The 60948-nt window shown below is 47.3% G+C and overlaps 2 protein-coding genes and 2 long non-coding RNA genes across 18 annotated transcripts; 2 read left to right on the top strand and 2 right to left on the bottom strand.

Moving 5' to 3' along the window:
• Positions 1-6460: 6460 nt before the first annotated feature.
• Positions 6461-15024, top strand: LOC119151484. Of its 12 annotated transcripts, none has more exons than XR_005105432.1 (7): positions 6461-8464; positions 9157-9225; positions 10680-10720; positions 10800-11077; positions 11917-12166; positions 12304-12553; positions 13344-15024. XR_005105432.1 is itself a non-coding variant. In XM_037395443.1 (7 exons), the coding sequence occupies exons 2-7, from the start codon at positions 8285-8287 to the stop codon at positions 12329-12331; spliced, it is 846 nt and encodes a 281-aa protein (XP_037251340.1). In that variant the 5' UTR covers positions 6461-6862; positions 7045-8284; the 3' UTR covers positions 12332-13714. The 12 variants fall into 12 exon arrangements, 9 of the variants coding, with proteins under 9 accessions (XP_037251340.1, XP_037251339.1, XP_037251342.1 ...); XR_005105431.1 differs by having other exon boundaries at positions 13264-15024; XM_037395443.1 differs by having other exon boundaries at positions 6461-6862; positions 7045-8464; positions 12304-13714.
• Positions 15025-15246: 222 nt separating this feature from the next.
• Positions 15247-22045, bottom strand: LOC119150656. Its single transcript, XR_005105174.1, has 3 exons — positions 21981-22045; positions 16092-16213; positions 15247-15394 (listed from the first exon to the last, which is right to left on the bottom strand). It is a non-coding gene; the product is annotated as an uncharacterized LOC119150656 (long non-coding RNA).
• A 111-nt stretch (positions 22046-22156) lies between these two features.
• On the top strand, positions 22157-23260 carry LOC119150655. Its single transcript, XR_005105173.1, has 2 exons — positions 22157-22243; positions 22800-23260. It is a non-coding gene; the product is annotated as an uncharacterized LOC119150655 (long non-coding RNA).
• A 1582-nt stretch (positions 23261-24842) lies between these two features.
• On the bottom strand, positions 24843-56415 carry MAPK6 (mitogen-activated protein kinase 6). Of its 4 annotated transcripts, none has more exons than XM_037394454.1 (6): positions 56168-56415; positions 32762-33976; positions 31916-32060; positions 28679-28843; positions 27848-28049; positions 24843-27234 (listed from the first exon to the last, which is right to left on the bottom strand). In XM_037394454.1, exons 2-6 carry the CDS (start codon positions 33314-33316, stop codon positions 26136-26138), a joined length of 2166 nt encoding a protein of 721 aa, XP_037250351.1. In that variant the 5' UTR covers positions 33317-33976; positions 56168-56415; the 3' UTR covers positions 24843-26135. The 4 variants fall into 4 exon arrangements, with proteins under 4 accessions (XP_037250351.1, XP_037250349.1, XP_037250348.1 ...); XM_037394452.1 differs by lacking the exon at positions 56168-56415 and adding an exon at positions 55454-55666; XM_037394451.1 differs by lacking the exon at positions 56168-56415 and adding an exon at positions 39552-39681.
• Between the last annotated feature and the right edge of the window lie 4533 nt (positions 56416-60948).

The raw sequence follows: 60948 nt of genomic DNA, 5'->3' as shown, positions 1-60948 counted from the left end.
TGCTGGCTCTGGGTGTCACTGGTGACAGTCCCAGCGGGGTGTCCGTCCCTGCCCAGGAGCGGCCGAGGGCTGTTGTCTCCCTTTGGGGACACTCTGGGGACACAGGGTGTTGGCCCCGGTGCCATCCTGCTGCCCTGGCACAGCAGAAGAGGGCGGGAAGCATCCCAGGGAGGCACATGGAGCAACACACTGTGCTCCCAAATTAGCTACCAGGCCAGGTTGGTTTTCCTGTTTACTCCCTAAGTGGAAATTAGGAAGAGAGTGCAAAACCTCATCCCCTTGGCTATAAAAAGATCTTGTGGTGTGGGCGCAGGAATTTTACCTTCTTTTTCACTTGCAGCCAGGGTGGCGCCAGGTGCATGGCGTGGGCTGGGGCGGCAGCAAGGCAAATAAAGGGGGATGCCGGGAACGGCGGCTGTTCTGCGGGAGATGTCTCCTCTCAGGAGAGAGCTGGGCCCGTTCCCCAGGCTGCCGTCGAGCAGCTGCGCTGGGGTTTCACCAAGCACAAGGGTCACAGAGGAGGCACGAGGAGTTTGCACCGTCTGTGCTGGGGACAGAAGGGCCCCACGGGGTACAGCTGGCACCGGCTGGGGTGCGAGGCAGCCGATGGCTGCTCACAGCTCCAAAGGGCAGCACAAGAGGTGAAGAAACCACACCATCCCTCTCATGTTTCATGGGCAGGTTGCAATAAAAAGGTTGGCTGGTGGGTTTGGCTGACAGGAGTGAGGGGTTCGGGATGATAGGAGACCGCCACAGCAGAAAGCAGGCTGGGCTGCGTTTCGGGTTTACAGCATCAGGGTGAGTGAGTGGGACCCTAAACCCTACAAGCTTGCTAAACCTTGTTTGCCTCAGATTGTTTGTCCAAAAAGATACTGAGAGATGAACTCTTTCCTCCCTTCGTCATTGGACATAATCTTATCTGAAACCTCCAAAGTGCCCTAGAGACTCCTTAAGGAGATAACCACCAAACAAAAATAAGTCCAAGAGTATTTATATCTGAAGCTTAGACTAGGCAACAGCACAAGTTTCTCAGCCATCGTTGGTCACCCTTATTTGTCACAAAGAGAAGGAAAGGATGCCCAGAGCTGCCAGTGCCTTGCTTAGGCAGCGACTGAGTTTTCTCGCCTCCTTTCTCCTCTGGGATAACTGAAGCTGTTTTGAGGACTCAAGTCTCAAAGTTGATTTAACAAATAACCAGCAAAAATAACGCACGAGAGCAGCAGGCTCCAGCAGCCCATGCCTCCGGTGTCCAGCTGCCTGGGCCAGCATGGCTCAGCTGTGTCCCACCAAAGGGCATTTCTGGTGTGTTTGTTGTGGGCCCGTGGACACCCTGCAGGCAAGAGACTTTCTTGTGGACGCAGCAGTGGTTTCAAGGTAGCTTTTGCTCTGCTTTTGTTCATGTTTATGGCTTCTCACTTGTGAGAGGAACCTCTAATAACCTCACAATGGACTTTGGAAAGTTTGAGCAATCATAAAAAAGATCCCTCAAGCACAGCGTTTCCTTTAACATTCAGTTTGTGCCTGACTGGTCTTGCCATAAAAGATTTTACAAACTCTGTGGCTCTTTTTTGGGGTGTCTTTCTGCCTGTGCCACCTGGAGTTGTCCATCCGAAGTAGCTGCGTGTTATCTGCCGCATTGCCCCCAGAGCACAAGGATTCCCCCGTGCGGCCGCGCGGGCTCGCTGGCAGGTGGGGATGTAGCACGAGGGCTGGTGACACAGAGCAGACCTGCTGGCTCAGGGGTCTTGCCTGCACTGCACATCTCACCCCCAGCAGTGGAGAAGCTCCTGTGCCCCACACCCATTCCACTTGCTGAAGCTCTCTGCTGGGGAGGGGTTGTGGACACCAGAATGGGGTGTGCCACCCCAGCAGCACTCATACTGGGCCTTACTGGGGTTGCTCCCACTAGGGGCCTTTTCTGTAAATTGGATGGATGAGCCCTGTCAGTTCCATGAGGGTCCGTTGTGCCCCCCCTGTGCTGGTCCAACCATCCCATCCCTTCCCTGAGTCTGTCTGTCAGCTTTAGCTGTGATTTTTATATTTGTCAGCAGCAAAACATTTGCTGTGTGCCCAATGTGCCCAGCTCTGGAGCTGGGACCTGGATTCTGTGTTAATTATGGTGGGTTTGTCCAGGTCATTGATTAAAAATGTGAAATTTTGAAGAGGCAGGAAAAAAATTCTTTGCTGACAAAATGTCTACTTGATGCTGGTTCATGACTTAGACCTGGTTTTCAGGCCTGTGAGCTAGCCAGGTTTAGCCACAGTTATGATGTGCTCGATTACCTTTTGCATTATTCTGGTTCTCAGTCAAAAGGCAATAGCGAGTAAGAGGTGTGATGAATTTGTAAGCGTCCTGTATCAGCACCACAGCGAGCCACTGTGACCACGTTTGCTCTCTGCGAACCTTCCTTGATTAGCAGACATAAACTGTTTAAGGGAGGGGAACTGGATTAATCAGCATGTGCCTGGGCTCTGGGTCGTGGTGACTTGCCTCTAGCATCATCCTGTTTACGCTTTCAAAATACCAGCATCTTGGTTTTCTTTCGGATGGGTCCTTGAGCAGCTGGAGTGAGGGCAGGACACATGGTCGCTCCCCGTGCCAGTGCAGATGTCCTTGATTTGTCTGGCTACAACGTGCATTCTAGGAGCAAAGCAAGTGGATGTGAAGGATACTTCAGTGTCGGGTTCTTCTGAGCAAAGCAAACCAATGGGACGAATGAGCCGTAATGCCCCGCTGTAATGATTTTATTATTACAAACCAGTTCACAGTAAGGACGCTCTGGCAAAGCAAATTGATTTTTGTCTACTGTCCCACTCACCCGCTGCAAGCCTTTGGGCAGCCGTTAGTGCGGCTCTTCCCAGGCTGGTGAGGGTGCCCTTGGCTTTGCTGTGCTCAGCACCCTGCTCCCCCAGGGCTTGCTGCCCTGCTGGCTTGGCTGTGGGGTTTCACCCGCAGCTGTGCCCCCACGGGACCACCTCCGGGCCAGCTCCGAGGCAGCAGAGCCAGAAGCCGGGCACAGGCTCCATAGGAAGCGGGGCAGGGGCAGGGGGTGGCAGTGGTGGTCTCATGCTGCAGGGGCGCAGGGTCACGCTGCAGGGGCGCAGGGTGCAGGCACGGCGGGGTTAAAGCCCTTAGCCTGACTCTGCTAAAAGACCTGGCTGCGCGGCTTGTGTGCGCAGCCTGCCCCAGTTTGCCTGGGGTTTACCACACATTCTCATCGTGCTTGCAAAATGCTGTTATCGCAAATTGCAAAAACCAACCTCGTCCTCTTCTGATCAGAGCGAGAGCGGCACAGCTCCGCACCATGGCTCCAGCGTGCCCAGTGTGCTGAGCGCTCCCATGGGCGCTGCTCAGAGATACTCCAGTTTGCTGTGCTGGGATTTTGGGCTGTTGTCACAGACTCCTTGGCCTGTGGGAGCAGTTGGTAACCGTTGCAGCCAGGGTACCCGCTGCCTTAGCTACTGGCCGTGACGGTGACATGGCTTTTTGCCGAGAGCTGCTGTGGCCTTCCCGTATGCCGATGGGCTGCAGTCAAGCTGAAGGTGCCAGGGAGCCTGTGCTGGGCTGCTCCTGAGCAGAGGGTCCGTGCTGCCACTGAAGTCCTCCTGAGCCAAGGCACGGACGGAGCTGAGGGTGAAGCCCATCCCAGCCTCCCCACTCCACCCCATCGAGCGAGCAGCACTCCCACAGGGTCACCCTGTCCTGCTGGGGTGAGGCGAGCTGGGCACCCCCTATCTCCCCACTGCCAGCACCCGTGTGTCACCCTGATAGCTCCTTCCATCCCGATAGCTCCTTCCACCCCAATAGCTCCTTCCACCCCAATAGCTCCTTGTGTCCCGATAGCTCCTTGTGTCCCAGCCTTCATCTCTGCAACAGGACAGCGGTGCAGCTGAATGAGCAGGTCCGGCAGGCAGTCAATCTAGGAGGCTCTGGATATTTCCCAGGAGCAAAGCTGCTGGTTAAAGCAATGCGTTTAATAATTATTACAAGTCCTGGAGGCTATTTGACCTGTGTGGAGGACATGAACCAGCAGCACTGCACACCGTACCAGCACCAGTCCCTGCAGCAGCCCAGTTTGTGTGCTGCTGGGCTGCGGTGTGGTGGGTGGCACGTGCAAAATACTGGGGAGCGCTGCAGGTTTCTGTCACTAGAGCTTATGGCATGATTGCTTTTGGCCTGTAAGCGAGCCAAGCTGGAGCTCAGCCCCTGCCAGCACCAGAGCCCTCCCAGGTGAGCCACTGGCGGGGGCTCTGCGAGGGTCTCCCCTCCTTCAAGTGCTGTGCCATATACTGGGATCGTGTAGCAATCAAGTGACCCTGCAGTAATCGGGTAACCCTGACAGTCAGGACATGAAAGTGCTTTGGTACTGCCAAAAGCAAAAGGTAAGGGAAAAATTTCCCCTCCCTTTACTCCATAAAAGTTCAATATTGTGCAGATGACCTGAAATTTTTTGAAGTGCTAAAGCCTGATGGTGGGATGTGTTTCACATGGGGTACAGGGACCTTCTGCTTCTGAAAGAGGTGAGACCCTTCACAGGGGAGTCTTTAGACTTTCCAGACAGGAGATAACGACGGAAAGCTGGTATTGTTGGAGGCTGGCCGTAGGAAGTGCAATTGCTGATGGCTAGTCATGATGTTCTGCTGCACTTTGTACTGCACATGTTTTATTATGACAGGTGAAGGGAAGCTGAACTTTAAAGGCTTACCTTGCTGTAGCAGGAGACCTCCAGGTGGGTGTCCTGCCTGACTCCAGCCCAGGTCATGGTGCTGGGCAGAGGCTCGGATAGTCCCACTCCCTCCCAAATTCTTAGTTTTGCACCTTTTCCTTTTTGCAGATTCAAAAAGCTTCTTATCCACTGGCGGGGAGTTAATTTTCTGAAGGCTTTTAGTGCTTCACCTGGGTGCCTTTGGCACTACCTGTGCAGGTGGGCCAGGCTGGCATTTTCGCTTTGCCCGGCAGGACGGAGCCCGCCTGGGTTTGCAAGCTGCAGCAGGGTGCTTTTGGGGGGGCAGCGGGGGGCTTCCGGGGGGCTGGTCTTGGCAAAGCCAAGCTTCACCCTCCTGCCCCAGCTGGGGGTCTTTGAGCCTTTCGTCTAGGTGCGTGGGGACACACACGGCACAGGGCAGGAACAAACCAGCGCCGCCCTGGCACAATTAGTGTTTCTCAGCGAACGAACACCGGGCTAATCGTCGAGACTGGTACTTCCATCCCCACCACTCACCTCTGGCAGCTGCCTTCTTGGCGACACCAGGGACCAGCTGACGAGGAGAGCGTTGTGTTGGGTGTCACACAGCCAGCCAGGCGGCGGGGGAGATGGCACTGCAGGGCTCCCCACCCCGCGGCTCCGGGGGCGCTGCCCGCGCTGGGCTGGGAACCGGCCCCTCGGGGTCGGGCTCCCCGGCAGGGCGGCTTCCTGCAGGCTGCGGCCGCTGCCCCTGCCTCCCTCCCTGCCCCTGCCTCCATCCCTGCCTCCTTCTTGCCCCTGCCTCCTCCCTGCCCCGTCTCCTCCCTGCCCCTACCTCCATCCCTGCCTCCCTCCCTGCCCGTCCCTCCCTCCCTGTCTTTCTCTCCGCCCCCGCCCCTCTCCGTTTCGCGGTGTCGCGGCGCAGCGCCCCCCCGCGGCGTGTGTGGCCATTGTAGGACAGCGCCCCCCCGCGGCGGTGACGGCGCGGTGCAGCTGAGCCGCTCCCACCGGCTACCATGCGGGCAGGGGGCGGTGGCGGCGTGGGCGGCGCGTGGGGGCAGTTTATATGCACCTGCGCACAGAATTTATATACGTGTGTGTATAGACATATGTATACATATACGTATATACGCACAAACACGTGTCTATATACATATATAGGTGTATATATACGTATATGTATATACGTATATATGCACAAACACCTGTATATATACTTATATACATCTACGTGTATATGCACATACATATATATATGCACAAAAAAAGGTGTGTGTATGTACATATACCCATACACACATATATACAAACATATATATACGCACAAACATGTGTGTATATACATATATACGTATGCATATATACGTATATACATAAACACGTGTATATATGTATATAAATTATATACATATGCATGTATATACACTCATATACATATATAAATACACACACATATATGTATATGATGCATATAATGCATAAATGTGTTCAATTTACTTGTGCATGTATGTGCATGTAATTTTACATAGATAGATGTATATATAAATTGCCGTCTTTAAGCCTTAAAGGCGGGTGTGCGCCACGGGGGCTGCGCAGGCTGCAGGGCTGTCCGCGCCCCCGCCTGCTGGCTGTGCGGTGCAGTCCCGCTGCCGCCCGCTTGGGGGCACTGTGCGCCGGCAGAAGCGGGGTGAGGGGGCGGTGGGCGGGGCCAAGGCGTGCCCCGCCCCGCCCGCCCAGGCGCGGGGTTGGAGCGGCGCGGGGGCCGGGGGGCGCTGCACAGTCGCCGGGGTCCCCGCGCCCGGCCGGCCGTGGCCGAGTTTGGGGGGAGCAGCAGAGCCCCGCGGGGCTGGGCGGGCGGGGGGATGCCCCACGCTGCGGGACAGCCCGCGGGGCGCGGGCGGGCGGTGCGGGGTTCGGTACAGCAGCTCAGCTTAGGCGGGTGCTTCCCGCACCCGGAGCGCCCCGCACCGCTCGGGCAGTTGCTCCGCTTGTGAGAGCGGCGTTAGGCTGGAGCACCCGCCGGGGTGGCCACGGGCACGGGCGGGTGGCTCGGAGCAGGGCTGGTAGAGCTGCCCCTCGCTTGCCACCTCCCAGCCTGGAGTCCCAGGCCGGCCGAGGCAGGGCACCCTCCGCCTGTGTCCCGGTGGGTCACAAGGCGGTGGCTGAGATTGGTTTGGGTGGTGGCTGAGGTTGGTTTGGGTGAGTAGCTGCCGGGTGAGGAGAGCCATACTTTGCAGAATAGTTGTAATAAATAATTGCGTTTGAACTCATCTGCACAGAAACAAACTAAAAAAAGACCCTGGACCTCACAGAGCATAACACAGCAGCCATGGATTTATGTCTCCTGCTGATTTTACAGCACTGTACGAGCATGGAGAGACCAAAGAGGAAAAAGCTGCTTGAGCTCCTTGAAGCAGGGGGGCTGCTGGGGATATGTGGGGCCGTGGCATCACCCCCGCATTAGCAAAACCTCTGTCAAATGCAACCCCTTCCCATCGCTTCAGCTAACGCTCTGCTCCTGAGAAAGGGCTAACCTTTCCGTGCCTCGGCCTTTCCCAACACATCCTGGTTCACAAGTTCAGCAGCATCAAAGTTGCATCTGATCGTTAACCCTGACAGTTCGGAGATTACCAAGGAGTTTAAATTGCCTGGCTGAGGTGGCTGAGAGGTGCCAAGTTCAGGCACAAATCTGCACCCACATCCCGGGGCAGCCTTCCCAGAGTTCAAGAGGCAGATGGAGGGTTTTGGTTCAGCTGGGTGATGCCTGAGCATCTTGTAGGTTTGTGTCTTTATTTCTTTTAAAGCTGCTTTCATGCAGCTGCTATTTCAAAAGTAGCCATGAATTTTGGGTGCTTCTCGCTCTGTGGTCTGTGGTGTGCATGGCTGGGCTTACAGCTCCTGTGGACTTCAGCCAGAGAGATGAGACAGCCCAAGCAAAAGCCCTACAAGTCACAGTTTTTCATCCATGCCAAAGACTTTACTAGAAAATTACTCTTTGCTTATGCATTTTCCCTGTTGCTTTTGTTCCTGCTAAGCTAGGTACAGAGGGAAGCGCTCTTTGTGACCATGTTCTTCACCAAAAAACAGCAGAAGACAGAAGCTCCATCTACCCTGGGTAGTTTTCAGTTTGCTGTTATTTCCACGAGATGGCTTTCGATATCAGAACCACAGGGAAACTGAGGTCGGGAGATGCCTCCTGCTGCCATCTGGCCCTTCCTCTTGCTCAGCGTGAGTCCAGCTCCATCGGGTACAGTGGCCATGAGCCTCCTGAGCCTGAGCAGCGTGAGCCACGGCACTGCGACAGCAATGGCGGGAGGGGCTGAACGAGCACTGAGGAGCAAAGACGTTGGTATTCTCCTTGATGGGAATTAATCTTAATGCAGCTCATTAGCCTTCAGGGTGGAAGTCCTGAACCCGATGGTGCCAAAGGATTAATTTAAATCTGAATTCCTTAGGTATAGCCTCAAAGAAGAGGAGGTGAAGGAGGCCCATGAATACAGCCCCGTCTGGAACGCCGGCTCCTGCTGTGGGTACAGGTCCAGCGCCAGGTGCCCCCATGGCTGGCAAAGGGCCAAGCCCTTGGAGCCCTGCTGGTGCTGATGCTCCTGGCAGGCAGTACAGGGTCTGCTCCAGACAGCGTGGAGCACCCGTCTCATCAGTCAGGAGAAACCACCAAAGCAGCCAGTCACTGTTTTGTGCGGGAAAACAAGCTGAGGTTGTTGCTGTTTTCATTTTTCACCTGTTTATATTGCTGCTACCCAGCCAACTTGGATCAGCAGGTAAGGCTGGGGTCCCGCAGCACAGGCACTGTGCTGGGAGCTGCTGGTGGCAACATGGGCTGAGCTGGGCGAGGGTAAGCGGTGCTGTCTGGTCAGCAAGGGACCATCCTGCCTGCAAAGCGAGGCCCCATCACCTGCATGCATCGCTCCTGAGCTGGGGGTGCTGGGATTTCGGGTGAACCTGGGTGGCAGCGGCTGCCAGCCAGCCTGCCAAGTGTGACAGCGTGGTGGCCAGCTCCACGCCACACCAGGTACAAAGCACGAGGTGTGCCTCTGTTTCATCGTTTGTCTTTCAGCTCCTAAAATTGTCCCACGTTGCCAGAGCAGGCTGGTGTGTTTTCAGCACTGAAAATCAGATGCTGCTAAATTTCCAATGGTTGTTCTCGGTGCTTTATGCTCTTACTTTAACAGAAGCGTGCATGCTACGCCTCTTGCAAAACAAATGGGCTTTACTCCCCTAGCCAGGGTCACCTCTGTTTTCAGCTGCCTTACTCTCCACCGAGATGTCTAGCTAGCTGGCTCAGAAATGGTGCTGTCAGCTTTCCATGAGCATGAATTTAACAGCACCCTCCACAGCAACATGACTACAGTCCTCTTGCTACCTGGTCACCGAGCAGCTGCTCAGCTTGTGCTTGCAAAAAGGCTCTCCTGAATGTGTTTGCTGGTAAAATGACTTCTTTTTTCATCTGCAGTTTTGGACATTAAAACCAGAATTTAGCCACTGGCTTTGTGCTTCCTACCTGGATGCAAGTACTGCAAAGGTGAGATATACATATATAAATATATCATTTTATAGATGTACACATGTGTGTGTGTATGCTATGTATACATATACATTTTATACACACACACACATATGTGTATATGAACATGTATTTATGTATATACACATACATCTATACATATGTAATGTGTCTATATACTTATATGTATGGGTGTGGGTGGGGAGACCAGCACTGACGAGTTAACTCTGTGGGAAAGTAACAGAAATGTGGGAAATGTGCAGGGCATTTGGTGATTTCATGCCACGCATGTTAGAGATTGCAAGAGACCTTCCCTAGAAAGGGAGATGCGGTACCTGGGGACATGGGATTTCCCATTTACAGTTTCATTTAGGAGTTTCAAGGAGGAAGGAGGTCCCTGCCTGCGTGCACCTGCAGGTTGTGATGCTCCCCCAGCTCCGGGCTCACAGCTGAGTTGTGGAGGTGGCTGTGGAAGCAGCAGCTCGAGGTGGACACGGGCATGGGCAGCACAGGTGGCTGCAGTCACAGGGCTGGTGGGCTCAAACCCAGGTGCAGGCAGGGCACCGCACACCTCCCTCTCCACCCCCTGGGGGGCTTCTGGGGTCCCTGCCGTGCGGGGGCGGGGAAGGTGGTCACTTTCCTGTGCCGTTTGGACAATCCCCTCTGCCATCAGCAGGGAGGAAGGCAGGGAGTGTGACGACACCAGTTGTGCCCAGGGGAGGATGGCATCTTTCCGACTGCAGCTCAGCGGAGTTTTTGCCCTGCCTGGCTTGGTTTCATGCATGCTTAATGCAGGCTGTTAACAGAAGCCCTTAAACCAGGCCTACAGTTGCTGCTGCACGCTGCGCTCCCTCCAGCACCCTGCTTTTCTGCGGCAAATAGGTACCTTTTTGGTTTTTTAAGTTCAGGGGTATGGAATAGAAAGGTGCTGGGAAGGAGCACGGTATTAAAAAGGGAAGCTAATGCAGCACAGGAAGAAAAGCGTGGTAAGTAAGCAGAGCTGTCACCCAGCAGCACCCACAGGGTGGCCAGCTGAGGTGCCCCAAGACACGGTGCCAAGCCACACGGAGCGGGGCTTACCTAGGGCTGCTGCTTAAGTTGGCTGAAGTTTTAATGAGCATGGCTCATAGTCTTATGTACACCTTCATGTCGAGTGCCCTATCACCCAGCTCCAAAGCAGGAGAAACAGGCAAAATTCTTCTAGCAGTTTCCTTAGTATTATTTGTTCTCATACTTACTGGAAAAGTGGCACATCAATAACCATCTTCTCGGAACTGCAGCAAAATAGTATCAGGGGAAGGGGTGGAAGGTGAAGGTTTTTAGTGACAGTTTAGTTTTTGTGGGCCAATCACTGTAACCAATATTTTGTTTCCTTAATGAATTTTAAGTACAAATCCCAGTAGGGGAAAAGCTTGCCAAGTGTTTGCAAGCGCAACTCTTCATGCTGCCTTTTTACCTTATTCTTTCAAAAGCCCTGGAGGAAAGTGACTGCTGCCTCTGGAAGAGAAACCAGGTGTGTACCGCTGTGTGCCGGGTCACTGAGCGGCCAGGGCTGCGAGGTGGGGAAATACACCGTTCCCTTGGTTCTGCAGGACCAACGCAGCCACCATCCCCGTGGGGCTCTGCGGCACATCGCCCGAGCGCGGTACTGAACACACCGCGGGTCCTGCCTGCCTTCACACTGCCGGGGAGGGAAGCGTCCTTGGGGAAAACACGGGTTTGTGCGGGGTCCAGGTGCCGGGAACGGCTGTCCGTGCGAGGGCCCGGGGTGACACATCGCCACTGAGCTCCCGAAAGAGCCCTGGCAGCGCAAGAGCCTCCTGCCGCCGCCTGGGTCGCCTGCTCGCAGACAGCGAGTGCGCTGCGCAAGGTGGGCTTCCCTTCGGGGGGGCTGTGTCTGTGTGTGCCTGTGTGCGTATATGTCTGTGTACACACACACATAGATAGACACCTCATGCGTGTGTATATGTTTTAGGTACACATGCATCTATGTATATAGAGACATATACATCTCTATATAAAATAACTATTGAAATATATGTAATGTATACATCTAGCATGTGTATGTATGTAGAATCTATTCTATATATGTATAGAATATGTATATATTTTTATATACAGACATTAAACGTACGTGTATATATACATATACCTATAGCTATACATATCTAACATGTCTATATACATATAGGTATATATTATACAAACTTGTTTATATATGCATGCATATCTACATGTATATTTAATATGAAGTATAGTACATATAAAATATAGCATTATATTATATATCTATGTATACATAATGTTATATGTGTAATGTAACTGGTTTTGTTGCTGAGTTCAAAGCGCCCCTAAGGAGCCCCAGGGGCTGTAACAGGTTTGCAGCTCTCTGTGCACCTGTGGGGACTCTTTTACCCCGTTCTCCAGCCCCAGTGTTTGGCAGAAGGGCTGCGGTACCTTCCTGGCTGCCGCAGCACGCGGGAACGGGCACAGCAGCCAGCACCCAGGGTCCTCCGTGGTCACGCTTTGCTGCCTTGCCCGGGAGCCGGCGCTGCGCTGCACAAAGAGGAGACCGAGTTTTGCTCCTGCCTTGCTTTCGGTGTATTATCTGGCCCTGGTTAAAGACAGGAGTGTATTTACTCCTCCTGTCACAACTCTCTCCCTTGGTCGCTCTGGGAATATTTCCGTACCAACACAGTGGCATTACAGCTTGCAGGGGATTCCAGGTCCACCCTCACAGCAGCGGCTTGTGTTGCTCTACCTTCTTCCCTCCCTCGCGAAGGAAAACACCACACGTGCCCAGTGCCCTGTCCGTGCCCTGGAGCTTCGCCTGCTGCAGCAGCACCCGGCCTGCCCGTGCCAGCCCAGGGCGGCACAGGAGGAAAGCGACGACGCGCCGAGCCGCCCGGAGCACAGAGCTGCACCAAGCACAGGGGTGTCTCGGCCGCCCGGAGTGCAGGTATGGCCCAGCCGCACCAAGGCAGCTGTGCTGGCAAGGAGAGGGGTTGTTCTGGAGGGCTTGCCCTCCCTCTCTGAGCCGGCACCACTGGCGTGCTCTGGATTACTGTTTATGAAAAAGCCTTTGTCTTTAATTAGGGATCGCCTAACTTGGACAGGGAGCTGAAGGACTGCTGTAAGGAGCAGGTGGTGGTTGTCCTGAGCCCCCTGAACAAGCAAGATGTGAGCAGGACCTGCCAGACAATCCCTACTGTGTGCAGCTCCGTCCTGATGGCAACTCCACCACGTGCAGGTGTCCGGCCAACATCCCCGGCATGTGCGAACCTTATGGACCATAAGATAGTGCACGCCTGCACTTAGCCTGAGCCTAAAGGTGTGCGTGGGCTAGGTGTGTAAACTACTTGTGGTTTTTACTGAGTAAAAAGATGGGCAAGCTCTGGGACTGGGCCAGTAGCCTATGGGTGGTTGCACCACATAGGTATTTTCCCAGTTACGGAGAGACTCCTGGTTTTGGCTGCAATGGGGCTCCCAGCTGAAGAGTGGGCCTTGACGGTGGAGAGGTGGCAGTTGGTGATGGATCCTTGTCTTACTCTCTGCAACATTTTGCAGTGTCGAGCTGATACTGTGCTGCTATTGCTCTGTCATCACATTGTGCATCACAAGTAGTACTGTTTGCTGGGATTATAGCGCAGGCTGCTGTGCCCTTAGTAACTGTGGTGGACCTGGACCAGGACCGCCTTCCCTCTTGGCTCTGTGTGTGCGTGCAAAAACATGTGCTCGTGTCTCCCTCTCGTGTCTGTGTGTCTGTGCAAAAAATGTGCATCTGCCTCTTGCGTCTGTGTGTGTGTGTGTGCGCAGAAAATGTGTGCGTCTCCCTCTGTGTCTGTGTCTCTCTGTGTGCAAAAAGTGCACATGTGTCTTGCTCTTGTGATGCCTATCTATGAATATCTATATATTTATACATAATTCTATGCATGTGTTGTACACGTGTCAGGAGCTAAATCTACGTAATCAGTCCTTCCCCTAAAAGCCAGTGGTTGGTGTGATGCACTGAAGGCTGTTGCGCAAGATTTGACTCAGCTTCTTTCCCATACGTAGGGGCTGCAATGCACCAACCATTGTTTTCTGTGCAGAAGGTGCACAGAATTTCTAAGTTAATTGCTGCCACCCTTATCAAGGGGCCACTGTCACTGAGCCTGATGAGCAGCACGGCGGCTTTGATCACCTGCAATTCTGATGAAGCTGGCCATGGAGCAGAGGCATCGAAGAGGAGGGCTCACCCTTTGCTGTCACGCGCTGTGGTGGAGGAGGGATTTCGCTTAAGAGCCTGAGGTGTTCAGGTGGCCTCGCTGTGACAGCAAGCTGTGCCTGGCCGCTGGCCCGGCTTGTGGCCACGGCTTGGGAACAGCCCACAGCCTGAGGCCACGCTGCAAGCCCTAAGCTGGAGGCAGGCGGCTCTTTTACTATGTCATATATATATATGTGTGTGTAATACATGCATATATGTGCACATACATATGCACAGTGGAATAAAGGAGAATTCCAGCTCACAATGTTCAAAACAACTTTCTTTGCCTGAAAGGCCAAAGCAGGTGACTTATATACCTATAGCTATACATATCTAATATGTATATACACACACATATATAATATATATACATAATAATATATATACATATATGTGTGTATATCTATAATAATATATATACACACACACATATAATGTCTGTATATAAAAATATGTACTGACCCCAAGGGACAGTAACTGGGGTGTCCAGCTGCTGAGTCCGGATGGTCACTGCGGATAGAAACTGTGGTCTCCACCGCGCCGGGGCCCACCCTGACGGGAACACCACATCTCTTCCAGCAGCACCATGCATGGGCTGGTGGGTTGGGGACAGGATGGGGGTCAGTAGGTGACAGCAGCTGCCAGCGCAGTCCCGAGCCATGTCCCCGCCAGTGGGCACAGCCAGCACCACACACATCCCCCCCCCGCGCCACTGGGCTGATGGCTGATGGAGGGGTCAGGTGAAATGCCAATATAGGGTTATATAAACTTAAAAGCATTTTATATAAGCCTATTTTATCTGCAAATCATTTATATTTAGAACACCTATTTCTACTGGAAACACTAAAACCACATTACATAAGAGCTTGTTTAAATCCTTTGGCTTAAGGTTTGGGCAGGGGGAGGGGTTGGCTCAGGCATGGTGTGTTCGGGCTGCGTTTTATAACCAGAGCCTCAACGGGCAGCCGAAAGCTGGTCTTGAAATCCTTTTTGCTTTCGTTCTACGCTGCCCTGACAATAGCAGAGTACGTTGCTGGAGGGGAATTTTCCTCTCCCTCGGTGCTGCCTTCATGTTTGGAAATTTTCATTTGTAACGCTCTGGGTACATTGCCAGCCCAGCAGAGACGGCAGCTCAGCGCCGCCCGGCCATCCCCTGCTGAGGTCTGGGCTGTTACAGCGGGCGGGAACGCTGCTGACATCACTCCAGTGGCTACCGCGTCATTCTCAGAAACTAAAAAAAACCCCAAACTTCATTGACTGGAACCGACTATTTAGCAACATAAAATGACTTACCTTGGCATTTGTGCAACAGTATTTTTCGATGTATTGATCATTCCCCAAGAAGCCTCCCCTGAGGGGAAGGCAGGCAAGACGGTGGCATGACCACAGAACACACGTACTGCGGCGCCGGTCACACTGCTCTGCCGCAGCCGCAGCAAGGTTTGGTTGCCATCCAAAGATGAGTCCTTAAGCAGCGGTGGGATGCTGGTCCCATCTCAGCTTCCCGGTGTGAGAAACTCCAAACACAGAGAGAAGCGGAAGATCCCACCTCGCAGTGATGGTGCCACCCCCGAGACCTCGCTGTTGGCCCAAGTCATGAATGCTACCATGGTAAACAGCAGCACCTCAGTAATAACATGAATTAATAATGTAATAAATTATTATTATTATAACATACACAAATGTAACATTATAATATTAATAGCATACATATATATACACATATGTAACATATATATATATATAACACATAAAATTATAAATAACATAAATGAAGCTTAACTCATCTTCCCTCCCTTCCATTCAGTCTGGACCAGCCTTATGTGTCTTTATTCCCCCTCCACCTCGTCTCGAAAAGCGAGGTCAGGAATCGCTCCTCAGCCAAGGGGAAGGGTGGGAGCAGCACCTGTGCACACGGGAGCCCCAGGCAGAGGCACAGAACTGCCAGAAGGAAAATGGAGAGCGGTCTTGGTACGCACCACGGTGACAGTGGGTAGACACTTGGCCAGGGCAGCTGGCCGTGCATCCCAGGTTCGTGCTCCCCCACAGGCTTCTGACTTTGTCCGAGTGATAGAACCCCCCAAACCCTGACGGCAAGAGCCTGGGGAAAGAGGGGCTGGTGGGATTTCCCACAGGACTGCCAAGGGATGCCGAGCAGCAATGAGAGCCCAGGCAGACACTTGGCCACCGCTGTGCCCTCCGGCATCGCCCCCACATCTGGGCACGTCCTGTCCCAGGGGCACCATCCACCCCGAGGCCAGGTGCCGCCCCAGCACGTGTCCCAGCCAGCCCTGCTTCCCAGCTGCTGCCAAGGCGGCCAGCGACCCCCAGCATCCCCGCCTGCCCTGCCAAGGCAGCACGGCCAGAGTGCTGCCTCCTGGCAGGATGGGCCACCTCTGCCAAGTGGCACCGCGCCGCGGCACCAGCACACTTTGCTCTCGTAAAGGAGCAGAGCTGAGCTCTCCCACTGCGTTCCCATCTGGACGCTACCTTTAATCATCATCACTGCCCCAATTCTCCTTGCAGCTGCTCCATATTCAGATGACATGGTTCATTAGTTTCTATAAATGGCCAGGACATTGCATAGACTTTGGGGACAAAGTGAGAGCCAAAGCTGTAAGTGACTTTTTCTCCTTACCGTAAGGCTTCTTGCAAGGTGACTCGAACCCCAGCACCTTGTGGAGGCCGGTCAGTCCCACCCCAGCCAGCAGCCTCCTTCGGCAGGGCAAGGCTCAGCTGTTCCATCTTCCGTTTTCCCTGCTGGGAAGTGGAAAAGACAACACGTGCGTTTCTTAGGGGTGCAGGGGGAAAGCAATTAACATCTGAGCATGCTGCAAAACCTTCCTGAGACTTGACTTTTCTTCCCTCACCAGGAAGCCGAAGGTGGCTTGAAATGTTTGAAAATGATCCCGTTCCCAAATTGCGGTGAGCTCAGCCAGGCGGGCGGGCGATGGGGCTGGGGAAGCACATGGCAGCGAGATGGCAGCAGGGCGTGCTGGCAGCCGGAGGCAGTGTGCCCCGCTGGCAAGTCACCCAGGCATGAGCAGTGGGGTCTCCAACCTGGCTTTTACAGCAGCCTCATGAGTATTTTAAGGAGAAGACAGGGAAGGACCAAGGTGGTCTGCCACCAGCTGCTGTCGCTGTGCTGGCCGGCAGCATGCAGGGTGCTGGGGCTGGGGACCCGGAGCTTTCCCAAGCCCAGGCTGCCGGAGCCCTCCTGGCCGCGCGGTGCCTGGGGCCGGTGCCAGGCAGCTGCCCTGCCTGCCTGCCCAGATCCCCGCCGCTGCGCATCATCGCTCAAATAGCTTAAGCAAATTCTTCTCATACTTCACTTGAGCCAGACGCTGTAAATTGGATTAAAGTGGTGCCTGGAGAGATTTCTAGAGCCAAATATTTAAAACGAACATGAATTTGAATGTTTTCTGGGCTGCCACAGGGATGCCCCCTCCTCCCCCTCAGCATGCAGGGGTCTCCGGGGGTTTGAAGCCACCTCTCCTGTGACACTGCCTGCAGATGCCAAAATGCATGTCAAAACCCGGAACAGTGAAGTTCAGCTAGAAAGACATCTTTTCATTTCTGCTTGGACAAAAATTGTACTGGGGCTGGCTGTTAAAGGAGCTGGGCATCCCCCCACTCCGGGGAACTGCCTGAGCTCCTGGTGCAGGCAGGCCACTAACTCCAGCTAATTATTTCACTTTAAGCACTCCATCACCTTCCATTATTTCTCATCTGTCATAAAAGTCAGGTGATGCACTGAACATCTGTGATGTTCATGGACGAGCGTAGCGTTTTTCCTATTTTATGGACATGGAGAGCAAATCTGTCTCATTGTTTGAGCATGGAAGAAGAGCCACTGAGGCTATAGGAAATACTAGTCACGCCAGCATCCTCAGGACCCAAATCATCTGCAACACCGATGAGGAACATAACTTGCAGATACACCAGGGAAACCCAGTGGAGGCCAGCTTCACGGCTGTGGGACCCGCAGGGTGCTGGGCAGAGCCTGGGGGAGCCCGCCATGCACCGAGCTTCCCTTCCTCTGCTGGAAGCCTGCAGCACTCTCCCACGGTGCCTGTCCTAACTAGCAGAAGACCAGCTGGCCGAGAAGAATTGCTCTGTGTTAACCAGCTCAGCTGATCAAAACTCACCCAAGGACTGTTTTGCACCCATCTGATTCTGCATTGCACAGACAAACACTGGTGACCTGTGATGCATGTAGCAGATTCAATTTGACTGTGGGAGGTAAGTAGGTGGGTAGCAGTTTGGACACAAGGAAAACAGCAATTTCGATTTTATGTTAAAGAACAAACCAGTTTGGTTTAGCCTTAGAGATTTTAGTGCGCATTTCCTAACGGCTCAATGAACTCGTAAGTTATGGGGTTAAGCTGAGTTCATGCTGGCCTCTGAGCACAGTCTACACGTGCTGGAGCCTGGGACCTCACCATGCGAAGTCCTCTCAGAAGCCGGCCACACTCTCCCAGGCTGAAACCAGCCTCTGGCACCAGGCTGCCCCTGCTCACAAAGGACCAGAGATGGTGTGCGAGGGGCTCTGGCCGACCGCCAGCCGCAGCACAAACCTCGGGCGGTTTGCAGAGCGGCTCAGCGGTGATGGGGACCCGCCACCCCCCTGTAAATCCACCCCGGCGACGGCTGCTGGCAGCCCCTGAAAGGAAGAGTCAGTCGGGAAGAGAAAAACATGGTCTGGTTTTTATATTGTCTTAGGCTGGAAGGAAGCCACGGATCACGGCTCGGAGAGCAGGCTGCGATCAGCTGGGAGAAATACAGTTCCCTCGTGGCAGCCGAGCTGTGAAATAGAGCTTCATTTTGGTGCCTGGCAGCACCTGTGAGGTCATACCAGTTAAATAAATATGATGCCAGGCTGATGTGTTGTAAGGAATGGTTTATGACCTTCATCCAATGAAAAAGAGAGCAGGCGGCTACTGAGAGAAGGTGAGTGAACCTATTTGTGTCAATAGCCATAATCAGTCACATTTTGGGGAACGCAAGGACATTGCGTTCTCTCTGCCAGCAAAGCCGTGCTGCCTCTGCCTCAGGGGTTTGGTGTGGGCCTACAAACACGGGAGAAGGGGGTATTTTCCTGCAGGCAGCCCCTGTGTGGGAGCCTCCTGGCCCCTGGCAGCTCCCCGCAGCCGGCCCTGCCGCCCCGCAGCGCTACCAGCTTTCCAACATCCTGTTTTCACCGGGGTTATTTTAATCTCCCTGCTTCCCATCATATTTTTCCTCCTGCCCATGCCAACACAGACTGTAATTCCTGGCAGGCAGGATGGAAATCTCCTCCCCAGGCTGCGCCAGCATTCTGGAGGATGAGCCGGACTCTGCCCTGTTGCCCTGGCTCCCCTCCACTGCCGGCACTGGTACCCGCCGCCAGCCCCGAGCCCCCGCACGGCCAACCCACCGCCCCACATCAAGGCCTTTTGGGTTCACTTGTCCACTAAACCACCCAAGCAACTCTGTGCTTCCCTGTTTTGCTCTGTGATGGCTGAGGAACCAAAAAAACTGCTTCACTGCTGACATAATTATGCTTTTATCAGGGCAAGAGAAATGAGGCAAGGGACTGATTACCTGAGAGCCATGCAGGCATGGAGAGCAGACCCCTTCATGCCCTTCCTAGCTAGCGGTGGATGTTTTGGCAGCTGCAAACGGTGAGCCACTCGGTGGGTGCCCAGCTTGCCATGGCTCCACCAGGGCTTTCAGGGTTTGCTTTACTCTGGGATTGCCTCTGTCCTAGATGATGAATCTGCTCGCCCTGCACAGGTCCCTAAGCCAGCCACAGCGAGGTTTTGTACCTTGTCTAGCTGGAACGATGCTGTACGCTAGGTGATGCAGTTAGCAAGGTCAACAGAAATAGGGCTGTAAGTGCCGGCAGTACCCAAAGGCCATTCCCACCTGCTCTGCACTCCAACAGCCATACAGGCTGGCGCCTTGCTGCTAGGTGTGATGTAAAATACACACATGCAAACAGCTGAGGGTCTCTCTGCATAAAGCAAGTGAAAATAAAATAAAGAATCATGACAATCAGTGAAATATCACGTCCATGGGTCCAAAAGATAATTTAGTATGCAGAAGTAGCTTAATCTTTCAGTGTGCGTCAACATCAAATTTGCTAAGAGGCTCTGTAAAAAATCTGAGGCAGAGATAACACAAAACAAAACCCAAACCCATCTGCTTTCTTGATCACAGGCTTTAAAAATGTCTCTGCTAGCTATCCAGCTATTTCAAGAGCTGTGCTGTTTAAGTCTATATCCAAACAAACATAGAAGTCACAATAAATCTGTCATTTGGTTATTCAGATCTATGGCTTTAAATGATTAAAAATGATAAAATTCAAGACAGACATCAAATGGAAACATGGATTTCTCTACAGCCTCTAGCACTGAAGATTTAAGCTCTAATCTAGTCTGAACAGCATCCCCAAGAACGAGAGTGAGAAAGTCTGGGTTTGGGGCATCCATAGCTGAAGCCTGAGCTGCAAACCAGAAGGCTAAGTAAGGATCGACCACCTTGTAAAGCAGAAACTCTGCCCCTGGCTACATTTGTGCTGCAGAGACACCTTTTTGTGAAGATGATGACACAGAAAAATGATGAGGTTTACATGTACCTTGCACCAGCCACGGTGTGATGAGTGTGGCAAAGGAGCTTCCATGCTGCACAGCACCAGAGCCTTGGGGTATGGCTTGAGGAACATGGCAAAATTCAGACAGAAAGGCAAGGCTGTGTTTTATTAGGCCTCACATCTACTCTGAGAGTGGTCGATAATCTTTAGCCGAGCAGGCAGGAAATCACCCCCACGCCTTGGACTGAACTCAGCCCTGAACGGTTACTAGAATATAATAAGCCGAAACCAGAGGTTACAAGAAATTTGGCAAAAATCAGAAGCGTAGGCAAAGACACAAGTAATGTGGAGCTATACCAAATTAGGGCAAAATATATCAGCCTTCTTCCAACTAGGAAACAAATGTCAACACTGAAAAAAACCCAACAAACCATCAGCCACGCATTCAGTAACGACTCCCTGCCCTGGAAGCACTGATGGGGTGCACTGTCAGTAAGGGCAGCCCAACACAAGCCCCCACTAACGCAGCAGCAGTCCTTCCCCACATCCCATTCCGTACGGCTGCGCTCCATCCCGCGGGACAGCGAGGGACCCGGCCCGTGGTGGTGCAGGATGCACAAGGCAGAGCGGGAGCCCCGCCACGCCGCCTGCGCTCCTGCCGCCGCTCGCTGCCCACCACCCTCATTCTGGCACCAAGGATGCTGAAGCCGGGGAAGGCGAGCGGGTTGCGAAAGGCAACGGTATCACTGGCTCCAAAGACAGACCGGGCGTAAGTTCCCTGTCCCACACCCCACTGCAAACAGCACACATCCGTATCTCATGCCACGCGTAACAGCCAGGCTGCGTGACATAAAGGTTAGAAGTAATTTTGGCCGCAATAGACCAGCACAAAAATTACAAGAGGAATTTTATGATGAGCGTTCGCTACAGAAGGGCTGCTCTGCAGTCAGGATGCGACAGGCTCCGGAGGAAAGGCAGTGATCCTGTGTGACTGCCACCAGCTACTGCCACTGCTGTTTGCACAGCACGGCCGGTACCCAGCTATCACCATAACCACGGGGCCACGAGGGCAGAGCTGCCTCTACACACAGCCTGGTGCACGCAAATCATCTTATCAGCAATGCTAATTCTCCGTCAAACGAAGTCACTGAACTTTTCAGCAGTCAATATTTTAAGGAGTTCTCAAATAGCAGCCAGAGTAAGCAGATAACCATTTTAAATATAGAGACCCTGGAATGGAAGCGTTTCTTCAGGGTGCTGGGTGCCAGCAGTGATCTGGATTATTTGCTTGTTACTAAATACCCTGCAGCATTACTTGCCAGGTTGTTTAGCTCAAGACTGACGCAAACAGCAGCAGAACAACAAACAAGAATTTGCAGGATTTTGTAAGCACTGAAGTAATTCGAGGAATAAGGAACAAACTGGTTCAGGGCTGCTGTTGCTCAGGATTGCATCTTTGCAAGAACGAGGACAGTTTACTGTTTAATTACATGTTAAACCTACCTGAAGGCTTAACAAGAACTTCCAAATCTCAGCAACAGAAAAGCAACATGAATATAAAGAAGGAAGACTTGTGAGAGCAGATTGAGTTTGAGGATGCTTTCCCCCCCCATTGATACCCAGAAATAACCTGCACCACAGCGTGTCAAAATTCCTCAGGACTCCAAGTACAATCCTCTGTGTTTTGTAGCGTATGCACTACAGAGCAGGAGACGGAAGCCCACACATGGAAAAACTCTGTACCTAAGACTATCGCAGGGTATAGAAGGGGACAGGAAAAAATAGCAGAAGTAGCTCCAGAGCAACATTAGTTCCATGTGGAAGAAAAACTCCCCAGGAGGAAGCCTTTCCCCCTGTAAAAAAGGCACTAAAAACCTGTTTGTAAACGAACACCTCCAGGCAATAAGCCAGCCCAAAGCGAGAGAACCGAGCAGGGCTTTAAACGTTACGTACCAGGCGCGCTTCTAAGGACTTCTACAGCACAGAAAAAGCAATAGCAAGATGACAGCAAAACAAAGTAAACCAAGGCACACAAATGCAGCTGTAGCAGTGGACTCACTGCCTGCAAGCACACAAGCTGTCCTGCTGACCAGGGGCAGAGAAGATGCAGCAGGAGGGGCTGCCCAGCTGCCCCAGTTCCCCACTGGTTTGCAGAACCTGATCTCCAGCTCGCAGCCCCAGGAGACCTGCTGTGCTCAAGGCAAAGACTAGCTAAGGTGCGCTACACTCGTGCCGTAATCATTCCACTAACAGCAGCGTGGGCAAAGTCTTATATAAATAGCTGATACATATATAAATATAGCAACTCTTATTTAATTAAAATTAAATACAATTGTGAGAAAGTTAACTGACCACGACTGAAAACTCCTGATCAGAACAAACTGTTGAGCATTGTCGATTTGCAATTATTAGCTCTCATGTGATGACAATAGATGCAAAATTCTCTGTCCTGGTCTGTTCGGTAAGGGTCAACATTGTCTCTTCCAGCTGAAGTTCTTGTTGGATATACTTTAAAATGCTGCCTTTTAACCAAAGAACACACAGAGAAGAAAAGCCATTTTTAAAAGATGGTTAGCATCACTTTTTATTTGCTTTTTTGTTAAATAAGGGTGTTCCATTTTACGCAGCAAGCACTTTAGCATGAAGCAGTGGCCCCTTTATCTGGTTTATAATTTAAGCCTCTTCCATAATATGTTTTTCAAGACAATTCAGTTGCTAGGTCACAGCCAAAGAGCTATACATGTAACTGTCCTATTTATTTTTTTCTTGCAGGGATGGGCACGGCTGATGAGTGTGGGACAGAAACAACTTGTACGTGCTAGGAACACCCAGCGAAAGCCTGCACCTCCCACAGGCTGCTCCCCCACGTTTCCCAAGGGAGAACCCAACCCCCCACTCGGAGCATCTTCCCTTTCTAGGAGTAAATTTCACTTTGCGTGGTCCTTACGAAGCACTTTTACTTTCTTTAATCAGCTCCACATACAGAATTACTTCTACTTAATAAGCCAGACTGCCCAGCTGTATGCCCCACCGATGCACAGACAGCGCCAGCTACGAGAGCGGGGTTTGCAGCAGCGCAGGCGGCAGTGCCTGTACAGCGTTGCTCTCCCCAACACAACTAGAAGTCAAAGGCAGTGAAGCACCACGCTGGATTTGGGCTCAACACTTGATTCTCCCCTTCCTTTTTGAGTGTAAGATGTTCCCTTTCTACTATTACAGGCTTCTTAAGTACTGTTGAGTTTCACTGGGGTTAACCCCCACAAAACTTCATTTGCACAGGAGGTGTTTTTAAGCTGAATTTTGTTTCCAATTTCTAAGCACTTCCCACCTGCTGCTTCCACCCAAGCTCAAAAAAACACTACCACACCAAAACAGTTCCTTTGCCTAGGAAAGGGGGCAACCAGCCAACTCCTCCCCCCTACAGCCCCACAGGTACAAATTGATGTGGCTGTGGGAACACTCCCATACCATGCCCAAGGACATACACTGTGTCCCATCCCTCCAAGTGACCATTTTCTGCCACGCTGAAAACATTTCCTTGATTTAGGCAAGTTGCTGCTGTGCTACCTGCCAGAGGAGCAGGGGGGAGGGATGGAAAAATCGGAGGAAATAAGACACTGTCATGGAAAAAGTTGTAGGAGCTTGCCAAAAGATGTAGCTTTATCATACGGCTAATTAGCTCCCTCAGGAATGGTTCTGCTAGGAGGAACTGGAAGAGAAATACGTGTTGTCCTTAGGGCTTGCTGCAAGAGACCTGACCTGTGCATTTTGAAACAACCCACAGGATTACCTGGTTCTGCTCCCGAGACCTCCTTGTGCAAGCGCTCCAGCCGAGCTCCTGCACGATTTTTCGCTCCACGCTGTCCGCGACACCAAGGTGCTCACACGCGCTCACAGCAGCCTTCCCACGCTGACGCTACTTTGTCTAAAAAGTTGATAGAACAGCCGTGCTCACTTATACTCTGGAAGTCAATTGTATTTTCAACAAGAACGGTTACTGACAGCAGCACGTGCGCTTTCACAGCCGTACAGCTACACAGGCTTTTCTTCAGTGCAGCCACAGGCCCCGGGGACAGAAGTGTGCTGCGGGGGTCTCCATCAGGGCACCGCACCCGCAGCCGCCAGGGCAGGCTGCAAGGCCGTGTCTCCTGCTCCCTGGGGAACCTCGTGCTAGGGACTGCAGGCGAGCAGGGCTGCCCTTACAGCAAGCTGCGTTACCTGTAGGTCTCTTCACTTTGTGTCCAAAACAGCATGGCCAGCGGGGCCGGGGCAGTGACCGTCCCCCTGCGCTGGGCACTGGTGCGGCCACCCCTCGAATCCTGGGGTCAGCACTGGGCCCTCACTGCAGGGGGGACATTGAGGGGCTGCAGCGTGTCCAGAGCCAGGCAGGGGCTGGGGCACGAGTCCCATGGGGAGCGGCTGGAGGGGTGGGGGGGTTCAGCCTGGAGAGGAGGGGGCTCAGGGGGGACCTCATCGCTCCCTACACCTACCTGAAACAGGGTTGCAGGCGGTGTGTGTGTTGGTCTCTTCTCCCAGATAAGAAGTGACAGGACAAGCTGCACCAGAGGAGGTTTAGATTGGGTATCAGGAAAAATGCCTTCACAGAACGGGTGGTCAGGCACGGCCACAGGCTGCCCAGGGACAGGGTAGAATCACCATCCCTGGGGGTGTTCAGAAAACACCCAGATGTGGTGCTCAGGGACAGGGTTTAGAAGTCGGCTCAGCTGTCCCGTGCTGACAGTCGGATGTACCATCTCAAAGGTCTTTTCCAACCTAAATGATTCTATGATTGTACAAAGCACCAAAAAACAACAGTAATTTTTGCTGGCCATGTTTTTATTTGTTTTTCATTTTAAACAGGGGAGCCAATGATACATCCAGTATTTCAAAAAATCAGAAGGTAAAACAAATTTTCAGAAGACTGAGATGCTACATGCTATATTTAACCTAATTTTATTCATGCTTGCTTTTGAGGGGAGTTGAGAGTGGGACAGGAATCATTCAGTAAAAACATACAGTAAAAACAAAATTTCTCACCATATAGAACTTTAACCTACAGTAATGTTGTACCTTAATTATTTCCATGCACACAACTAACATTACAAAATTTTTTAAAAATAAACACAATTAAGACTTCTAGGAGCATTTGATAATAAAGCAATTCCTAATTTCTTTTGTAGAGATCAAGCACCTCCAATTACAAATTCCTATACACAGTGAGTGCTTACTTGAAATGAAAACTAAAAAATAAAAATTAAAAAAATGTATTGGATAGCCTCAGAATAAGCCGATGTTAATATATATCCAGCTACGTAGGCAATAAAACCATAGTGCTAAACGAAAACTTTTATCTGAAAAGTAACTCAAAAATTGACTTTCTATAATTACAGAAATATACTTATTTGCTAAAATAAATAAAAGTGCTGCATATTAACACTTCACTATAAAGAATGCATACCAGAACATTTATAAATATTGAATGATTTTCAGTAAGAATAGCTACTACAATAATGCTGGCTAAATAGAAGTGCATAATGAGAAGCACTATGGGTGGTTAATGTTTTGCCACATACTGCTGTTACCTTGAGGTAGATAACACATGCGTACCAAATTCTGCATTCATTTCAGTTGCTGCTGGTATCATGTGTCTAAGAAATGTGTACAGTATGAAAAAACTCTAAAATACGCATGAATGAAAAAATGTTTTGGGAAAAATAGATATTTTCATGCAATTATGTACAGTCTCACTGTGTAAATTTCAAGGCAAGGTTCTTTTTCTGCAAAACATGGACACTGTTTTACTGAGAGAATGGTTTTTGTTTTTTTTTTTTTTTTTTACTTGGTTTAGTGCATTTTTTGTTACCTCCTGCATTTTGCATTATTTTGCTCTATTCATTAATTTTGTGTGCAAACGACATGCCAGTTTAAAAACAAAACTAACTCATGTAGAGAAAGTAATTCTGGATTGTAAAAACAATGGTAAACAGAAAACTAATGAAATCCATACCAAAATTACACCGTCTGATTCAAGTAAAAAAATTACTTACACTAGTAATAAAAAAAGACAAACACATCTCATGAATATAAAAGAAATGTCTGCTGAGTGTTTTAATTTAGATGTTTCAGAATGCTGCTGTACGTTTTGTGGGGAATCTGGGGAGATGATTTCATAGCAGAAGGTGTTAACGTGGCCTGTATTGATTTCAGTGGCGAACCAACGGGGCTGTGAAACTGAGGAATACCTATAGCCTCAAGCTGCTTGTTGAAGAGGAGTTCTCCACTGTTACTGAGAAAGCTCTCTTCTCTTTCCTTCTCCCCAAGCTTCCCCTCTTCTACTGGCTCAGGTTCTAGCATTTCAGCATCTTCTTTCTTACTAAAAAATTTGTCCAAATAACTGGTGTAAGTATTTTCTTTTTCAACCTGTTCATCTTTCCTGACTTCACAACAGAACTGGTCTATGAGGAAGCACTCCTCCCCGCTACTTACAAACTGACTGTCCCAAGAAGTTTGGTACAGAGCTTCTAACTGTGCCAAATTAGCCATTCCTTTTTCCTGCTTCTCTCTGCTTACTGACTTTGATATTAATCCTTTCAACTCTATCTGAGACACTGAGCTATTCAAGTCATTTAATTTATCAACATCAGTAGACTCGTGTTGTAAACTAAGCTGAATGGTTTCTGCTATGAACGAATCAAAGTCAAATCCTTGATTCTTCTCCCTTTCTTTTTCAACGAGTTGCTGTGATGCTTCCTCAAGTGCTATCTGAGCTTTCACCAACCCATTCTTTTCACATTTAGACTTGCCTTTCTTATCAGACTTTTCTTTGCTCTGTTCCTTCCAGTTCGAAAGATCTATAATAAGCTTGGGCTCATAGTAATGGTTAACTTCACTGTCTCGCCAAACTAAGTTATCTAGGTACGAAGATGACCTCATTTTGTAATTACAAGTGTGACTACATTCCAGATCACAGTACTTGTTTTCATGGTGATCTGAATACTGCCAGCAAGGCTCAGTAGAGAAGTGGGTGTCAAAGGCAGGATCCTCCAGATACTTTTCACGATCTCCATCCAAATATTTGCGAGGATCTACTTGCACTTCTTCCTCATCAGTAACATCAGAAAGAGCCCTTGGATCACGCTGAACTTCATCAGCTTCATAGTTATTATGAATAGGCCAGTCATGGTCTGAAAACTGACTTTCATGGTATCTGTAAAACAATTTCCTAAGCGTTAGCAGCTAAAAACCAGTCTTCTAGCTCCCGAGACAGAGACAGTTAAGTTTTGAAATTCCCTTACGGAAGAATGACAATTCAACATAGATAATGATTTTCCTCAATCCAACTGGGTACCCCTGCCAGGTTTTTAATTTAATCTGGCATAAAGCAATCCTCACATGCACATCTGAAAGATTTAAGTCCAGAATTACGTACAACAGCTCACTCCATTTACAGAACTCTTTTAAAGTGTGTTTAACTGATCTTAAACGATGACTGTAAATCTCTTTGGTATTACATGCACTAAGGATTGAACAAGACAATCACACTTAAAACTATTTATTTTTTAGAGAAATATTTTTTGGGGAAAAGAGTAACAGAAAGATTAACTTTAGATTCTAGAGCCTTGAGTGCTTCAGCATATCCAAGTCAGTCTAATCATTTATAAACTCAATGACAATGCACTGCCTGCAAGGGAAAAGTTTATTCTCAGGCCAACTTAATAAGAAGAAACAAACAAAACCCAAAATTATGCCCACGAAGCAACGTTACTTCAAGCACACCACCACTCAGTTATGTTACATGCCACAGTAAGTGATAAATTTACCTTTCCCAATTATAAATATGGCTGTGACTCTCATCCATCAGCAGAATATCATCAACCTCATCTTCAATGTGAAAAGGATGACTTGAAATAGGCTCATCCGTTGGAAAGGAATAAATGCTCATATAAGGATGGGACAAAGCTTCTTCTGCTGTCAATCGATCCATGGGACTAAATGTCAAAATTTGCTCCAAAAAGTCCAGTGCTGTGGAGAAAAATTTATCATTAAATAGGAGAAAAACGACATTTTAAACATCTAGAATTTAAGATTAAGGTGCAATGCTTTGCTCTAGAGGTGTGGATTTGTTTAAGAGTAACCACCTGTGAAGTATCAGCTACTAACTGCCAAATATGCATCCTGTAGCCACAGGAAAGCTAGAAGAGTAGAGGTCAAATCTAAGATCAATAATAATTTAAATTAAAGTGGGAGGAAAAAAAATACTAAGAGACAGAAGGCTTTAAGCTGAATCAGTATCCAGCAACAGCTATCAGGAAACATTGCTGTCAGTTTGATTGGGAGACTTTTAAAAGCATTTGAAAGACAGTTGTTTCATACTGACTCCATTCTAATATCCCCTTGTATTTAGAAGGGCCATGTCTCAAAATAGAGTAATAGTGCAAACAGGTCCTGCAGAGATTCAGAATTCTACTCCAAAGATGACTGAGTAGCTATTGTGTAAGCAAAATCTTTTTTATTACAGCAGAAGACAGTCTTTCAGAGAACACGCAGGTTCTTCCAGCTGAAACTTGCTTTTAACAATCACACACATGTACTGTGAAGTTGCTCACTATTTAATGACTTTGAAATACAGACTATTTTTCTGAATGACTTACCTTCAGGACTGATGCCTGGAAGCAGCTGAGTTAAAGGTTTGTGTGGCTCAGTCATATCGTTTCGAATGTAAACTGGAATTACATTGAGAAGCTCCTGACGGTCCTCCTCATGTACAACAGGAATTGATTCTAGGATCAACTGCATCTGTTCAAGTTCATGCGCACCTAAGCACCAAGAGAAAATACAAGCTGCCATTTCCACTTCAAACACTTGTGATCCCTGTACATGAAAGGCATGTCCAAATTTTGTGCTCCGAGCAGCTATTTTCGGTAGAACACTATTATCTCCTACGCTGAAGTTCTAAATTTGAATGATAGTAAGTCTGAAGAGCTCTCAAAAATGCTGTAGCGTATGAAGAATTACAGAGCTGCTACACACAGATAAAGCAACCTAATCTTAAGCTCTGGCAAGGATGTTTTTACCACGGATGAGGTAGTCTACAGCATCACCCTGTCTTTTTGTTATATACTATACACTGCAATCCTCCCCTTTCAACTGATCCACCTATATTTGGCCTCACTTTGAATTATATGTCCCTTTATTAATAAAAACAGTAGTGGCTCAGCTCAGCAAGAGATCTTACAGGCCACAACCATTTGTATTAATATTCTACTTTGAAACCCGGTATTACTGTCAGGTGCAAGACAACAACAACAACAAAATCACCTGTCAGTTAAGCAGTGCAACCTTGGTTTTAAAAAAAAGCAAACACACAAAAAGACCTGTATTACAATTGAAAATATAGTATACTTTTAGTACTATCTGAAGTCTCCCGGGTAAGAACTGTAAGGGTCTATACAGCAGGTCAATTTTGATTAATCAACAACATCTTATTCAGTGTAACTGGAGTACCCAGAAATACAGCTTGTCTACCTCGATTTATTGTTCAGCTCCAAGAAGCATGTAGCATCCTAGAGATTCAACTAGCAGATGAAACTACATAGGATTATTTGCATGCCAGCATTTCCCTCCTTCACCAAGCGGCTCTGGGTGATCATCAGCAATACTGACGCATGTGACATTAAATAAAAAAATAAATGGGGACAGAAAGAGACTGTACCATCTCCAAATCTATGCACTATCACTTCAGTTTGCATGGCAATGCACTGGACATCCTACCATGCATCTGCCAGATGACCTAAAGAAAAGCTGACCAAGACCTACATTCCCCAAATGAATCAGCACCGCCTCCTGTTAACTTACCTGCAAGACTGAAAAAGCTCTTTTGTTCTCCTACTTCAGACTACTACAAATTACTTGATACAATTATCAGATGTTACACTGCCTGCAAATTGCTGGAAAACAGATTCTACCCTATCATTATTTCCACCATAAAAATTAATCAGCTTGCTTTCCACTAGAAGTGAAATGAGCATTTGAAATACTCATTTAGAAGAAAGAATTAGAGAGGTTACTTGGAACAGCTATTGAGTTCCTCTGCCTCCTTCCCTCCCTCATGCCAGGTATTCTGCAATTTTTATCTGCATTCTTCCTTCCCTTTCCCACCAGCTTTCCAGACACCAGGATTCCTAAGGGATGGTTCAGAAATAGACAGGAAGTTGCAAATTAACCGAATCAAGCCCTCCAAAGAACTTGGTAAAATAATTTTATTCAGAGTCTCAGGACAGGCTAACTACCCTATCTCCAACCATTTTCCCTTTCCAAATGCATGAAGAAGTCCACTCTTCTTTATCAGAAAACTACAGCAGTGCTAAATTTTCAGAGGGACACACCTAGAAAAATATTTTTAGATGTGGATATCCACAGAATGCCATTAGGACACATAAACGAGCCTACAAACTTTGGATTTTGGTTACTAAGAACGAGTTTAAAAAGCAAAATTCTAGCTTACTACACAGCTACCAGACAAATAAAAACTTTTGGCTTTTTTTGAGTAGCATTGGTATTTGCCAGAACACTAGCAGTTGTAATCAATATATGCTGAAATCCACATACTTTCTCCCACTACTCCACTATTTTCCAGTGGAAGCGCTTGATGCAATGGAAACCTAATAAATCTCTTACCAGCTGAGAATTTAATACACTAGGGACACTATTCCAGTAGTTAGTAACTCAATGAGTTAGCAACTCACTGCAAGTTAAGAAAAACCTTTTTGCATACTAATCGCCGATTTCTATAAAATAATGATTTCAAGGTGACAGTAGTCCATTATAGCACTTAATGGGAAAAAGCTCTCAATTTCATTACCTTGATGTACAAACCAAAGAATTACTGCAGAGGTGTGCTTCTAGTCCACATGTATCTAAAGGAATGGGAGCTTCAAAATGCAAGTTCAGTTCTTACGAGATTTTATCTGTATTATGCCAGTAATTTAGACCAACAGGAGCAAATCCAAGAGTGAACCTGAATGAGACAGCTGCTGCTGAGGCCCCAGGGTGCACACAAAATAAGCATTTACTCTAGACTAGCTCATCTGCTCCCGTGGACTGAATGCCTATCAGCAGGTGGAGCACACTGGGTGATCTCCTACAGAGCAAATGACAGTTTCATTTTATCTAAAGAGACTCTAGTTCATGCACTGAGCTAGATCAGGATGGCCATCAAGTGATTTGCTTCAAAAATTTGTTCCTGATCCTAACCAAAGCACTGATGTAGATGCACCCAATGTGAGCAGAGCATTGTTTCCTAAATTACAAGATTCGGCGGTTACACATTTCCTTGGTATGCCACACTAAACCGTAGTCCTCCCTACTCTACTGAAACAAAGGTCAGGTCAAAACAGCCCACAGATGACAAAAAAATAGGAATGGGGAAAAAAGGGCCGCTCTTTCATAATTTAAAATATAAAGAAGTAAGAAGTGATTAGGGTGACTACATAAAAAAAAAAAGTCTTTACTAGTAAGATACTCAGGGCATCCATAAGCCTCAAATACCCCCTGGATACACCCATTCACTAAAACATACGCATTTAGAATACTTCTAGGCATCCAGTAAGTTTAGTTTAATCTAACTACAAACAGATTTACCACATACGAGTAGTAAACTAAACTGTGATATTTACCTAAATATGCACCAGTATGAGTAACAGAAGTGGAAATGTCTTCTGCTTTACAAATACACCAATTTATAGTTTATGTAATTGTGTAATAATATAGCATATCCTGATAGTCAATGACTATTGATATTAGCCATGAGAATCAGCTTTTCTTGATGAAGATAACTAAGCAGTACTGCTCCTTTTAGAAACTGACACACAGATTTTTATTCTACCCACCTGCAAAGAGGGTCTTCCCAGTCAGCATTTCAGCAAAGATGCAACCTGCAGCCCACATGTCGATGGCTTTAGTGTAGTTGTTAGGAGAAAGCAAAAGACGGGGTGACCTGTACCATTTAGTAACCAATCCTTCAGAAAGATGGCCCTAATGAAATTAATTAAAAAAAGCTTAGATTTTTAAAGAGGTAAATTATTTGTTTCCTATTTTTTAATGTACTACAAGATTTTTTGGTCTCAGGGTCCTAGGGATAGTACCATGTGCCCCCTACTACACCCTTCTACCTTTTAAAATGGAACTGCAATATCTTTATGAGTGAATAGCAACAATATAGAAGTATAATGCTATTTATTAGTCAAATGAGGTACTGCAGCAAAACTTCCTTATTCCCAGATGTGAAATAAATGCAGAGATGATAATGAACTCTTTTGTGAAACATCATCTAAACCAGGAAGACCATATCTTTAAATTAACCCCCGAAAGCAGCCACACTTGCACACTATGAATGTATCACTTACAAACTTATCTAAGGCTTCTACAGTTAAGCCTCTAAACATTGCTCTTAATCTCAGGTTCTGTATTCACTGTTAAAAGTCTGCTTTTTGGAACACATCTAGTTAAAAAAAAAATAAATTATTTTATGCTTGCAGTAGTTCTATCCGAGACAAAACATGCCATCCAGAGACCTGTTTTACTCTATTTGCAAGCATTCCAGTTTCCTAACGTGATATCCCACCTGCTAACGAGGCCCTCCACAGACTATCTATCTCTGCAAAAGTGAGAAAGATGCTATTTTAAGAAAGCAATGTTGTCAGTGTATCGCTTAAATATTCCCCCTCTTCACATACCTTGTGGGAATAATGAGGATCCATGATTCGTGCAAGACCAAAGTCACCAATCTTCAGCACCAAGTCTTCAGTATTAATGAAAAGATTAGCTGGTTTGAGATCTCTATGCAGAACATTTGCAGAGTGAATATACTTGAGCCCACGTAGCAGCTGGTACATGAAAAGTCTGGCATGATCTTCCAGTAAAGGGCCTTGCTCTAGCAGATTAGCCAGATCTGTCTCCATGTATTCCTGGACAATGTAAACACAGTTCAATTCTGTAAGGGAGCCCACATCATCTGTTAACTGGCTTCCACTAGGACCAAGAATTTCAAATACTTTGACAATGTTATCGTGGTCAAGTCTTCTAATAATTTTGATCTCACGTAGAGCATGTTTAACACTCTGGGGATCTGTAAGGACAATTTTCTTGACAGCCACTCTCTTGTCACAGTCATTATCGACAGCAGAAAAAACTAAGCCATTTCCACCACAGCCCAGTGGTTTTAAGTCCATATACCGAGAGCCCAGATCAAAACCATGAATGTTCATGAGACTTTCAAATTTTTCTGCCATTTTAAAATTCTTTACGTTTCTTTTTCCTCAAACTACTAAGCTTCTGTAAACACGCGGAGACACTTCCACTGGTATCTGAAGAAAAGGTCTTACAGAAAGGGAGAAGAAACACTTGGCTTTGACTGCAAGATGGTTTCTTGACACTCTCATTTCATTATGAGCCAGCCAGGCCTGTTGTGTCCCCTTGAATTTAGAGCCTGTAAGCTCTAGAACTCAAACTGAGCATAAGATAGAAAGATTGCAGCATTCATAGTTCAAGAAAGGTGCAGCATTTCTGCAGACATTGAAGAAAATACTCACAAGAAACTCAAACGGAATGAAATGACATACTATGCACTCAGCTCTACTGTGCTAAACTGGTTAACATTTAACAAAAATGTGAATAAATATGCACATAATAGGCTTCTATTAACATCCTCCTCCTCACAGTGCAGATACATTCAGTGTTGGACTGGTCCTGAGCAGCGTCATTCTATGGTGCTGGTAAGCACTATTTTTTTTTTCTTCTTCTTCCTCCTTTTTCTGTCCTTTGTTTACAGTCTAGTTAAACAGGAAACTGGCAGCTCTTGATTTACAAAAGATGCCTTCTGTTAATGATCAGGTGGCTCCAGCTCACCACAATCACAATCAAAGCTACCATCCATTTTACTCCGTGACAACCTGAAAAGGAGAGAAAAATACATCAGTATTCTAGCACATACAGAAGTCTTCCTCCTCTCCCCACTCCTTAAGTTGTCCTAGATATACAACTTATTTAACGTCCAGTTACAAAATAAGAAGCTATCACAGAAGCTGAACTAATTAGAAATGACACATACCTTTCATACTTGTGGAAGAAAACTGACAACAACCGCCTACCACCATTTCTAAGCCTATCCTGTGAAAGGCTTAGATACAACCTATTGAGACTATGAGGCACACAATAAAAAAATCCTGCTGGATCTTAATAAAGAAGGGAATATCACAGAAAACTTGGTAATTGTCCAATATAGCTGTTAAGAGACAGGTCAGAAACAATTCAGTCACTAAATTTTGGAATAATTCTCTCCACTAAACTTTTACTCAAAGACAAAATCAGGGTTTTAACTATTTCAACATAGTAAGAGATAACTGGGTTCTGTTCTCATGAAAAGGGTAAGGTTTGTGAACTCTCAGTATTTATTGAGTTGCCAGAATATATAGCGCACATCCGATGCCACTTACAAAGCTTGAAACCTTATGATTTTGGATAAAGTTTATGAACACCTGAAATCATAAATGTGCCTCTACAGAATTATTGTTACAGGAATCACAGGGATAATTCCCACATATTAGACAAATACTATTACTTTATCAATTACTTCTACACTTACCCAACCTCAATTACAGAGAAAAACTTAACAGCAAGTACCTTTTACACAGTAACTGATATATTCTATAACCTTTTCCCCTAACATATGGGGACTTTCAGACATAATTTATTTTTCAATAGTCTAATGAATGCAACTTCTATTTATGAAAACAAAGGTGGTGATTTTCTCAGTAAGGTTTCCCGTCTGCAACAGCAGAACGCAGTCATAAAGACCACATGTTGCATTTTTGCACAACATCCTCTTTTCTTTTAAATGATCAAAGATGCCACAAAGGAAAGACTCAAAGGTGTACCTTCTTGCAGTGTGGTAAGGTTTGGGCAATTCCATTACAAGTCACTTGTATATTCTTCCCCAACAACTATAGTGCATGTCAAACCACTAAATGTCTGCTGTTCGATCTTAGATTTGCACATTTCGGCTCTTCGCCCAGCTCTCTAAATAAATGTAAAGTTCTCCAAACTACCCCAACACCTTAGATTAATTCTATGAGCGCTTCTCCTTAAAACTGTGCTCACACTTCAATGGGACACCCGGGACCAAGCTAAACAAGTCTCCCCACTCCTAACAGGGCAGCAAGAGCAGCTGACAAATCATTAACATATTCTAAAGAATGGCCTCAATTCACTAAAGTAATCAGAATTGCATGCAGAAATAAATAAAAAAAATAATGAAGGCAGGCATACTGGCAAACAGAAACAAGGCTGTTTCACCACATTTAAATGCTACCATTCGTTAGGCTCAAGCCTGATGGCCACCAAGACACACAGCCCCAACGTCCTGGCTCACTCCCTTCTGCCACAGCGCCTGCCTCCAGGTGTGTGTACAGCCACACGACAAACACAGGAAAGAAGGAAACACATTCCACCCCCTGCTGGGTTGTTTTTTGTTGGTTTTTTTTTTTTTAAAAAGATCACCAAATGTAGGATTTCTAAACTGAAAAGCATCGAGCTGCCCTCTACTGATGTGGTAGAGTACCCTGGCAGAAGGGTGATCTTCAGAGCCTTCTTTAGTTGGCATGCGTAACTACTGCCTTGAGATTCCTTTCTCCGCACACTGCCAAGAGTCCTAATTTTAGACCTTGTTTTACAATTATATTATTGTAATGTTATTATATATATATAATGTTATTATAATCTCAGTACAAACATAATGAGGTAACACTGTTACTTTAAATTTCATGTTAACTCAAGATCCAAAGCCTCTGTTCAAACACCCTGCAATAAGCTGTATTATAGATCCTTGGGACCATCTAAAGCCAGTTGTATTCTTCCCCATAATTAGGCTTATTGTTTTGCACTGCTGATGTCTTCAATATGTAGCCATACCAATCAGTTTTCACCAGCTGGGTGACACATCTGGAACCTCTCTTTTAGCTAGTTCAATTAAACAGCACAGGAACAGATTCAAAAAGATGCCCATCAGTAGCAAGGAGTAGGATCTGCTGATCTCTTCACTGTAACTCCAACCTTACTCCTTACTGCCATGACTAAATGAAGCTGTCAGCAGAACTACAACATGAAAGCAGTAAAGAGACTGGGAGTTATGGCCCTCTTGCCTACTGAGTCTCGATTTTCATTCTGCGTCTCTGAAACGATGCATTTTTAATCATCAGCTTATACTACATCCTTCCACTAGGTGACTACTAATAACAATGTTTTCAGAAGGTATACAACGATTTTCAGAATCAGAGTGATTTAGCTAAGAAAACAAACGCCGACAACATAAGCAACCCATTGCAGCCTTCAATTTGACCTGATCCTGCTACAAACTTCCTATCTAACTAGGAGCAAATGACTTAACCCCAAAGCCCCAAAAAGCAGGGCTCAGCTACCACCCAACACAGGATCTAGTCCTAGGAAGCTGACCAGGAGGCAGCCCATCTACCAAACAGATACAGTACCTCACCTAGCAAAAATGCCCCGCTACTAAACCAGATTAATTTAAAGATTCAGTAATTGAGTCATCTTTTGTTTACTGCCACTGAAAATTCTAATTTGGCAGCTGACAATGCTGTAGTAGGTTCATATATCCTTGTCTAAACAAACAAAAAATCCTCAGGCTTCTAAACTAACCCCATGCACTAACTACACTTACCTCCTCTTTCACATTAAAGAGCTACCTTCACTGTGCCAGTTTGCTCTCTCACCTAGCACAGCCCTTCGCTCGCATGCTACAGCCCCTTCTACAGCCCCTTCGGTGCCGTTGCCTGTCAGCCGGCCCCTCAGCCAGGACTGCAGCTCCCAGAGCATCGCTTGCGCCAGGGAAGCAGCTGAACTCTCACTTCCCCATCCACGAGTTAATAGCAAACAGACATTTAAGACAATTAGTCCCATGGACCAGAAGCAAATAGGAGGGACAGAATATAAAAAGTTAACCCCAAACTTGCCTTCACTCTAAGGTAATTACTTCAGGGGTAATCAGCTAGAAGAAACTGAGGCTTTTCTCAAGCCAAAAATAAGCTCAGAGTAACAAATTTTCTTCTTTGCATTTTATAGTAATTTTTAACTTTGGAAAATGACGAGGTGGTTTTTTTAAAACATTAATACTTATGAAGAGTGACCTCAACAGCCATTAAGTTTACTTATTTTCAGTTTCAATGAAAGTTGTAACTGTCAGCCCAACTGTCTTGAAAATATAAACTAAATAAACAAAACTGACAAATTGCTCTTCAGTTGTGTAACATGCTCTAATCACTTGAAACACATGATGGACTATAGTATAAAAAAAAAGGAGGGAGGGGTTATCACCCCAATTTGTGCCACATAGGCTATTCACGCAGGCACTGATGTTTTCATTTAGGCTGTCACCTTGCCAAGGCTACCTCTTTTTTTTTTTTAAGCAGTACTTTTATTCTTTCCTCCCACAACATTTAAAGAAGGAAACACAAAGAGACTAGTTTCTTAAGTGGTTTAAAACTACGCTTTTAAAACAGATCAGTTCTCAGGAGAGGGCAACATAAGTGACCCACAGAAGGGCTGTCATCTTTGACATGATTCCCTGTGCTGGCAGACATCATCACACCCGACCAGCTTCACGCATTATGCAAGCTGCCCCTTCAATTCGTGCTCAACTTCTGCACGTGGATTTATCACAGTTTTCAGGAAACAGGATGTACATTGAAAAACGTCAAGTATGAGACGTTTACTTTTTCAGAAATACAAATAAGACTGAAAGATACCAGTTAATTTGATTACACAGACCACATAATGATCAAATCATTAGTCACAAGAGAAAGACCAAGAATGACTAATGACATATTATACAACTTGCTAAGTACTATCCCTTTGACTATAAAAATACGGGGCACAGAAGTAATTTTTTTTTTAGATCAGCCACGTTGCAGTCAGTAGGCAGAGTGAGTCATCACCCAACTCTTGAAACTGCCGCTTTTCTAAAGCCTCCTACTTGCCCCCCACGCTGTTTAGGGAACTCTGTACTGGCAGTCAGCAATGTTACTATTAGTTTATAAGCCTTACCGAAGCATCTGTAAAAGCACACAAAAATCCACCGGTTTTCTGTATCATAAATCTAAACGGTTCGGTCCTCCCTGCGGGTAATTCACGGAAGGCTGACAGCCGAAGAAGCCCGCCACCAGCCGAGCACAGCCTCCCGCACCCGGGCGGCGCGGTGCCTGCCCGCCGCTCCACAGGCGGCCAAACCGGGCAGAGGGCAGCGGGCCCGCGGCCGCACACGCCAGGCCAGGGCCCCAGCCAGCGGCCCAAACACCCAGTTCCCATTTTAGCTTTACAGCACACGTTTTCTGAGCCCGATTACCAAACCAAAGCCTACCTCTATCCTTAAGCCACCGCTTTCTGGAACTGGCAACCGGGTTTATAAACACACCGCGCTATCGTGACGTTACTTTTACACACACACGTATATGAAAAGCTTGTTGGCACCAGCGCTGTTATCAACGTTCGCACCGGCCGTATGACCGTTTCCTTCGCCAACAAGCCGGCCAAGCCAGCCGCCGGCGGGCCGCTCCGGCCGGGCACTGCGGTAGCCGGCCGGCATCGGGAGGGAAGCTGCCTCTCCCAAGGCACCTGCTCCGCCGAAGGCCGCCGCTCCGGCCGCCTCTCCTCCAGCTGTTTTCATAGTGCCTGGAGCTACTCAAGAAAAGCGCTAAGTCCCTTTTCCCACAGGAGATGCCCGGGACTCAGGGGAGCCAGCGGTACCTGTCCCCACGGCTCCCGGCTGGGAGGCGGCGCCGGGCCCCCAGCGCCGCAGCCGAACTTCCGCAGCCTGAGGAGAGGCCGGGCCGCCGCCCGCAGCCGGCCGGGCAAAGGGCATCCTTCCTCCCGCCGGGGCGGGCCACCTCGTCCCGCCGGCGCCGCTCCTCCCTCACACCCCCTGCAGACACCGGCGACCGCCCGGGCAGAGGGGGCTCACCCGCGCCGTGCCCCCGGCCGCGGGGCCGCCCCCCGGCCCGGCGCCCCCGCGGGCCGCCGCAGCGCGGAGCACTCTACCTTCAAACGCCCTTCAGGGCGCGGACACCGCCCCCGGCCCCGGGGGCCCCACTCCGGCGGGAGAGGCGACCCCCAAGGGCCCGGCGCGGCGCCGCTCGGGCCGCAGCCGCCGGCCTCCAGGAGCGCCCCCCTGGCGGCGCCACGCGCCCGCCCCGCCCGCCCCGTCGGCGCCCGCTCGGCCCCCTCACCCCGGGGCCGCTGCCGCCGCAGTGCGGAGGGACCGGGCCAGCTCCCGGCGGAGCAGAGCGGGGCGCCGCGGAGCGCAGCGGGCCGGGCCGGGGGGCGCCGCCACCGTCCGGCGAGAGGGAACAAAGCGCCTTTGTGCGCCGGGGCCGGGCCCGCGCGTGCGGCGGCCGCAGACCCCCCCTCTCTCCCCACCCCTCACCGCCGCCTCGCCGGCCGCGCCGCTGCACTCACGGGCCTTCCCAGGCTCATCGGGGGCTGCGCTGCTCACACGGCCGGGCCCCGCTGCCCCGCCACCGCCTCCAGCCCGGCGCCCGACCGCCTCGCTGCAGTTGCCGCTGCCGCAGCCGCCGCCATGTAACCCGGCGCGGAGGGCAGGGAGGGGCGGTGCCAGCGGCGGCTCCGCCTCCGCCTCCGAGAGGCGGGGCGGGGCGGCGCGGGCCGGGGGGCGGCCGCGGCGGGCGGGCTGACGGGTAGCGCCGGCCGGGCGGGCCGGTGGCCGCTCACCGCGCGGAACGTTGCCGATGGCTGCGACGCCCTCCCGAGCCGAGGGAGCGGCTGAACTTCTCCCCAGCGGGCTGGGCCCGGGGCCGAGGCGGGACACCCCCTCGCCGAGCGCTCGCTTCGCAGCCTAGCCTCCCTCCGCGGAACGCGGCTGTCGGCAGCCCGTGTGCCCGGGGAGCTTCGCGGAGCCTTAGAGCTCACTTGAGTCAAACCCGTCGAAGGAGCGGGCCTAGCGGAGCGAGGCGCGGCCGCTGCGCACTGCCGCCGAGCTCGGCTCGAACTGGAGGCCTGCGGGCACAGACGGTGGGCCTCCAGCGCTGATTAACCCGCAAGGCTTCGATTACAATTTTTGCTTCCTGCTCCCGAGTGATCGCCGCCGCCTGACGGCTGCCCTCGGGCCATGCTGCCTTTGAGAGCTGCCTGTGACCCGGGCCCTGGCAGTGCCTGACTCGCCAGGGCCCGGGGCTTGGCTTCCTACCCTTTCCCTCGGCCGCAACGGAGCCGAAAGGAGCCCCGCAGGCGGCAAGGGGACCGGGAGGCTGGTGCTGTGCAGCGGGGGGGTGCGGGGAGGAGGGCCGCCCCGGGTCTCCCTTCGAGGGCTGCAGGAGGAAGGGGAGAAGGGAGACAGCGAGGCCCGGGGGGGTCATGAGGCTCGGGGGGGGAGGGGGCGGTGAGGCCCAGGGGGGCAGCAAGGCCCAGGAAGGGCGGCGAGGCCCCCCCACCGTGGGAGCGCTGCTCCTGTGGGTGCTGGTGCCTGGGGTGGGAGCAGTGGTGGTATGGCTCTGTGGGCCCGGGTCAGCCATCCCAGCTCCAAAACATCCCTCACAGCATAGAAACAACAGCATGGCTAGAAGGCAGCTGGGGGGAGTGGGGGAGGCAGGCTTTCCTTCTCCAAAGGGGACATTCTGGCTCAGGTGTTCTGTGGTCTTAGTGTCATGGGGGGACATGGACGATCCCCCCACAAGCATCTACAAAGTGCTTGCCATTGCTGTCACCCCTATGGGTGCCAGAAATGGTTTCGCTCTCGCTATTGCATCTCCCTAAACAGACATAGGCAGAGATACTAAGTCTACTTTTCCCTGAAAATCACAACTAATACAAGACAATAAAGCAAAATAATTAAAACATTATTTTTTTTCCCCATGAGATTTTTAAAAGCAGCTGTAGTTGGGAGAGAGAGGCATGGAAACACTAGGCCTGTAGGTATCAGGAGCCTTACGCTTCCACCAACACTGTTTTGGAGCAACTCTCAAGACAGGGTGCGGTTTGCCTAGGTCCGTTGCATGCCTTCTCCGTGCAGGATGACTCAGAAGAAGATAAAACATTTGATGCTTATTTTTACTGCTTAAACAGAGGTTATTTATACTAGATAGAAGTTACTCACATTGCATAGGGCCGTACAGCTCACTCTGCTGCCACCTGGGCAGAAGCATCCAATTTACCTTTGCACTTTTAAATTGTAATTTAATTTTCCTAATAAACAAGTCATGCGTCAACGTCCAAGGAGCTCCCTACCCAGCTTCTCTAAAGTTATTTAAAACAACTTTTAAACCCCCTTTCAATTATGAAGCCAAGCATTATCTTTTAATGTAGTCAGATGCATTGCTAACTCTGACATTGCCCCCACTGGCAGGAGAGGCAGCTTGGCCATTTGATAATACAACACTGTACTAATAGCACATGTACGAATGTCAGTAACTGAACTGACACTTTACATTACAATATTTGCTAATTTATGGGCAGCTAACCATGCTGCCAACAGTGGAGAAAAGTCAGAAACAAAGTTGCAGTTCTTCTGCCCACCCAGCAAAACAGAGCTGGAAGATTATAGCGCTGGCTGCTCCAGAAGGCCTGTATTTAAATACAGTCTATAAAAAAACTGCAGGAGTGCATATTTGGAAGAGGTGATGTTAGGACGGCAACCAGAGCCAAGCCACAGAGGAGTGTTTACTTGCACTAAAGGGAGAGATTTGGGACTCAGAAAAGGCAGGAGCAGCAGTGGTTGTATGTCTAAACCCAGAGCTATTTAGTCAATTAAAGAATCCTTGCACCCATACAAAGTATTTTCACTGTGAGAGACAAAAGTGCAAGCTGATCCTAGGGGACTGTAGCAAGGAAAAATTTATATTACAGCCTTAGAAGCATCTGGAGAGTCCATCATCATACTGTGTCTATAGGGAATATTTGCTAATTCTCACACTGCCATTTCAGTCAGGTGGAGAAGTTGCACATCCACGGAGTTTGCTCTGCAGCAGCCCAAACTATTCGAAAAACAGTTTAGCAAACACAGAGGAGACTTGCAGTAAATGGCAAGCTTCCTGCCTGTAAGGAAGCACACACTCACTCGTAAAACTCACATAGTGCAGAAGTACCACCATTTTTCTGGGTTCCTTATTAATAAATCAAGAGCTACTTTCTTTTTTCTTCTTTTTTTTCCCCTCCAAATTCTTTTCTGCCATTCTAAAAGCATAGTCTGTGGTAGGATCTAGTGAATGAGATCCTTCAATCTGGAGGAAAATCATGCAACAAGAAAGAGCATGCTGCAGGAATGTTACTTGTCCTCAGCTTCACTGTTTATAGAATTACAATGCATGTAAGAAAGAGTTGCTCAGAATTTAATTGTGTGTCACATGGCAATTTATAGCTATCTAATCCAGCAAATTGCTAATCTGTTCTCAGGTTTTTAATATCCTATTGATTAGGCTATAAATTACTGTGTCAAATTTTTTCCCAGTTCCCCACAAGAATGCAATTACTAGCATGTAGATGATACGCTATATGAAACCATCCCATTCTAAAACATTTGCAGATGTTAACTGTCAGCAAAATGCAAACTAAGAAAAGAACTGGACTTTGAAGGTCATAAAGCCCAGCAATTAAAAAATAATTAGAACTGAAGCAATGATTCATTTCTTATATCCAAGTTCAAAAAGATCAAACAGTAAATTCCAATGTAATATTTCAGTCCTGTGTGCGAATCGTTACTCGTGGCATAAAAGGGAATTAAGTGTCCACACCCATTGTGATTGGCAAGGGAAGAAAGATTTGGAGACGGTTTGAAAAGGTTGCCCAAGGTGACTTGGCAGCTCCACGCTTTTGTCTCAGTTTCATTGCTTTGCAGGGCTTTTCTGTGGGAAATCTTTGTTTTCTGGCTTTATGCAGCTCACCCTAATGAGTCCAGGTATTTTCAGAAGAGGCTCAGTTTAAGCATGTACCTCATACCCAGCAGCCTCCACCCCCAGTGAAGATTAAAGTATCTAAGGTGATACCTGGTTCTTGCCCTGTCCCGCAGTATCAGTCCCCTGGGCAGCTGAATGTGCTAAGACACACGGGGAAGATGCTGACAGCAGATGGTACCCAGGGCACCCACCTGACTGCTCCTGCTTGACTTACACAGCCTCCCAAGGAAGGGAAGTGTATCCTAGGATACATTTTTGAGGGCTGACCACGCTTCTTACCAAAGTCTCAGATTAATTTTGCGCAGGGATAGGGATGACTTTAGAGCGACAATCCAACTTATTAAAAGGGGATGGGGAGAGGTTCAAGAAACACTTGGTTTCTGCTGCCTCCTTGGCCTGCCTCTGCTTACCTGTGTTCTGCAGAGTGATCTGGGCCCTGAAGTACAGTTTGGTTTCCCTAGCACAGTTCGCAAGCATTTTTAATAGTTTGTTTGGGTCTCCTTTAACTGCCACCTTCTCCAATTAGCCTAGTTCTCTGCAGGTGTTAAGCAAAGCCTTTACAAATCCCTTGGTCTTCCAGCTTACAGTTTCATAGTGCTGACAGTCAGCACAAACAGTGCAGATAAATTTGAGTTTCACTGACAACCTGACAGCTCAGGTAGCTTCACTTCTTGGGCACCTCCATTTCCTGGTAAAGGCCAGACTACACCTTCCATACTGGATGTAGGAGTTTTTTATTTGTTCTTTTTTAACACAAAACATTTTGCTAATGAATGCTCTCTGGGCTTGCAGACTTTATAAAGTTTTCGTAATAGATCTTAAAGTATACTTCATGCCAGCATTATTAGCGGGTAACCACATGGAAGTTGCTATCATAAAAACTTTGAAGAAATTTTTGTGTCAAAATCCTATTTTAGTTAAAGTTTACTTAGCAGGAGCCAAAGCTGCCTGGGCACAGACAGCATGCCATCACCTCATTTGCACTCACTTGGTGGAATGGGCTTTGCTAGAGCAAGCTTTGTATCGTCTACATTCTGATCAGGAAAGAAGCTATAATAATATTAGGGGACTTAGAAGAAAGGAAAAAGGTAAACCCTAAGATCTTTATCCCTGTGTGAAACAATAGATAGACTGGAATAGTACAGACGATTAACAGAGATCAATTCAGACCAAAGGCAGCAAAGTACAAAGGGCAAATGAAGGTGGAGAAAGAAAGTCACAGAAGATGTTCAACTTTGAGGTTAGAACTAAATGGGTTCTGTGACATACTTTGGAAATTCTGTGAATCTGCAGGAAAGAAAGTCATTAAATGCTTAAAACAGAACAAGTCATTCTTCCCCCTTGGTAGATCATCAGCAATCTAGGACACTTCGGTATAGCTAGCTGCATGCAGGCTCCCTGCTTAATATCATACATTTTTATTAAGTCAGGTAATTCCATTGCCTACTTTTTCTATGTCTTAAGCAACACTTAGCACAGGGGACAGAGCAGCTCAGAGTTGTGGTAATACTGGGAGAAGAGGAAAGCTTAGAAAACTTGCCTTGTAGCTGGTCATCACTGAAATCATCAGCCCTCTGTGTGTGAAATTCACTTGTAGGGCTGGAGCTCTCCTAGATTTCTCAGCTTTTCATTAATTCCTCGTTTAGTTAACCTTGCATAGAGATAGCTATCAGTATTTCATGCACAGAATAGCAAATGTAGAAAAATTTACCAAGGTGGGTAATTAAGGCAGTATGTATTAGGTTTAATCACCTTTTAAAGGATGACTAGCACCAACATTTTCACACTTGGATGCTCCAAGTGACCTGAGTTGCTTCTAACTTCCCAGCGCGTGATGTGTGCTGGAGCCAGGCTGCAGATCCAGTCAGTGGATGAATCTACAGCTGAAAAACATTCTACAGAAAGGAGCAGGGCTGTTGTGACAAGGCAAAGTGTAGGATGAAGTGGAAACAAGAAGCACCAAATGTTTTTTTCCCAGCACTTCAGGTACGAGACGATTCCATGTGCAACAGTTCTCTCCTGTTTGGACCTGCAGGAAGGCACCGCTCTCATCCCCACCTCAAAACCTCAAGTGAAGTAGTCAGGAGAACGTGCCTGCCCACTAAAGTGGCATCAGAGCAATTGTCTAAGGCATCTCCATGCTAGTTATTGCACTGGCTGCAGTGCTGCTAGAGTTGTAAGGCAGCATATTACTGTACAGATATTATTGAAATACCTGTAATACCTTGAGTACTCCAATGTAGGGAGATGCCCTGGAAGCAGGGTGGGGTGCTCTCAGCAAAAAATGCATTTGGTTTTGGGTCCCTACTGGAAAATATGTCAGCTCTTGAGCAGAAGTTATAAAGGCCTGATGATGAATTTATGTAGACCAATTACAGGGTTTTGTAGAACTGTTGCATTTAATTGCAGAACCATACATACTGCTATTAGAACTGTTATTGTTCATTCCTATAAAACAGTAAACTTTCCTACATGCAGCATTTTGATTGCTATTGCATTACAGAGATAAAGCCTCTGCTGTGCAATTGTAAATACAGCTGGTGCTGCAGAGCTTGTCATTTACAGAGAAAAAAAAATTGGTCTAACATTTGCTAACATTTTCACCAACACCAGAATCCTCCTGAAATACATTTACAGGGGGCAAAGCTCAATACAAATACACGGGCATCAGCTAATACACTACTGCAGCAACCTGAGGCTACACAACTCTTACGTATCGAAGAGCAACAAATGTTATCTACAAGCTTACAGGGGGAGAAGGGAGGTACATTGAGCTGAGCATTTCAAACACTTTCAAATATTATTTTTCAATAAACCACATAGGAATGGCATGGCTAGAAGTGAATCTTCATTAGCCATCAAGAAGATGATCTATTGCTGCCACAAGAAACTTGGAAAAGCAATACTAATTGGTCAAGAGCGGAAGAGTCTCAGACCTCTACTGCTACTTAGATTTGTACCCTGTAGAGGCCTTTATGAGTGGGACATGGACTCCAGTCCCACCTAGACCACCTGCAGCACTTTGGAACTTCTTATGGTGGTTTGTGAGAACAAGATGGAGCAAGCTTGATTGGGAAATGCATTAAAAAAATCAAGTCTTTGTTACTCCTCAGGCAAAGGCCATCCTCCATTCACTTTGGCCTGCACACAGCGGTCTCCAGCATGCCCACAGCTCATGGATGCAGCTGTTTCACAAGCAAGCAGCGTATTGAATGGCTAAAGAGAAAAAGGCAAGGAGCACAGTGCCAGCAGGGTCAAGGCAGGCCAGTGGGAAACTGATGTGAGTGCTGTTGCTCAGGGAGCATTTCGTCTGTGGCCAACATGCTTTTTCAGGATTCCCAAAATAGCACTTATCATAAACAGCAGATTGACTGGGAAGCATGCTGCTTCACTTAATGCCTCCTACTGTCCCTGCAGACTCCTACCCCAGCCAGTCTCCAGAGGCTAAAGAGATGGAAAACCTAAGAAATGCGAAAAAATGGAAACTTTTTATAGAACATCCACCATCAAATTATACAGCAAATATTCAGCATCACAAAAGCTACATTGAGTCATTTCTGTTGTATCTTCAGGCATCAAAACACAAAGTTTTTATTTTGCTAAGAAATCAATTTTGGAACCATCTCTTCTCCCTTAATACTCTGTAACTTTTTCTCGGCGCGTGTTGTACTATCTATTTCTAAAGATTTCCACTACAAATACATGGGACTATTCAATTCCCCATATTCCCCAACTCCATTATATCTTAGCTTTTGTTAAGATTTTCTAGGATGTTTCAGGTTTTCTCAACAGTTTTGAGACACTTGCTGGGAGGGAACACATTTCCAAGCTATTTTAGTTTTCTTATGAAAACCAGGTTTTGCCTATGTGCAAGAATCAGCAGACATTTTATAAATAGCTTTGGACAGCTGACAGGGTATGATGCAAGACCTCAGGCCACTCCACAGAGGGCAACTGTCTGAAATGCTCAGGAAAGAGGGACTTGGACCATTGACTACTACACAGGGGTGAAAAAAAAATAATAAATGATAGATGCACAGAAGCATCATTTACTACAGAGGATATCAGGCTTATGAAACACAAGATCTCAGTCTTATTACAGCTCAAGCAAAAAGTCTATTTGCTTGCAACTACACTACAATGAAAAACAGTAGAATTGAATTCTCCTTTGAAGAAGAAAAACTGACCAGAACTGTCTGAACTTGCTTTGTCTTTTACTCTTGAGGATGAGATTTCCCCTCCTAACACACTGTAAATGCCAACACACATATTGGAGATTCTCCAGACTTCAACTGGTGCCAAACACTGGGATCATCTTCTTACCCTGGCATTTCCCATCAGCTTCAGCAAAGGCTTTTCCAACTCAAACTGCTTTAAATGGGCTCCAATAATAGCTGCTTAGAGGTTAATCTGTGTCTATTCATCTGATCCTAAGAACTGTTCCTCTTTGCAATAGTAATACGGAATGGAGCATCCGCTCCCTGTCTCATCAGCTCTATCAGCTTCCATGAAGATAAAGCACAGTAATTTAACCCCAAATAAATGCTTAGTTTGGAATAGGGGCAAATCTCAGCATTCTTAAGTCCCTGGAAAAACTCTCAACAGATTTAACTTCAACGCAGTGACTCCAGCCTTCTCCCTCACTACCAAGTTGGCTCCTCTTCCTAACAGCAGCAAGCACCCCTCAGCCCACTCCTTACCACACTTTCACACTGCTGATGACTGAGCAGCATGCTATACATGGAAGACTACAAGTATTAGTGAGAAGTAGGTAGCGTACCTCCCCAGCAGATGTGCATTTTGAGTCATTCAGTCCAGAAAGTGATGCGTTTGTCCTCTGCATTCCCATGTTGCAGTTAGGTCTTGTGCGGCGCTAGAAGAGCTGGCCTTGAAGCAGCCACGGAGCAGTCTCCTTTCTGCACTGGGCACTAGAAGTGTGTGAGTGTGTAAGCACACAACACATCTGCATAAGGGCGTTGTGATAAGCACCCACAGTGCTTTCTCCCACAGCCCCAGCATCAGGGAGGCTAGCCTGAGACTCCTGCTGAGATCTAACAACAGAGAATGAAATAGTTGATCCATCTCACAGCCATACCTCAGAGGCACCCTGCTTTCAGGGGTGGATGGTTTCTACTCTTCATTTGTAAGCTATCTGTTCCAATGACAGATAGAAGAGCCTAGAAGCACCTATGAAAGGAGTAAATAATACATGACACGTTTTTTGAGCTTTTGTACCGAGGAACTGATTTTACCCATGATCTACATTTCTGTAAGTCTAAAGAACTTGATTTTTTTTCCCCATTAAAGACATTAAATATGACTGAATCTTTTGTTATTTTGGAAATGTAAAATCTATTACCTCTGCTAGAGGTACAACAGTGCTGAAACTGGGCCATCCCAAACTTTTTCAGACAAAGGCTATGCAAACGGAAATGGAATACATATGTCCGTTTATACACTGCAGGATGTAAAAGCAAATTCACGTGTTAGGGGTTGTTCACACATTGCATGTGAGCAGGAGAGAAGGGTACAAGAGAAGGCAGACAAGGCTGTCAGCCTTTGCAGAGCTCAGTGAGAGCTCCAGTGCATGAGATCTAACTGTCCTTAATGACCACAAGCATAAACCCCCCATAATTGTAAACCCAGACTTCGTTCTTTTCTGCGTTTGGAAGATCTCATATATCTTTTTTGCTTCTTGACCTACAAGGAAGAGTACAAGATAGCCTCCTCTACAGAGACGTGTTTTTGTACAGGGCTCATGCAAGCTGCTTCTCAGAAATACCCCCATAGGATACCCTGGTGCTGAGGAATCACTGAGAAGCTGTCCTAAACCCAGAAAGTTATCTCGTATATGTAAACATTTCACTGTATAGTTATGCCTAGAGGTTCTTTCATGATCTGAATAGCGAGGTTTACTTTGCAAGTGAGCTGGAATTAAGAAAGATAAAGAGGTAGAGAAACCTGCTTTTTAGTGCATCAGCATTCTCTTATCTCTAGCATATCTCTAAACAGTTTTCAATCACATTCAGTCAAAAACTGTTAAATGAAAACTGAAGAGATACAATATACATCTGAAGTTATATTCTGTGACAGAGGAAAGGTATTGCTCCCTCATTCTTTGGGTCTTGTGAATGACTGGAGAACCATTGAAGCCTCAGTTAAAATAAAATCAATTCTGATAAATCTATTTTAGTAAACACAAAAAGTTGCTAACCATTATCTCAATTTTCTTATTGTTTTATCTGGACACTCCCAAAACAAAAGCAATCAAGATGATTCAAAGAAGAGGAGTTTCAACCTTTGGACCAGCTCTAATTGCAATACTTAGTTCTCATGATTGCTGCAATTCAACAGACTCCAACATGATCAGAGTGCTCATGTGTGCTCCCGACCTACTCCACATGGCTCCTGTCCATAATCTGCTGTCCCCCATGGCTAACAGCACCACAAACCAGCTGGAAGATCTTCTGTTCCCTTGCGTCCATTATCACAGAAGTTAGGTGCACAAATGCATTCACTTGTGCTCAGTAGTGGGAGACTATTTGTGACAAGGTCAGGCTGCGCAGTGGAAGATCTTGCTTCGCCACATAAAGCAATGAAGAACCAGGCTTCAGCCCCCCGACAACAGCAGGCAAGCTCCTCCTGGTAGCCTGTATCTTGACATGGTGGCCCAGAAGGGTAAGACTGCAGCTCACAAACCTCTCAGCTTTTCCTTGCTGTTAACTTTTCCAGGACAGACAGCCTCTCTAGCTACAAACTATCTTGGGAAAGGTATACCCCTGAAATCAAGGATGGACATGAGCCTCAGCCCTTGCTTTCAGAATCAAACCATCCTGCCGGGGCTGAACTAGGAGTCTCGTTACCGCTGCCCAGACCATCCTGCTCCAAGGGCAGCTCCAAGGAGGACTTAACACTCTCAAGCCTGTCTGTCAGAGATGCTTCACAAAGACTTTACAAGACAGTGCAATATTAATCCAAACCAAGGCGGTGATTTTCCCCTCCACCCAGTAAAGGTTTTGAGATGTCAGCTGTTTATTTTTTCCTGACAGACTACCCAAACTAGTATTTCCACAGCTGCGTGAACTATCTAAATAGTTCCTAGAAGTACAGAGTAAAGTGACATTATTACGGTTTGTGATAATATCCCTGTTTAAATATTTAAGGCAATTAATTTGCTTGTAGCAAAAATGATTCAAGGGCTATATGTACAATTTGCAATCAAAGCACTATCCTGTACTCTTTGTTTATCATCCTAGGTCTAATGATATTTATTAGTAAAAAATACAGATGTAGTCATTGCTGGGCAGCGCTAAATCAGTGGCAAGGCTTGACAGGCTATTGTCAAGTAGGAAAACTTCAACCAAGAACCTGTGGTACTGCCGAAATCAAGTGAAACCTCAGGGTAGCAATGGAAACTTTTGAACTTTTTCACACAGAGGAACAAGAAGCTTTATCTTCCTGATTGCTCTAATGTTTTAGATAGCAGGAGAACATGGAACTATGGGCCTTAATGTCAGGTAGTAAACTTCTCTGACCTTTGAAGGGAACTCCATGTGACATGACAATCACAGTAATCAGAACAAGCTCTATCTGCTCTGATACAGCTTTACTGCATGAGCAGATACTCCTTTTTGTCCTCACAAGTGCTCAGTACTCAGTGCTCCGCTTCATTCGTTGCACAGGTAGTGCTAACCTCATTACCAGTAATTGGATACCAAGAAAAAATAAAATCAGTGTACTGCCCTATGTCTTATTCATCACATATTGCCCCAGTCTGAGGACAGAAACACCAGGGTTTAAGGGCTCTGCAGGTACCCATTCAATTAATTTCTACAATCTGTAAAAATGTCAGGGTATTATCACTTCCATTTTCCTGAACTAAGTCACAAAGATCAAGGTCACAGCAGCCCTTAATAGCAGCTGCACAATTTAAGATTTCTAGAACTGAATTTTGCAAGGGATTTGTATTTTATTCCACTGTTCAACTTTTCAACCCACTTTGAAAAGTGATTGGTATTTCTTGCACTAAGTGCAGATCCCCAAAGCTCTGAATTCTCATTTTTTGAAAGTTATTTTAGGCTTTGTCCAGGCTGCTCTGATTTTCCCCAGCACCAGAAGACCCCAAATAGCTGTGCTTGTACACCCCGAGTAGCTGTGTTTGCACACTCTACGTGCCAGCCACTCTGCTCCCTCTCAGCTGCTCGTCTAGTTTATCCAAGCCTCCTCCCATTTCCCAGTTTCTATTTTCTTTTCTCCTTTCCAATTAAAGCCTCGTTTTTACAAGCTTTTTCTCCCAACCTACTCCTTATAAATTTCAGTCCTTGTTTTTTCCGTGTGTGATTATGTAGCTACCTCCAACTTCTTAACTGGAGCCAACAGGGGCCACTAAAAGCAGTGCATGGGAGGAACAGTCCACTTAATTTCAATTAAGGTGCCCAAACCCAACAGAGCCTGCAGCAGCCCATGGATGCAGTCACAGGAAAATTTCTGTTTCAGAAGTTGGCTGGGCTGGAGCACACCCAGGACCAACAGACAGCACAGGAATTTATCTGCTGCCACATCTATCCAGTCTGCAAAACCTGAGGTCTCCAGTTCATAGCCATCAAGAGATTTTCCACAAAGATAAAACGTGCATCTTTGATTCTGGATTTCAAGAGTGCCCTCCTCTTCTTATACAGGCAAGAGCCTTTTAAAAACTTTTCTTGTTTGCCCGTTTTTAAGGAGGACAAAATCAAGGCTCTCCTCCACCCTGGTTCTTTTAAAATGACAAAATAGTTGAGCTGAACGATCTAGAAAAGTTCAGATTTAGAAATATACCTGGCACAAAAATGTTTCCATCCAAAGAATTAGCTGTCAGCAAAGTCATGGTCTATTGAAACTGAAGCAAGCACTGAGGCGAAGGCAATCCCAACATGAGAGCTTTGCCTGAGCCACCGAGGGGCTGCGAGTGCCATGTTCTGCTGTGTTATGCCATTGTTCCCCACATGTACAGCCTCTCTCCATAACCGCTCCTCTGCCTCGGCAAAGGAACAGGCACATTCACATCTTCTCCTCCCCCAGCAGAAGGTACCCAGAAAGCCAACACAGGCTGCATCACCTCTCCAGGCAGCCTTCTGACACCCCTGGGGCTGCAAAGCTGCTAGCTGTCAGGGAAGGTGGTGGTGAAAGGGACTCCCTACCCAGGAACGCATTGAGGACTAAAGAAGGTGGACCAGAGAGCTTCTGAGAAAGACATGACCCTGTCAGTGTTTTCCCCGCGGGTCAGTGAGAGGTTGCTGGGGGGGCACGGGGAAGCCCCACAGCAGTACTTGCTGCTGGGATACAGAGGGCTCCGTGCAATCTGCTCTTCCCCTTTGCAAAGGTATTTTGGGAAAAGGCTTTCAGCAGTGGAAAGCAGGAGGCTGTTTTTTGTAAGAAAATATCCCACTCTCCAGGACAAAGTTTATTCCTGTTATTTTGCTCTGACGTGCAGTCACACAGCCTCTCCTACCACCCGACCCCTGCTGCTTGCCCTGCATCCTGGGCGCAGTCCCCGCAGCCCCTCGCTGCAGCTGCCATTACGGCGCTGTGGGGCAGCCGGCAGCGGGGTGGGCAGGAGACCTGGGGTTACAGGGACAGACCTCAGGAACCAGGGGAATGCAACACTGATGGAGATGAGGAGATAAGTGTTTAAATAATCTCCATCGTCAGTTTCTCCATAATCTCAGTTTTTGGCTGGTTGCAGGGACAGACAGAAACCACATGTAACAGTATGCAGGGGATGGGGACAACAGTGACATTAGGCCGACTTTCTGATGGTTACAGAGGCTGTAATTTCTTTTTATGTCCACTGTACCCTATGTGAAAAGCATTTTAAGGCCTGCCCAACCCCCCAGATCCTATTATGAAGAGCTAGATCTCACAAAGCTGTTTTCCAACATGTCAAATTCAGGTTTAGTGGCTCTGTTTGACAGTTTTACGAAGACAGCATTAACTTCCAACTGAGCATAAGCAACTGGGTCACTGCACACCAAGAGTGCATGGCTCTGCACCCCGATGCCTTGCCTGGGTTAGAGGTACTTCTCAGAGCCCCCATCTCCAGCCTCAGCAGAGTCTGTCCCACCCCTCCATCATTCAGCAACAGGCAGGTCAGCTCCCAGGACCTTTACCAAGCTATGGTCATGAGCAGAAGACCTCAAAGGGAGACAGCTATGTCCCACCACTCTTGTTCTCCTAGCATTAATGCCAAGCGCATCAGCGAGCCCACCCGCGCCCACGCCACAGCCACCTGTGGGACCTCTTGTGGGCTGGCCCCACACCAGCCACCGGGCACCCAGTGCTGCAGGGTGGCTGTCTCACCTGCAGCAGGTACACAAACTGCCTGGGGTCCTCCAGCACAGCGCTGGCAGCTGCGGCAGGCAGAATCTAGGAAATACATCCCCAAATCTGCCCTTGTGGTCTTTAAAACAAAGTTTTATTTATGCTGCTGATGGTGGCAAAAAGTAGCCCGAGTCCCCAGTCTACCTTCAGTTCTAATTTTCCATGTGCAAAGCTGAAGCTCTGAGGCTCCTCTCCCTCTGCAGAGCAAACACAGCATTTGCAGGAATAAAGCTCTGCTTATATAAGCTTCCACAAATGCCAAGTCTGACAGAGGAAAAACTTCTGGTAAAAAATTATTTTTTGTCTTTTCAAGAGATCTAATCTATCTTCTGTGCATTCCTGACCTTCAGAAAGTATTTTCATCTCACACATTAAGTATAACAATCCTCTTAACAGGGGAACATTTTGTTAGAGCTTTAAATTGGGTTACGTAAATTATTTGTAGTTCTGACAGCAGGTTTCTCTTCCGTCCACGAGGACAGTTGTTACGAGATTGCTACAAGGTTCATTCGCAATCACAGCAGATAATCATCTGAGGGAACTGTTTGAAATGAGATTTTATCTGGGGGATATGCTACAAGTTTATCAAGGCTTTTCATAAAAGCAGCATTGTTGCCAAAAAATTTGCAATACAGTAACCTGCATGAGAATTAAGAAACCCCTGATGTGAATTGTAAGTTGAGAAAAAAAAATATTTCCAACTCCCACAAACTTCAGGAGGAACAGAACACAGAGGGGAAAAAAGCCAACCTATGGTGGGACTGAGCATGTCTCAATCCACAAGTTTACTCTTGTTGACTACAGTGGGAATTGCAAACAGTCAGGATTGGCTCTTTGTTTCCACTAAGTACTTGCTCAGAAAAAAGCAGAGTGGAAAAATTATTCAAGAAGTAACAGCACTACTCTTAGCATTACATCAGAGCAGTCAATGACTTAGAAACACATTTTGCAGTACTCTTGTCACTCTTTCTTTTCCCCAGTCCCTAACCGGGCATGGGGTTAGACACAGATTTTGAATGGGAAGAATTCTCAGGCAGTAGAAGCCTCCCACATCCCTTTCTCTTGTCACTGGTAAGGCTGGTGAGGAAAAAAAAAACCTACTGATTTCTTCAGGAATGGGAAAAAAAGGGCATCATGTATAAATTGGGATTAATTTTTTAGGTTCTCAATTATATTTATGGGCCATTTAAAAAAAAACAACAAAGCAATAAAAGGGTATTTTATCCATATGGAAAGCATTTTGTTTGACTTTTAAGAACACTCATTTACTGAAACAAAATTTTAAAATGAAAAATTTCTTATCAAAATATGCAAATTTCATTTTAAAATCTTTGTAAGAGCTTTTCAGATTTTTTTTCTCCCTAAGTAACAAGGGCGGTGAGATAAAAATTTCATCCAATGCTAAATATGAGCAATCGAGTAAATCCAGTAAACCTGATTTCTACACTCTCTGGCTGGCATTAAGTTCTTCACAACAGTGGTCCAGAAACCAGTAAACTCAGCCATCCCCTCTGCAGCATGAAAGTACTTCAAGGAGTGACATTTTCAATGAACAAAAAGCAGTGGGTTTGTAAACCACACACACCCACACACAAACACAAGGACCACGCAAAAGGTGCTCAGCAGAGGAGAACCTTTACACACAAAATTTAACATCTGCTAACATTTCCACATCTGCCTAGGAATGCTTTACCTTGGTATTTTCAATCGTATTGAGCTCACTCAGGGTGTTTTATCTTTCCTTCACGTTCCCTCCCCTTCTTTGTTTGATGCCAAATATTTATTTTCAGCAGTCTATACAAAGTTGTCTCATGATTTTATTAGCAGTCCCTCATGTAATACTTTATCTACAGAGAATGCAATGCATTAGTGCTAGGTACAATGTTAGGTATTCCTCTGAACTATCTACAGACACTAGCTGACTAATATACAATGATTTTATTTATATAAAAGACAATGTATTATTATTTTGGTAATTCTCAAAGAGACAGATATGTTTTTAAGTGTTAGTTAGAAAGGCTGACCTTAATCCTTTATACTTCTGTCTCTCTAAACAAACAGATCTCACAGAATACACACAGATATTTAACTTACCATTACTGAAGCTATCTTTTGACTTCCTCAGTACCATTAATATTTAAGCAGAAAGAACAGACCAAACAATTATCCTAATGATACCACACCAGGACTAACAAAGTAATTTTAAAAAAGTCATCCAGAAGAAGAGAGAAGGTCGACCAGAAAACGCGAGTCAGGAATAGCTGTGCTCTGATGAGGAGGGGAAGGTTATGTTGCTGTGATATGAGTAGTTCACAGCTGTTACTCTAGTAATAATTCATCATATTAATATTTAAATGAGAGGAGGAGGAGGGCACAAGATTGTGTGTGACTCAATGGTCCCTCCCTGTCCTTAAGCAGAAAAATAGGCCACCAATACAGAAAGAGCATCAGGAGCTATAGAGTGGGAAGGTTTGTTTTCATTACCTCATGAATAAAAGTGGGCAAACTGGTCCCTGAAGAAGTCTAGAAATTATCCTGGTTTTACTCTTGCAAGTTAAACTCTGTTTCTACCCTCAGAAGCAGCCATTACCTAACGAACAAATCGATGCAGCAACCAGTGCTCTAGGTCTGTACGTGGTGTTTCTTGGATTTCAGAATATTTCCAGCAAGCTTCTACGCTTCCTGCAAAGAGCTGTCCGTGAGAGCCTTCCCTGGCAGTTCCTCACAGGGAACTGCTGCATCTCTGCTGTACTGTGCCATTTATCTACAGACACGTTGATAAGAACCATTTCTTTAATCAGGGCTTACCTCGGCTTGTTCTATTGGACCATCGGGGTCTCTGGCATGGGCAGGCTCTGGAGACCCGAGGAGGAGCTGGAGTGGCTGCTTGCAGGAGATGTTGCAAGGAGCAGAGCCTCAGCCCTAGGGAGCATGGGGGAGCTTCAGGAGGTAGAGCAGCAACACCCAGCAACAGCAGGCTCAGCACAAGGTGGAGGGCTGGAGGAAACAGCTGATGCAGGCATAACCCAGACAGATGTGGGTGGCATCCCTGGCAGGAGAGGCAGCCTGACAACATTTGGTTGCATACAGGGTTGCACAACTTTATCCAACAGTTCAATATAAACACACCTCTCACGTGCTAGTTTTTTGGGGGTTGGGATTTTCTTTTTAGTTCTGTACAGCTCCTCCTTATTAGCAGAAAGAGTGTTACTATGACACCCTGGCTGAGCATCGCCTTGTTGGCTATATAACTTTATAAAGATAATAAGCAACAATTTAATCAGAAATACAGACATAGGCTCCAGAAATGGCCATAAGGCTAAATAACAAATAGTTTGCAACAGAACAAATCCACAGAGAAGCATTCAGCTTAGTGCTTGGCATGAAAATACAAGGTACAAAAAGTACAACCACTCAAGGATGCCAAACTCATGCAGTAACATCAGTTCTCAGCATACCAAGGTAAATTCTTCATCAGAAGTTTTCTATTTTTTCCTACTCAAACAGAGACATCCCCTCCACTTCATTTCATTAGCCTAATCCTTCAAGATCAAGTTTGCAAACAGCCTGACAGTGTTGATATTATTTTTAGCTGACTGATACAGAGGTTTTATTTGCTGCATCCTGTACAACAGGATTTGTGTTTATTAATACACTGCAGAAAACACTACTCATCAGATCTTCTCCATATCTGTTGTCAGTGTCCCAGTAGAGTGACCATTTAAAATTGGTCTTCATAACTTGCTACAAAGGTTTGTACATAAAGCAAAATCAGACCCCTGGGCACACTGGAGGAATGGGGAGTTTTGATCTAGACTGCTTGCAAGGGTAGCTGATGAGGGTCTGCAGGAAGATACTGGCTTCTCTGTATTAGTAATTACACTAATGCAGGAGAGGTTAGGCTCTTCCTCCTTGGGTTTTGGTAGTGCTGGAAGAACAGATGAGCCACGCTGGCTTTAATCCCCAGCAGAGCCCTCCCTGCAGCTCTACCACTGCTGCCGCCTGATGGGTAGGACAGATAGAGGAGGCTGGAATTAGCCCCCTACCTCGTTAGCACTCCCAGCTGGGACTCACATGTTCCCAGTCACTTGCAGAGGCAGAAGCCATCCTCCAATTCCTTGAGCCTCTGTGTCAGCCTCTAGTGACAGCTCTGGCCCCAACAGGTATCACCCAATTACTGTGAGGTTGGAGATCATTTTCACTCCCAAAGCTGCAGCCTCACTAGTATCTCAGCAATTACAGAGCTCAGTCTTCAGCCAGCCTGGATGCTGAGCTGTGTCACTGGCCACAGAGGAGTTGAGCAAAAATGCTGGAAGAAGCAGAAGAGTTCCCTCCTAAAGTAGCAAACCTCTCTCTGCATGAAGGGGTTGTGTCTGGCCCACTGGAACACAAAATATTCACTGCTCCCTATAGTAGTAGTACAAAATATGATTTAAAGTAAGTCAAACTCACTCCCTTCCTCCTTGTACATCCTCCTCCATACTACATAGACACACACTATTTCAGAACCAAAATCCTCCTTGTGCAAGCAGTTGTCCAGATTTCAAAGCATTCATGTGCAATTTCTAAAATAATCTGCACAGCAGTTTCCCATTTTCCCATTGATCTTCAGTAGCCTGAAAGCAGCTGAAGTTAGCAAGCCAAAGAGGTCTCACCACTATTCCCTCCTTCCTTTTAGTCTGCATTTTAAAAAGCAACTGCATGAAGCACAGTAATACACATTAACAAGGAGAGAAGGCTAATGCATCATTTTAAATCAGAAGAAAAACTGTGGACAAAGGTTAAAAAGTCTTTGCAACCACTGAATTGTTAATTGAAGGTGAATGTGTGACAGAAGATAAACATTTTCAGGTACAGATTGGGTCAGCTGACATTTTTAATAGCTTCCATAAAATGCCACATGGCAACAGCTTTTGCACCGTCTTTATGGGCAACCATCAATTTCCAGCTGGGCTTGGTGGCAACCAGATCAATGTACAAAGTTTGAGGAGGCCCAGAAGCCCAGGCTCAGATTTGCTCTTCTTCCAGTCACAGAAGAAGTTGCTAGTTTAATCCAAATCCATGGTCTTGGTTCAGGAGAGTCTCCAGCCTTTGTTGACAAGTACCTTTGAGGTCAAGGCTTTTTCAGGCTTTGTCCAATGTCTACCCAAATGCCATCCCATTCCAGCCTATGCTCTTAGTTAAAAAGGAAAAAAAAAAAAAAAAAAAAAAAAAAAGAGGCATATTCACCGAACTATTTTTGTTTCTAAAATACAATATTAGCAAGGAAATCCTGCCCAAGGAAGCTACCACTAATCTCAAGTGCTCTTGAGTGCACTTTTGTGCTGAAATTCCTTTCCTGTGGATTTGGGGGTAGCCTCCATTCACCTTGGCAGGAGAAGACGTGTCAATTAGAGAAGGACCAAGTATAAAATTCAAAAATTGGTCAGTGGCATTTAGCTCTGTTGTTGAGTCTCATTTAAAGAGAAGTAACCTAACTCCTGCCTCAGGAGGTATCACACCATTCATTCATTTCTTTTACAACCAAGCATCAGGCTCCCACCACAGTCACAGAGCAACTCAAGGAGGTAGAATTCACTGCAAGGCTGGCCACTGCACTTGCCCTAGGAACAGAGGGGTCTGTGAAATGCCATGCTGGCACCAAAACCCCCAAACCCTCATCACATGCAAATTCTAAGTTAATTAGCAGCACTAGGGTTTAAAGGTACAACCACCAGATGCAGACTGCTGGGGCAAGCCTGTGGTGTGGTCAAACACAGCCTGCACCCATGTCCAACATTTCCTTAACCAGATGGGTCCCATGGCTTGCTCTTTCTAGATGGAACTGGGCAGTTCTGCTTCCTGAAGGCCACACCAGCAGACAAAGTCCCCTCTGGCTCTGTAAAGGCCACATGGCCTGCTTGAGGAGCTAACAAATGGTCTCAGAACTGCTGTGTCTAACTTGGATTTCGAGTAACAGCAGCAACAGCAGCAATGCTTACATAGTTGTTTAATCAGTCAAAAAAGAGGGGTAGGCTTTTTATAGTTTAAGCTTTATGAAGTGATAAAGATCTATTAATCATCTAACATACAGTTTATCTACAGACAAATAGGTTTAAAAATAGAGCAGGTAGTTTCATCCCCCCCCCCCCCCCTTTTGTTTTTTAACTGGTATGGAAACTAAAAGAAAGCTGTCAGATGAGGAAAAATAAGGCTGCTGAGAATGCTGAGCACAAGGTTATGGCTGAGGACTGCAGTGAGAGCTTCCTTAATTGTATCTCCCTGATGAGAGGTCAGATCTTAGGTACTCTCAAGTGGCCCTTTTCTGTAATGAGGATCTCAGTCTCTGGCCTATTCATGTTTTTCCTTTCTCTGCACTTGGTCCAGGAAATCACAAAGCTTGGCATTTAACTACTGGAATCAATGCAAAGACTTCTGCCTTTTAAGTGTTTGGCTCTGCCTTAGAGTTTTTTAATCTTTCCTTTCCCAAATGTAAGTGATTGACAGGAGCGTGCAGCTCTGGGTCAGTTTTCAACTTGTGATCCAAACAGCTCCCCTTAACTTGGAAGAAATCCCAACAGTTTCCCAAAGAATTTTCCTTGGGACAGTCTGGAAACCCTCCTTGTCAATAAATAATTTCTACCAAGTGAAACACTGACAGAGCTACTCCACTCAGCTAACTATGCCATGAAACATTAACCTCCTTCCCTGTCCCGTGGTGGCAGAGACTGTGTTGTGCTGCTTCGTGACCCATGATTGACCTCACTGTGGACTCCTGGATTTTCAGCACAGCTCCTTGAAGCTCGGTGTTGAGTTACACGGCACCTACATTTAAAGAAGCAGATGGGAAAAAGCAACTTTTGATTTCTTCCTTGTCTCTACTGGGCATTATATACAGTGAGGGGGGCAGATACTGCCCAGACCATCTGTTCCTCATCCAAGGATGCTCGGTTTCCCTGACACATGCACTCCCCCGCAGCCTGGCAGCGGTGCTGCCTGATGGAAGGGCTCTGCCTGCCATCATCTAGGGCTCTCGCTGCTCCAGCACACTCAGAAGAGTCGGCTCCGAGGGCTGGGGAGGAAAATGAGAACTATGCTGCCAAGGTCAGAAAGGGCAGATGCCCACTGCAGAACCAGATGGCTATGGGACCTCAGGGGCCACCCCCCTGCCCTGTGACACAGCATGTGTCCCTGACAGAGCTTCCTGGATACAGCCATGCCCAGCAGTCAGCAGCACAGTTGGGCAGCACCAGCAAGGCCAGTAGCACCACTATCACCTCAGAGGTCTCTCAGGCAGAGTGACATGGGTGGCACGTACTTGAATGCCATTACATGTTTGGTTGTGCCTGTAGGGAGGAAGGGCACAAATTTGTACCCATTGCTGCTGGGCAGGAACCGTGACTCTGGAGACACCAGGGCTGTCATTCCACAGAGCTCCAGGATCTTGTGATAAATTCCTGAGTGTTTCAGAGGGTGAGATGCTCTCAGAGACCCCTCCTCACTCCAACAACCCCATCAGAGAGGGTTTGCCTAGAAGAAGGTCATGAATGATGCCAGAGCAGCACATGGGCAGGAGTCACCTTGCCAGAATCCTAACTGACACCTATGCC

Source organism: Falco rusticolus, chromosome 7 (genome assembly GCF_015220075.1).
Source record: "Falco rusticolus isolate bFalRus1 chromosome 7, bFalRus1.pri, whole genome shotgun sequence".
Classification (NCBI taxonomy): Eukaryota; Metazoa; Chordata; class Aves; order Falconiformes; family Falconidae; genus Falco; species Falco rusticolus.
Note: the sequence above shows the minus strand (reverse complement) of the source record. Positions and strands in the feature narration are given on the sequence as shown.

Coding starts and splice junctions, on each gene's coding strand:
- LOC119151484 (XM_037395443.1), top strand. CDS start 8,285: ATGCTCCTGGCAGGCAGTACAGGGTCTGCTCCAGACAGCGTGGAGCAC. Junction 10,721..10,799: donor GCCTCTGGAAGAGAAACCAG/GTGTGTACCGCT, acceptor TTGGTTCTGCAG/GACCAACGCAGCCACCATCC. Junction 12,167..12,303: donor CTCGGCCGCCCGGAGTGCAG/GTATGGCCCAGC, acceptor GTCTTTAATTAG/GGATCGCCTAACTTGGACAG.
- MAPK6 (XM_037394454.1), bottom strand. CDS start 33,316: ATGGCAGAAAAATTTGAAAGTCTCATGAACATTCATGGTTTTGATCTG. Junction 28,844..31,915: donor TGGGAAGACCCTCTTTGCAG/GTGGGTAGAATA, acceptor CTTGGTGCTTAG/GTGCGCATGAACTTGAACAG. Junction 27,235..27,847: donor CATATTTATAATTGGGAAAG/GTAAATTTATCA, acceptor ATTGTTTTACAG/ATACCATGAAAGTCAGTTTT.